This window comes from Ipomoea nil, unplaced genomic scaffold, assembly GCF_001879475.1.
Source record: "Ipomoea nil cultivar Tokyo-kokei standard unplaced genomic scaffold, Asagao_1.1 scaffold3047, whole genome shotgun sequence".
Taxonomy (NCBI): Eukaryota; Viridiplantae; Streptophyta; class Magnoliopsida; order Solanales; family Convolvulaceae; genus Ipomoea; species Ipomoea nil.
In genome coordinates, this window is record NW_017619475.1 from 790321 (window position 1) to 862409 (window position 72089).

Sequence of the window (72089 nt, forward strand, 5' to 3'; positions counted from 1 at the left end):
CCAATAAGAGGGCCAACACAGAGCAGGCTATGAAGTATAAGCGGCAGCGCGAAGTCGGCGGATCCACCAACGGGAAGAGGACGCGAGCTGAAACCAAGGAAAGGCGCCCGGACATAACTCGGCGACCCGAGGTCAGACGGCCGTACGACAGACCCGTCGTCCACGCCTATCGACCGATTCCCGAACATCCGGTCCACGAGATACAAGCGGTTGCCCCACCTCCGCCTCCGCCGACCGACGATCGCACGACGAACGAAGAGATGGGTAAGACCTCTAAGTATTGTCGTTATCATAAATCTTATACTCACAGCACGGAGGAATGCTTCTACCTGAAGAAGATCATGGAGGGTATCATTCAGCAAGGAACCCCGCCTCCTAATCAGTGGAGGCGGAGATCGGTCAATCGAGGGGATGAGGATCCCGCCGCCGTTGCCGAAAACAGTCGAGGCAAGCAGCCGACTCCCGAAGAGGAGGAGGCTCAGTGGCGTCAGAAGCCGGTTATCAACATGATAGTCGGCGGGCCGGAATGTGGTGACTCGATGAACACCAGAAAAGCCTGGGCCCGCCAGTTATACGTCGGAACGGTGTACGGGCGCGAGGAGAACCCTAAAAAGGTGTGCCGAGAGCCCATTGTGTTTACCGACCGAGGGATTTACCAGCCGGGGAAATACCGCATCGAGATGCGTTGGTTATAGCCATGGACATCAATGGCGTTGTCGTTCAACGAATCCTGGTAGACACCGGAAGCAGCGTCAATGTGCTGTACCTAGAAACCTTCATCAAAATGGGAATGACTCGGGAACAGCTGAGTCCTGTCAAAACTCCCCTCGCCGGTTTCACAGGGGACTCGGTGGAGGCGGAAGGATCGATCACACTTCCAGTTGAGATCGGTAGTTACCCAAACGTACAGAGACTCAGCATGAAGTTCATTGTGGTGAATTTGGCCTGTTCACATAACACTATACTCGGCCGACCGGGTCTCGAGGATCTAGGAGCGCTGATTTCAATTGAGCATCTTTGTTTAAAATTCCGCACGCCAAACGGAATAGGCACGGTGCGCTGTGACCGTAAGGTCGCCCGCGACTGCTACCTACAGGCATGTAGGGGGATGGGCAAACGCGAGATACAGGTCCATGAGATCACCGAGAGGCCCCCAAAAAGGACGATAATACCACGTCCGGAGCCTGCCGTCGAGTTGGAAGAAGTCGAGATCGACTCCGCGCGGCCGGACCGACGGGTCCGAATTGGAGTCGGCCTCCCCGAGGAAGTAAAGGAAGAAATTATAAAGGTGCTCCGGGAACACCGGATGGTCTTCGCCTGGTGCTCGGAGGACATGCCAGGCGTCGACCGATCGATCATATCGCACAGACTCGCCGTGGATCCCGGGCATCGACCGGTTGTGCAGAAGAAGCGATACCTGGCCAACGACCGAAGAGAATTTGTGAAGAAGGAAGTAAGCACACTACTCGCAGCCGGACACGCCCGCGAAGTTAAGTACCCGGAGTGGTTGGCAAATGTGGTCCTTGTACCCAAACCCCCGGCGTGGCGGATGTGCGTGGACTACACCGACCTTAATAAGGCCTGCCCAAAAGATCCGTTTCCCTTACCTCGGATCGATCAACTGGTCGACGAGATGGTGGGGTCGGCGCTGTTGAGCTTTATGGACGCCTTTAGGGGGTACCATCAGATATTCATGCACCCGGCGAACGAAGAGAAGACCGCATTTTTGACACCGGACGGAGTTTATTGTTACCGAGTCATGCCCTTTGGGCTCAAGAACGCCGGAGCCACATATACCCGAATGGTGGCCCGATTGTTTCAGCATCTGCTGGGGAAATCGATGGCCGCGTACGTCGACGACATGCTCGTCAAGAGCCGAGAGGAGAGCAAACACGCAGAAGATTTGGTCGATTGCTTCAAAGTAATGATAAGGTACAACCTCCGGCTGAACCCCAAGAAATGCGCGTTCGCCGTGCAAGGTGGAAAGTTCCTAGGCTACATGGTCACCAAGCGAGGTATCGAGCCTAACCCTGAGAAAGTACAGGCCATCGTCGACATGCAGCCTCCCAGCACTATAAAAGACCTGCAACGGCTGACCGGCCGATTGGCCGCCTTTAGCCGCTTCCTAAGCAAGGCGGCAGATAAGACCGTGCCTTTCTTCGAAGCCATAAAAAGAAGGAAGGATTCGCTTGGACCCCGGAGTGCCAGCAATCGTTTGAAGAATTGAAACAATACCTCTCGACACCCCCGGTATTGTCTACCCCCCAGGCGGGCGAGCCCTTGTTTCTGTACTTAGCCGCTTCTTGTAAGGCGGTGAGTTCGGTGTTGGTCCGAGAGGAAGAGCGAGTCCAGCACCCGGTTTATTACGTGAGCCGGTCTCTGAAGGCTGCTGAGTCAAGGTATACCGCCTTGGAAAAAAATTATATACGCGTTGGTGATCACTGTGCGCAAGTTGGCGCCCTACTTCCAAGCCCACACCGTCCGAGTACTGACAGACCAACCTCTCGGAAGCGTTTTGCGAAACCCATCGTCGTCCGGCCGCCTGGTAAAATGGGCCGTAGAACTAACCCAGTATGGGATTGAGTACCAGCCCCGGCCTTCCATAAAAGGACAAGCCTTAGCCGACTTCTTGGTCGAATGTACGGCGAGCGAGGAAGAGAAGGAACACGCCACGGAGAACTGCTTAGGCGAGTGGTGGGAAATGCATGCGGACGGAGCGTCAAGTCAACAACACTGTGGAGGTGGTGTTGTGCTCATCACTCCCGAAGGATTCCGACTGTACTACGCCCTGAGCTACCTGTTCCAAGCCTCCAACAACGAGGCCGAGTACGAAGCTGTGTTAAACGGCCTCCGACTCGCCAAGGCCCTAGGGGTCGAGAGGTTACGAGCCAAGACTGACTCTAGGTTAGTAGTCGGGCAGATCTCAGGCACGTGCGAGGCCAAGAATGCCCGGATGACTCTATATAGAGAGCGCGCAGTCGAGATGTTAAAAGAATTCGAAGCCTACGAAATAGAGTATATATCCCGAATGGATAACATAGAGGCGGACATATTATCCAAGATTGCCTTGGAGGGAGTACCGGACCACTTGGCAAAAATCTGTCAAAGGGAGGAGCTAAGTCGACCAAGCATTGAAGAAACACCGTTAGGGATCCAGCAAGTGACCGGCGAAGAATTGGACCGAGAGAAAAACCCCGAGATGTTCTGGATAGAGGACATCCGGCGATTCATAGAAAAAGGCGAGTTACCGCTAGACCCGGGAGTCGCCGCAAGGGTTCGATGAAAGGCCCCCTCTTTCCAAATCGTTGATGGGCAACTATATAAACGATCATTCGGAGGACCTTTGTTAAAATGTTTGCTAAGGCCCGAGGCCGAGAAAATAATGGATGAAGCCCACAGAGGCATTTGTGCCGCGCACCAAGGCGCCCACACGCTTGCTCGGAAGTTAGTCGTCCAAGGATATTATTGGCCAACCATGATGCGAAACTGTATTGAATGGATATCCAAGTGCAGCGTTTGCCAGGCATTCGCCAAGAAAGACACTCGGCCAGCTACTTTCTACACGCCGGTCACCACCGCTATCCCATTTGCCAAGTGGGGGATTGATTTGCTGGGCCCATTACCAGTCGCTCCCGGAGGCCTGAAGTTCTGTGTCGTAGCTATCGACTACTTCACCAAGTGGGTTGAGGCGGAACCACTGGCTACCATAACCGAATACCAGTGCCGACGCTTTCTGTGGAAAAGGGTGATTTGCCGCTTCGGCCTGCTCGAGCACATTGTCAGCGACAACGGGCGATAGTTCGATTGTCAGGCATTCGCTGACTTCTGCCGCCGGCATGATATCCGCCACACTAAAAGTGTCGGTGGCATACCCGCAGGCCAATGGACAAGTCGAGAACGTGAACCGAACGCTGGTGGATGGGATTCGGAAGAAATTGGAAGATATTCGCGGGAATTGGGCGGATGAGCTTGACCGAGTCCTATGGGCTTATCGCACTACCCAACGACGAGCAACGGGAGAGAGTCTGTTCTCCCTCGCGTACGGCTTTGAGGCCAAGGTTCCAGTTGAGGTGGTCGAGCCCACTCATCGGGTCCGTACCTATTCAGACACGGAGAACGAAGAGAGTCTTCGAATTGAGAAAAAATTCTTAGAAGAAAAGAGGGAAGCCGCGAGTGCGCGAATGATTGAATACCAACAGGCGGTAAAAAGATATCGTGATCGGAGGATTCGTCCGCGATCCTTCCAGGTCGGCGACCTCGTACTACGGGATCGACAGGCCAGTCAACCCACCGAAGGGGGCAAGCTTGCGGTTAAGTGGGAGGGACCATACCGCATCGCCGCGGTTGTCCAAGCTGGAACCTACAAATTGGAAACCATAGAGGGTAAACCCGTGGACCGGATTTGGAACGTTATCCACCTGAAGAAGTTCTGCCAATAGAAAGGGACAAAACATGTATGGGCCCAAGGGTCCTGAAAGACTTGAGTAAAAGTACAAGTTACGGTTAATCATTCCAGGGGCGTTTCTGAGAAAGAAAAGGCCTAAGGAGTCGCCTCGACTGAGGAACTCGGCGAGAAAGAGTTAGGAAACAAGGGCCCAGACCCTTAGTCGTTTCCGCGGAAAAGCCAAGAGGAGTCGCCTCGACTGAGGGACTCGGCGAGTATTTAAGGAAACAACGGGGCACTGACCCTAAAACGTTTCTGAGAAAGAAAAAGCCTAAGGAGTCGCCTAGACTGAGGGACTTGGCGAGAAAGAGTTAGGAAACAAGGGCTCAGACCCTTAGTCGTTTTCGTGAAAAAGCCAAGAGGAGTCGCCTCGACTGAGGGACTCGGCGAGTATTTAAAGAAACAACGGGGCACTGACCCTAAACGTTTCTGAGAAAGAAAAAGCCTAAGGAGTCGCCTCGACTGAGGGACTCGGCGAGAAAGAGTTAGGAAACAAGGGCCCAGACCCTTAGTCGTTTCCGTGAAAAAGCCAAGAGGAGTCGCCTCGACTGAAGGACTCGGCGAGTATTTAAGGAAACAACGGGGCACTGACCCTAAACGTTTCTGAGAAAGAAAAAGCCTAAGGAGTCGCTTCTACTGAGGGACTTGGCGAGAAAGAGTTAGGAAACAAGGGCCCCGACCCTTAGTCGTTTCCGTGAAAAAGCCAAGAGGAGTTGCCTCGACTGAGGGACTCGGCGAGTATTTAAAGAAACAACGGGGCACTGACCCTAAACGTTTCTGAGAAAGAAAAAGCCTAAGGAGTCGCCTCTACTGAGGGAGTCGGCGAGAAAGAGTTAGGAAACAAGGGCCCCGACCCTTAGTCGTTTCCGTGAAAAAGCCAAGAGGAGTCGCCTCGACTGAGGGACTCGGCGAGTATTTAAAGAAACAACGGGGCACTGACCCTAAACGTTTCTGAGAAAGAAAAAGCCTAAGGAGTCGCCTCGACTGAGGGACTCGGCGAGAAAGAGTTAGGAAACAAGGGCCCAGACCCTTAGTCGTTTCCGTGGAAAAGCCAAGAGGAGTCGCCTCGACTGAGGGACTCGCCGAGTATTTAAAGAAACAACGGGGCACTGACCCTAAACGTTTCTGAGAAAGAAAAAGCCTAAGGAGCCGCCTCGACTGAGGGACTCGGCGAGAAGGAGTTAGGAAACAAGGGCCCAGACCCTTAGTCGTTTCCTTGGAAAAGCCATGAAGAGTCGCCTCGACTGAGGGACTCGGTGAGCAGTTAAAGAAACAAGGTTAAAGAAAAGGTGTTAAAGCCCCAAGATAACACGCAAGGGAAGAGAAAACGGGAATTTTATTAAAGTTAAAAAAGGCCCGAGAAGGAGGCCAGCCTTTACAAAAGGGACTATCACAAAAGAATAGCCCTAAACTACTGGGGAGGGGGTGTCAACATCAATCCCTTCGACTTGAGCCCCCGCCGTTGGTCCAGTCAGGGGAACAGAAGAAGGGTCCTCAGCCTGAAGAGAGGACTCGGCGAGCTCAGGAGGTGTTGCTGAAGGAAGAGTCGTTGGATCAGAGGCTGCCGAAAGAGCTGCCGAGTCCACAGCTGCCGACGGTCCTTCAGTCGCCGGAAGAGCATCTATCACGGGCTTGAGGCCCCAGCCCTCGGGAGTGAAAGAGGAGTCGCGGACCAACAAGGCAGAGTGGATTTCTGTTTGCGCCTCGCGAAAGCCAAGGCGAGAGTCACGCTCGCCCAAGTCCAGGAGGAACTCGTCACCATCCGGCGTCGACAGCCACTCCTTAGCAATTTCTTTCTGGCGAGCCTCTATCGCCGCCTTCACCTCCGCCTCGAAGGCAGCCGACTTCTTGTACTCCTCGACAGAGGTCGCAGCAATCGTCGCCACCTTGTCCTGCTCCTCCTCCCACTGACGGGTGACCCTCAGCATCTCGGAATTGTGCACCTCCACCACCTTGAGGTGCTTCGCCTGCTCTTCCAGAAAGGCCTCCTCCGTCTGGCGTAGCTTGATGGTCATAGACCGCATCTCGGCCCTGTAGTTCTGCAGCCGCTTGCTCATCTCCATCTGGAAGGTGAGGTTCTGCGAAACGGCCACAAGTCAGATAATAAAAGGAAAGAAGAATGAGAGGAATTAGGGCGGGAACACTTACACGGTACGACTGACGCAGCGAGGCCTCGATAATGTACTCATCCCCCAGAGCGTGAGTCGCCGACACGTCCTTAGGCAGGAGGACGTTAGCACACCACTTGCGGACGGAGGAGGCACCCATCCAGATCTGGGCATTCTCCTTTACCTCATGGCACAGCCGGATCCTTTTCGGAGCCGGCTCATCAGTTCGACCGGCCGGCCGCTTAGAGCCCAGACTCTCTGTCTGAGGAGGAGGCGGATGCCGAGTGGGTGACACGACGGGCGAAGGAGTCAAATCCACCACATTGCGAGGTAGTGGGGGAGTCGACCTGGGGGCAGGAGACGGTTGGGAGGAGGAAGCAGCAGCGGTGCCAGAATTGCGCTGGGTCAACCGACGCCTCATTTTCTCGGCTCTATCCGCCATCACTGGAGTCGGTTCAGCCGCTTCGTCGGAGCTGGAGGAGTCGGAATCGTACGGACCTACGAAAGGAAGGAAAAGTCATGAAGTGTTCCGAGTCGGAATGTGACAAGATAAGAAAAGAAGAGGAACGAGGGGTAATGAAGACTACCTACGGTGGCTGCACCCTCCGGCAGCAAGCCACGCTTAGCCATGGCCCAGACTCGGGACCAGTACTTGACGGAGTACGGCCCAAAGCCCTTCAAGAACTCGCCGCCCAGGACCGCATCATCAGAAGGAACGGCACGCCGAGAGCAAGGCTTGAATAGAGCGGCCGGCCACAAGGTCGAAAAGGTGAAGGAAGAGAAAGCAGGGCGGACGAAGAAGTAGAGGAGCTTCTAATCCTTATTGGAATCAGACAGCCCCTCGAAAAGCTGTCGCCCCGGGCGAGCGGCAACTTGAACAAAGCCAGGCGAGTGCGAGCCAACCTTGTTCACGGTGAAGAGATACCGGAACAGGTCTAGATCCGGCTCGCACAACCACCAGTGGCAGAGGTTGACAAAGCAGGTGAGGAGTCGGTGAGAATTGGGCACTAATTGGCCCGGAACTAAGTTATAATGGCGGTAAAAAAGGGAAAGGAAAGGACACGGAGGAACTCGGAAGCCAAAGGCAACCGAGTGCAAATGAATGCCGACACAACCCTTGGGGGGGTCGTAAATTTGCTGGCCCTCCGGGGCGAGGACTACGGCAGAAGGCCCAAGAAGGTATTGGGCCATTTCCAGGTCCACCGCATTGACAACGGACGGTGACCCGGAAGGGCGGACGATGGAATCGAACTTGCCCCGCGGCCGTCCGACGCCACCAGGCAGAGCCGCCACCGTCGTCAAAGACGTCGATGGAACGTCCGCCGGGAGTTCCATACGACGGGGAGGAGTAGAAGAAGACGAAGAAGGATAAGTAGAAGAAGGAGAGGTCGCCTCCGGGTTATCAACCGAGTAACGATGGGAAGAAGAAGAATGCGAGGAGGAAGACATTACCTAAGTCAGGAGGGAGATCGGAGGAACTGCAGAGTGGCCGGAGAAGCTCGAAGTTGAAGTTGAAAGGAAAAACTAGAGAAGAAGAACGGAAAGAGAGACGAAATGGTTATTTAAAGGGGAGGAATTTCAAAGGACGGCCACGTGCCACCTTCTCGTTGGAAGAAATGGAGGTGACGGGATGTGAAGGGACACCGCATTTAATGCCTCAAAAGGCGGGGCGACGGTTCAGGCCTAGGGTTAGCCCACAGACGGCGCGTCTGCCCTAGGCTAGGGTCGAACGTTAGTGACCCGGCCTGCTAAGCCGGAAGCCCGTAGTGGGCCATGGCCTCTGGGCCCACGAGATACGAGCTGGAAGCTTCTAGAACGACCCGGTAGAACCCGGCTCATCGAATGATATCAGCCGAGTTCACGAAGAGACTCCGGTAACCAGGTCGGCAATCAGACTCGGCGACTCCCTCACCAGGAGGGTCTCGCCATAGCGAGACTAGGAATCAGTCTCATAAACCAGAGGTCGGTCGACAAAAATACTAAGAAGATGTGGGGTCGGACAGAAAAAACACACAATTTATTTAATTAGTACGAAGATTACAAGGCCCAGCACTCGGCCGACGCGAATTACAAGAGAAAAAAAAACGAGTCAAGGCTTGGTCTCTTTCTCTGTCAACGGGCGAGCGGTCGGAGGACCTTCTAGGAGGTACTGAGAGCGGAAAGGCAGAGGACTCGGCTCAGGCTCAGGCATTTCGTCCAGATACACGGCGGGCTTCCCGTCATCGATCATTTGCAAGGGCCCGCTCGGCGACATGGCCACACCGAAGAGGGGAGGAGCCTCCCACTTCTCTTCCACCATTGGTTCGGGATCCTCCACCACAGGCTCCATCTCCACCCCAGGTTCCATCTCCACGTCGATGGGCTCCCTACACATCAGGTCCAGCATGTCTGGAGGCACCACGATGGGGTCTGAGGCCGAGTCACCCGCCAAACGACCTCCGTTAGCCAACCTCTTCTGCCTCAGTTGCTCCAGACGAGCATGCTCCTTGTTACGAATGGACCAGCGGCGATCACCGTCCCTATAACTCATAGCGCCGTACCTTCGCAAAGTGGAGAATGTTGCGATTTGCATCAACTGTAAAGGGCTTTTATATAGCCCAGCGAAGGCAAATACCTAGGCGATAATCGCGGAGGAGATTATAACTGACATAACTGAGCCGGATTAGACGGATGACGCGAATCTCTGTCAGAGATTAGTCCCATCAAATCCGCTCGAGAAGAGCGAGATTCGCACGCCAACGCAGGAAAAATTGGATTCGCCCAAGATATGGGGAATCTTGCAGGTGTCAGACCGAAAAGATTCTGATGACGTGACCAACTCCTTGACCAGTCGTCCAGATGAGTACGTAATAGAACACGACAAAACATAAGGCAAGGATAGCATTTATTATTATTATTGCAAAAAGGAGGATACAAATAGCAAGGAGGTTATTACAATAAGGAATATGAAAATGCTCCTAAAAGAAATTCCTCCGAACTATGGCCGACTCCGGTGCATACGATCACTCGCCAGGCGAGGAGGAGTCGCCCCCAAAGAACCCCCCCGATGGTCCAGGCGGGGATGGACAGAACGAGTCCCAAAAAGCTGGCATGAGTGGTGGCGCAATTGGCTCCTCGTCATCCGGATACACCTCCAGGTAGCGGGCGTAATCCTCATCATTCATCAGGTCCGTAACCGGCCCGTCCAGGTCGTCCAGCGGAATCGAGAAGGTCATTCTGAAAGTAAGTTTCTCTGGAACCGCCACCTCAACAAAGGACCCATCTTGAGAAGTCACTCAGGCAGTCGTGGGAGTAGGCGGATGGCGTGACGGCGGAGCGACCTCGCGTCGAGAAGGAGTCGGTGGCTGAGAAGCTGAGGACATAGCACCGGCAGGAGACCTCTGAGGGGCTGGGCGAGGAGTCTTCTTCTTGTGTTCCCGTTCAGGCCGAGTCCGCTTGGAGGGCAGCGGACGCCAAGGAGACCCGAAGTCAATCCGTTTTCCTTTCAGAGGAGAACGACCCATGATAGACTTGAGAAGGTGAAAGAGAAGGAAGGACGCCATTTATAGGTGCCAAGTTTAGACGGAAGAATCCAAACGGCCCCGCGAGATCTGGAGGGAATGGCTGAGGATCCGGACGTTACCGAAAGCTATTCAAGGCGAAGATACGGTGATTGAAGGAGATGGACAGTTGCTACTTTTCCAAACTCAGGCTAGCGGACCGGGTATGGAAAAGTGAGGGACTAGTTGATGGGGTGAGGACCCCGGCCCAAGAGATAGGGGCCCAAAGAAAATAGATAGGAGAAGTGGGCCAGTGTAAAGAGGGGTCCGAAAAGCAATTGGGCCGAGTCCGGGAGCCGGCCCAGGCCCAATTGCGGGGCCCGGTTCAGAGCTACTAAAGAGGAGCCCAGTGGGAGCTTAGGCCGAGACGAGGAGTCGACCGAGGCCCAAGCCCAGGGGAAGACTCGGTTCAAGGAGCCGTTGAAGAGCGTTGAAGAGGCTCGTTTAAAAGAAGCCGTTAGGGCATTAAAAGCGGGACTCGGCCAGGCTGTTACAAGCCTGGAAGAGCCGTTGGTCGACCAAGTAATGGCGTCCAACAGCTCCATATCTTGATTAGCCTTGAAGTCGGCCATTAAGGGCTTTCAAGTCGGTAGAGGAGGAGCCACTATATAAAGGCTCCTCCATTCTTGTAAAAGGGGGAGACGATTGAACACCCAGAGAGGGGGAGACGATTGAACACCCAGAGAGGGGGAGAATACCAAAAAGGTTCCGAGTACTCGCGTTATCTCGGAGATAGGCATACATTTTACTGAAAGGTGTATCCTCCAGCTAAAGGTTGTGTTGGACCTCCTTGGGCCCGAAAACCCTAAAACCATCCGATGGAGATGGGGAAATAGGGGGGAAAAGGAGAAGGAAAAGAGGTTTGACTAAATTCAAAATTCAAAAGTATGTTGGGAAGAGAGAAATTTGATGGTGATGGGTGGAAGATTTGATGGGATTTCCAAGGTTTTTATAAGGGGAGAGTTGCACTTTTGTAGGGATTCCATCTTATCTGAAGAGGATTTCGCGGATGAGTAGGTTTATTCGTGATAGAATTTTATTTAGGCGAGGTCAGCCTATTTTTAAGCCCAGGACACACGCACAAGGAGGTCGGGTCGGAGCATGCTTACTCTCTTTCGTTGTCGACTTATCGCAACTAAGAGAGTGGGGGACTCATGATGGATATATTACAACCGGAGCAAACCGACCCGGAGAGGTGGAGCAAGGGGGTCGGCCAAGGCCTCGGATCCATGAGCCTCGATGAAGACAAAACCGACCCCAAGGGGGTGGGCCATAAAAGGGCTCGACCTAGAATTGGGCCGACCCGTGACCTGGTCTCGCCCCCGGGTTGGCCATAAAAGGGCTTGGCCCAGAATTGGGCCGACCTGTGCGCGGTCAACGCGGAGATCCAACCTCCCGTTGTTTTAGGAAGGCAGTTGAGGGGTTTGCTTGTATAAAAACCCCCCACCTTATCTCATTAAGACACGTTTTCATTATCTTACATACTTTGTCCTAATGAATCATTGTAATAGCCTATTTAACACATTTAATATAATATACGGTCTTCACGGCCTATTTCGCATATACGTTCTTTACCGGGTTTAAGTAATTCGGGTCCACCCCAGATAATTAATCTTTACTTGTACTAAAAACGTATATTGACAACAATTTTAATTAAATTTGATTGGTATTCAAAAGTTATTGGAATTCATCAATCATCGATTTATATCCATGAAGAGTATAAATATATAAGTACTAAACGTGTATGGTCTTCATTGCATTCGAGGATTGGATAAGAAAATTATAAATATCTTGTACAAAACGTCTCCTTTCGAATCATAAAACTTATTTTTCCATTCAAATATTATACAAACTTATTTGAATCACGTAATTAACTCACCCCGTAGATAAGACCAAATTCAGATCTTTCATCTTCTTTAAATCTTTTTCTCATATATATTTTCAATGGGATTCAAATTCTTAGACTGTCGTTTAAGTCAAACGACAAATCAATTACACTAAATTTGGGGGTAAAATACACTTTTTCTTGCCTCACTCTTGTCATCTGATGTGGTTGAAATGGATAAGAGAAAGGTAACAATATTTTTGTTTTATGTTTTTTTTTTTTTTTGATTTTATGGTGTGCACATATTTTAAGGATATTATAACTGCTTAATTTTTTATTTTTTTATTTTTGAAATGCGAGATTATAGTTCTACTATTTACAACAAAAACGGATTAGTAGAACCAATAGGAAAACGAAAATTTACAGGGCATAAGAGCTGCAAAGAACATCAGCCTCTAGATCGGAGGAATTAAGGTCAAGGAACAAATCGATAGAGAACATCTCCTGTAACTGCTCATCAACCTCAGTACTAAACGCCGCATGATCATCCAAAATCTCCGTCAGATATTCCGACATTGCCGTCATGGCCGCCGACGACTCCCGGCAGGAATCCATCAATGAAAGACAGCCGTTGTCGAGATGATTATCGTCGGGGAATGTCTCGAACTCCGTGGTCCCATTAGCCTCCATAATCCGGTAGATGTCGGAGTGTCTCCCGGTGAGATGTTGGACAAGAGATTTGAATTTGGAGGCGCTGGTGGTCACCTTCATAGGAGTAGAAATGTAAACAACCTTAACCGACTTGTTTCTCCTCGCTCTTCTCTTGCTGTTCCCACGCTTCACTGCGGCGTTTCGGGTGTCCATTTTTTCAAGAGCAAACTTAAATCTCCAGATCAGTGGTGTCTATAATTCAGCAAGAGATTAGTCACTGGCATTCGATCATGGATATCTGGGTAACACCAAAAAAAAAGGAACAGACAACCTTAGGTATGGAACAACTTTAAATTGTCAGAGGTATCTATAATTCAGCAAGGGATTATGGTGTCCGACCGTAGATATCTGGGTAACAACAAAAAGAAAAAAGAACAGACAACCTTAAAAATGCTAATTTTGAATGTGTGATCTATGTATGTAACTGTGTTCTTGTAGTTGTGGAAAGTGGGAATGGCGTGGAGGGTTTTATAGGGGTCCGGATATGGAAAATGAAAGGTGACATGGCATCTTCTTGGAAGGAGAGAGAGAGAGATTTTATATATAAAGGTCTTAAGAAGATGGGGAAATAGGAAAGTTTGAGGAAATAAGCTAACAGAAGTTTCTATTGGAAAATGTTGCAATTGGTGGACTGGGAAAAAGTTATACGGTGCCTTGAATCTTGATGGTCATTTGTCCATGTTTAATAAATGATTTACGTAACAATCTGGATTACTTACTACTATCTCATATCATCCTATCATTTACATTCCCTGTTTGGCACAACTAATATATAAAACTAATTATTAATTATTAATTGTTGGAAAACTAATTATTAATTAATGGAATAAGGGTCAAATAGGCCATCGAATTGCACACAATAAAACAATTAGACCACTGAACTTAAAAAACCAACAATTGGGTCCCTAAACTAATCAATTTCAAACAATTCTTTTAATTAGAAGGTTTCCAACAGGTCAACAGGTCATCCTTCCAAATTAATTATTTTTTAAAATTTAAATTTTAAAAATTAATTATTTAAATTATAAAAAAAAAAAAAAAAAAAAAAAAAAAAAAAAAAAAAAACTGGTTCCAGCCGGAGACGGTCGTCTCCGGCTGGATTCCAGTTTTTTTTTTTTTTTTTTTTTTTTTTTTAAAATTTAATTTAAAAATAATTAAGTTTTAAAATTTATATTTTAAAAAAATAATTAATTTGGGAGATGACCTGTTGACCTGTTGGAAACCTTCAAATTGGAAGAATTGTTTAAAATTGATTAGTTTAGGGACCTAATTGTTGATTTTTTAAGTTCAATGGCCTAATTGTTTTATCGTGTGCAGTTCGATGGCCTATTTGACCCTTATTCCTTAATTAATTGTAGAAAATGATCGATGAAGAGCCCATTCATATAAGTGACTATGAAGTGTGTGTTGCTTTTTGTTTTTTTTTTTTTTTTAAGTATCTTCCAATTATATGGCAATAATTGTTTTTATCTTTCTCTTTTATAAATTGCAAGTGTAGTCACCCTAACGTTAATTAATTTGAGAAAATGTTGCATCTTACAACCTTTGTCACACAAAAAGCTCGAATAATTCTATTAGTTTTTTTTTTTTTTTTTTTTTTTTAAAGGAAGGGTGATACCCTATATATACACATTATTTGTCTCAACTGAAGTTCGAACCTTACACCTTCCACTTAGGGGAACAACCCGATACTAGTGAACTACAAGCCACTTGGTAATTCTATTAGTGTTTTGCAACATATATTAGCAGTTACGTAATTTTATTTATTTCTTCCTAATAACAAAACCTTAATAATAGAGTAATAGCATTAGAGAGTTTTATTAGTTATATAATCAAAATTATAATATTTTTATAAAGTTAGGGGGGCGTTTTCAACTTTTAAAAGTTAATAACAAAAATGATTAATAATGTACATTAAGGGATTAAAAAAATATTCCCTAATATAGTCAGCCAACAATCAATTATTAGGAAGTAGTCCATTTGTCCATTTTATTTGTCATATTTATTATTTATTGGTCAAATCATCTTTTTCTTCTTTCTTATTTCTGTTAACATTTTCTTATAAATTTTAAATTTTTAAATTTGATTTTTTGTGTAATAGTACTTTTAATGTAGTTTCTAAATTACTAAATATATAAATTTACATACTAATTCTAAACTTAATATTATGAAAAAATTAAATTGTAAATAACTTTAATCAAGCTTCGTTAATCCAATACGACACATAAAATGAGACAAAAGGAGTATGTTTTAATAATAAAAAAATATTAAGTGAAAATTGAGAAAGTATGATGCACTTTTGTAATATAACTAAGGGTGTGTTTGGTTGACAGGTTGAACTCTAAGAAATGGGTATCAAAGTGATTGATATTGTTTGGTTGATAGGTTTTTAGAACAGTACTATTAGTTTCAAATACCCTCTTAATTGAAAAACACATACCAAAATAAAATAAGAGTATCATCCCCTTTCACTCCCTTATTCTTTCTCATCCCTTTTGATTAGTGCTTTTAGATTTTTTTTTTATTTTTATTTTTTGTTCATATTGGTGTGTTGGATGTCTTAATATTAGAATCAATTATCTTGATTTTGTGTTTTTGTATTTTTAAAATCTATATTCCCATTATTAAATTATACATAACTAAACAAAATCATTCTCAATCCACACTATTACCAAACATGTAAAATACTTCCAATTAAAACCTATTATCATTACCAAATATTACCAAGTATTTGATACCCATTACGATTTCATTTCCGATTCTGATATGCGAACCAAACCCCCTATAAGTATATATGAAGAAGATATGAGATAGTGTGTAAACGCTAAAGCAGAGATTTCGTACGGTCACGTGCGCAGACGTTGGAGACTGAGAAGCTTGGGAAACAGAGAGGAAAAAGGAATCCATATAAAATAACCACACAACTCTTCTAGCTTTGATTTTGAAAGACCAATGTGACAATATACACCTTTTGGACCATCAATGATTTCTGATCTCTTTCTTAATTTGAGTTACTTGCAATAATGATATTCATTTTTTTTAAAATGGTCGTTCTTTTATGGCATATTTGATTCATGGAATAGGTCTGGAATAAAATGATATTTTTTAGAATAGACTTATTCTATTATTTGGTACGGTCACTTTATCATCAAAATACTATTCTTAGGAATGAGATATTTCCTTTACAAGGGGAATTACCATTCTTAGAAGAGCCTACTTTGCTATTAACTATTCTCATATTCTTGAGAATAGCTTTTATATTAATAATACCAAAAATACCCTTTGCATGGTTAAATATATAAATAAATATCTATCAATCAATAAATATATATATGGCCCATATTAGAGTTCCTGAGATGACATGGGTTGATTTTTTTGTTAAAGTGGGGTAGTAGTGTCTTTTTCTATTTTTTTTAAAGTGTGAACGCATGTGTAATCCTTGGCCAAATTGATTTCCTATTTTCTTGGATCATCAACGTTGCAATTTGGAGCCGCGATTTCTTCATCATTGGTTGAGTGTTCGCCGATGCAAACTAATTAATATTTTTTTATTTTTTTTTCGCTTGTTCTTTTGAGTATAATATTGTCTATATTTGGATGATCGTGTATATGTACAAATGTTTGGGTAGTACTGTTAGTGTTACTATTATTATTATCTTTCTAATCAGTACGATTCTGTATTCGCGCGTCCTGATTGTGCAACCTAGTGTTATAAATTGTGCACTATAGGCTAGAGAGTTATGCATTATAGCACGTAGTTCAGTGCATCGTAGGACATTGGGATGTCCACTGTAGGATTTTTTTTGGCAGGATTTGAATGCACAACAATAAAGTTATCGATGCACAATACTCAGGAATGCACATCTTTTAATAAGACCGATTTACCCTAAATTTATATATTTTAATATTTTAAAGGGATTTGTTCTCTTAATCCGTTTGATTTGTTCCTTTTAATCTCAGCAATATATCATTATGATTTAATGGTCTAGATGATTTAATGGTCTAGATTAGTCCTCACGTCAACACCTAAGATTAGGTCCTCACATGGACCATATATATATATATATATATATATATATATATATATATATATATATATATATATATATAATAATAATATAAATGAGATAACATCACGTATATTTTTTGAATACTATTGACTCTAACATCATGTATATTCACTGCTGGAAATTATGAAATTTCCGACCACCTAAAAGTGATCTTAAATCAAGTCGAAAGCCTTGCTCCGACAACTTTTGGTATCCAAAAAAATCTTTGTTACTATTTCCGATTACTTTTTTACTTTTGACTTGATTTAAGATCACTTTCAGGTGGTCGGAAATTTTATAATTTCTAGCAGTGATTCTTGCAAAGCATTTTATTTTTATTCAATAACCAATAACCAATAGGTCTAATTTGCATAGAATTTACGTACAAAAGAAAAATAAAATAATATCATCACTTCAATTTACCCTCTGCCCATCCAAATGCCGTGATCAACCCAGATTTGTTCAATAGAAGATTATTTATACAGAGGAATAAAGGACGATGTTAACCACATATTCAAACTCAAGAAACCTTAAATTAGGAGTTAATCTCTCAACTTCCCATTTATCTCTCTAAATAAATAAATAAATATATATATATATATATATATATATATATATATATATATATATATATATATATATATATATATATATAAGATTCATTATATAATAATAATAATAATAATAATAATAATAATAATAATAATAATTATTATTATTATTATTATTATTATTATTATTATTATTATTATTATTATTATTATTTTGTATAAGGGTATTTAAGTCTTTAAACCTATTTCATTTCTATTCTTTTAACCAACCAAACATTTGATCGAATACAATTTCTAAAGTCTATTCTTTTAGGAAACCAAACAATAAAATACAATTCATGTTCTATCCCTTACCTATTATATACCTTATGAAATAGCATTTTTATTCTCTCCAAATTAATTCGGTGAACTAAACGTGCTGTTATGGAAACAAATAGGCCCGGTGAAGAAGTAATTGGAATCTCCAAATTTAAAAAGTTCAAATTAAACGCATGAATTTAGTAAAATCGTGCTACCAAGCCTCTTTTACCCATTTGTCTGTTAACTTTATGTTACCTTGTACATCATTTTCCTATTGTATATTTTGCATTATAAAAAAATTTAATATTTAAAAATATTTTATTTACATCTAGTTGATGCCGGCAGCCAAGATGCTCACAACTAGAAGATCACCTTCTTTTGTAAAAAAAAAAAAAAAAAAAAAAAAAAAAAAAAAAAGGCAACGTTGTCACCTTCTTCTAAGTGAAGAAAAAGTATCACCATAAAAAATTTCTTGTCGAGAAATGACGAACTCCATAGCTTTAGAAAGAAAGAAAACTGAGAAATGAAACTGAAATTTCATGAAAAACGTAATCGTCATTGTAGGAAAATAATGAATTTATTGCCAAAAATGTGGTCTCCATAGGAAGAAAAATTGCAATTTAAACAAAAAAAAAAATCTAAACAAAAAAGAATGTCATGTCATCACCTTTTTACTAATAATATATTGGTTACGTTATTAGTAAAAACTAGTAATTCACCCGTGCGATGCATGGAAAAAAATTATGTTATTATAAATATAAATAAAAAATAAAAAATAAAAATATTTTAAATTGTTTAATATAATAATATTTTTGAGTTTCCATTGATAAAATATTTATTATTTTTATAGAACACAAAATTACAATTAAAATTAAAATTTTGTATGATTAATATAATCTCTAATTATGTACATATTCAAATAAACTTATACGAGAATTTACATAATTACATTGATTTATTCTTAATTGTATTTCATCTATATTATAATTTTCACAATACGAATAATAACTAAGATAATTACATTTAGAAAGCAAATTTCAAATTTTGTAGGAGTAAATTTAAACTCTAATTGAACACATTTTTTTATATGATTATATAATATATTCTTTATGCACATGTCATTCCATAAACCCACATGTCATTCTATAAGCCCAAAGACCACTTTTTGTGGTGATAATTCAAATGGATTTTTTTTTTCTTTTAAAAGTCCTAAGTTTAGAAATCCAGAAAAACATTAAAAACTCATACGATATATACATTTATATATTTAAATTTCTATTTATGGTTCAAATGATTTTTTTTAAAAAAATTCTGAAGTTCAATAGTTGACCCACGGCACGCAGCATTTGTTTTCTTCATCCCTTCTCGCTTCTGCCATTTCTTTGAAGCATTTGAGAAGATAGAAAAGTACACTCCACAATCTCTACCTGTAGAAGGTGGTTCCTTAATGTCTGGCTCAATTTTTTCTACCACTTTCCATGATTCTTCTCTTTTGTTTACTCATTTTTTTGATAGGTGTGATTGTTAGAGCCTCCTCTACATTCTACCGTCTTTTGTCTCCTCCGGCGCCATGGCCATGAAAATACACAAATGGTAGGACAAATTGCTGCAGTTTACGCTCACATGGATTTGAACTGGGGTGTTTTATAGGAGAAAAATTATATGTAGGGGCTTCATTAATTGCACTGTTTCGGATATCAAATAGGCTTTCATCGAAATTTTAATTAATATTGTAATCCCAAGAAGCACCATAGATAACAAAAGCATATCAAATAGACTTTCATTGTAAAGTCAGAGATTTAATTAATATTGCATCGTTTCATATTTTCTATTAATCGGGAATCGGAATCCTTAATCATAATATCATAACAGTTAATAACTCCATTAATTCAATAAATGTAATCCTTTGGTATGAGCGAGAAAAAATAGCTATTTTATTTTTCAAATGTTGTGTTTTTTTTTTTAAGTAAAGGATGTTGTGGCTATTTTATAATAATAACTTAACAAAGATAGAGATAATAATTGTAACATTAATTACTTCCCAAACCATATAACTTTATTATAGTTAATTAAGATAAGATAGTTATACGGGCTTAAAAAGTGTCTCATACAGTTAAAGTCTGCTCAAGATATCTTGTGGTCTTAAAAAAAAAAAAAAAAAAAAAAAAAAAAAAAAAAAAAAAAAACTTGGTTGCAATATTCTTTTGAAGGTTGTATATTTAATTAGAACATTTTAAAATTAGATGGTCGAATTACTTTTTCGTTAATAGTTGAAGGATTCATGATCATTTTTTTAATTAAATTTTTATTATTACGTCAAAATTGATTTATTCACACGTACTTAATTAAAATAACAAAATTTTCTTTTTGCAAAATTTGTAGATAATTTTACATAACGAATAAACATTAAGCGGGGAAATAACATTTTTGTTTCTTAATTTTTGTTTACTTCCAACTTTTTGTGGTCAATATTAGGACACGTTATGTTGGAAGACTTGATTATTAAATGTGAAAACAAAAGATTTGCTTTTGGTTTTAATGTCAAAGTAACCCAATTATGGAGACTCTTGTGGCCTAGATATAAATGCTTTTTAAACCCAAATATGGAGACTCTTGTGGCGTTGTTATACCATAGACCACGTTACAACTTGCAAGGTAGACTCTCATCGTAAATTGTATATTTTTAGTATTGAAATTATGAATTTGTAAAATATAAATTGTGTTTTTAAGTTTTGAGAATTTGTTAATGCATTATAGGATAATCACAAATTGTGAATTTTTAAAGGTATATTGTAAATATTTAATATGTAATTTGTGTATATTTGGACCTGAGCCTACCTTGCAAAGTGGATCCGTGTGCACGGAATAATCTGCCTCTTGGGATCATTATTCTATGGACCATGGTCCACATAGCTATGTGGATCACAAAAAAAAAATATTATTTGTGTATATAAAATACATTATCTGAGTACTGAAAGTACATTAAATTTGTATACTATCAAATAATATACTTTAAGTATATTAAAAATGTGTCTTATATTCATTGAAAGTACATTATTTGAGTACTTAAAATACATTATTTTGTGTACTATAAAATAATGTACATTTCCTTTCAAAAAAATAATGTACATTTAGTACACAAATAATGTACTTTTAGCTTAATAAAAAAATATCTTGTATTTATGGACCACAAAAAAATTTGCCCATTATGTGCCAGTAATTTATTATATTTTTTAAAATATACTCATGATTCTTTACGAGGTAGTACATGTTCTATACTTTCTCAAACATTTTCAGTCAAAAGAATCTAAGCCCCCACCACGAAATCTATGACCACCCATTTTTCAATTGTAACATAAATGTCATCGTAGTACATGGTAGTTGGCGCCAATAGTTTATTTACATGCACATGATTTATTAACTAAATAAACGTTAAATGCATAGACATAAGGGTGTTTGGCAAATTGCTTATAACTGTTAGCCGATTGAGTTATCGGGTTCGACTAGCTGATAGCATTAGCTGGTTGTAGAAAAATGTTTGGTAAATTAGTAATTTGCAGATAGCTGATTACATGCAAAATGATATTTAAAGGTATAATTTATTTTCTCAAAAAAATTGATCAAAAAAACTACTTTGAGCAGTTTTTTGAGTTTTAGCGTTTTAGAGCAATAAGCTGTTACGTAAAGCTAATTAACCAAATACTTTTATTGACTGTTTAACCAAGTCAAATAATAAATAGTGATCAAGCAAGTCAAAATTGACAAATAAACTAACTGTGTTACCACCAAATTTTTAAACTAAGATCTACGATTTAAGTTTAACCTGATCCATTGTATAAAATATACTCATATCGTCATAATATTTTCTGGATCTCCTTTCACTTGTTTTCCAAACAAATCTAAAAGTTAAATGAATATAGACAACCTTACATTTACGTAACTCTCGCCATGACTCGTTCATTCCATGTTCACATTGATAGAAGGAAATATGTTCTAGTCTTCTAGATACAAAAATAAGCATATATTAGCTAGTTTCTAGCTTTCTGCTACCTACTTACGTTCACCATTTATCTCCACGTTGATTCTAGACAAAGAGTCTTGTAGATTTAAGATTAATCCAGTAAAATTAAGATCACCAAATTTTGTTTAAAAAAAAAAAATCTTGAATGGACTCTTTTAATCTTGTTAATATTTCTAAATTTAGTTATCAACTAATAATTTAATACTATTTTTATTTAAATTTAATGAAATTTATATCTATACTACTTTTTATACATGTGATGTGCAAAAAAGTATGTGTCCAAAATTAAAATTATGATTATAATATTACAATAATTCAAAAAATAATTAAAAGATACAAGTCATAAAATCTATATTATATTATATTCATATGTATTTATAATTGAAAGAAGTTTGTTTAGGTATAAAAAATTGAAAAGTTTGGTTATTTGTGATAAATTTTTTTCAAGTGGAGAATAAAATTTTTACAAATGAGAACGGTGTGTTCAGGAGAGAACTCAAAACGCATGGCATCTGTCCACGCGTCCATATCTAAAGAATAAGAAACACTGATTTAAAAAAAAAAAAAAAAAAAAAAAAAAAAAAAAAAAAACGCAGTGTTGTTTTCGTAAATAATTGAACATATAAGTGCAAGTAAAATGTATTATAAGTGCAAGTAGCAACTTCATATAGTGGACCTAAGTGCATGTAAAATGTATTACAAGCTAGTGCATGTAAAATGTACTACAATCTACAGGTGCAAGTAAAATTTACACTGATCATCTATACTAAGTGAACCTAACGTTATAACTAGGTGCACCTAACGTTATAATTAGTTACACATACGTGCACGAATGTTAACAAGGTAAATTACTTGCACTTGTAAGTGAAATAAGTGCACTTATAAGTGATTTTACTTGCACTTTTTACTTGCAAAGGTGCACCAACTATTTGCACTTATAACACATTTACTTGCACAAAAGTTCGAGTTATTTACAAAAATGCCACTGCATCGTTTTTTTTTTTTTAAAAAAAATTACATATGATTCGTTGATCTGGACATATGGACAGCTATAAATGGTTCTTATTTCTTTTCTGGACACTTGTTCTCATTAGAGCGTGCCCATATATATATATAATCTGAGCCATTCATTTGATTAAAATCTATGACCGCCACTTTTTCTACCCATTATAGGCCTAACTCTCTTGGGCTCTTATTAGTGTATATATATATATATATATATATATATATATATATATATATATATATAATAGTAGATATAAATGTGTGTAACGTATATGTATATATATAATATATATGTAATATCTTTTTCTTTATTATTTTGGAATCAAAATTTATTATGATTGGAAGTTACCAATCTCTTCATATGCCTAATTAATGATTATTAAATTATTTCATAAAGATTAGTTTACTACCTACATAATTATGTAGATGAGAATTTGAAAATTTTGTCTTCCTCCTTTTTCGTAGATTTTCATGAACTTTTATACAATATAAAAATATATATTTTAAAATATATATTTTCTTCTTCTTCTTCTTCTTCTTCTTCTTCTTCTTCTTCTTCAAGGTTGGATCTCTCTTTTCAACAAGTGCCTTGTAAGTGTTATTCCTTTATTTTATTTTATTTAGTATGGGTAGAATATAAGTACGGACCTTAACATTTTACGGGCGCTTATGTGTACCTTGTGTTGTTTTATTGTTGATGATGATGATGGTTGATAGAAGATGAGGATTTGAACAATTGAGGCTTAGAGAAATTTGGGAAAATAAGATTTCACGGTAAGTGGTTGTTCTTCTTTTTACTTTGCCCAAAGTATTTTCCAAAGTGATGAATATGTTGGTTGATAATTATTTGATTGAATGTTTTGGCTTATGAAATGACTCAATTAATTACTTTAAAACGTTTCTACACTTCAAAAAAAAAAAAAAAAGAAATTCTTGTATTTATGAATTGTACAATTAGTATGTTTTGCTTAAAAAAAATTATTATTGATTTCATTATGAATTTATAAAAATAAGTTCACAACTATATATAAACTGTATATTTGTTTAAAAATAAAAAGAATATATATATATATATATATATATATATATATATATATATATATATATATATATATATATATATATATATAGGATCCGGTGAGGTCATCTTAAGTAGGTGAGATCATGAGATTCAATCCTATTCATTTTTTTTGTTATTTTAACAATTTGGATCCGGGACAAGGTTGGTACTTGTCCAGTTGTCCCAATAACTTCAATGGCTTAAAAATTAACATGTGTTTTCTCTTTTCATGAATGCACTAGTAAAACACGGATTTAGAAATTCCTTCATTATGCTGTGGCCATACTCCCAATCATGATGCATGAATTCATTAATTTTACTCTCCACTACATAGCGGACCTGGATATCCCAAGCTTCTGAAACCTTTATCCTTTTTCCTTTAGGAGAACATTCATTGAGTTCCTTTAACTTTTCTCCTCTTGTCGGGATTTATCAAATGTGTTGAGTTGTTAGTAATTTGAAATTTTCTCATTTTAAGTTAGTAATGATGAAGTATGTGCGTGTGTGCAAGATAGTCATGGCGTGTGTGCAAGATAGTCATGGCGTGTGTGCGGGGTTATTGAATGGGTTTGCTGGTGGGGGTGGTTGTTGGCGGTGGAGTTTCTGGCGGGATGTTGGGTGTGATGGTTCTTGGTGGTGGTGGACGTGCGTTGTGGGGTTACGGTAATATGGGGAGGGGTGTGTGCGTTTGAGTAAGTCGGCATGTGCATACTGCTGGCATTGAAGTTTTTTCATGTGGTGTGTGCGTTGTAGTAGTTTGGCGTGTGCAGAATACTGACATTGTGGCTAAAAAACTAGATGTGTGCGATTATTTTTTCGTTGTGCATTATCCCATGCAATGAATTAAGCACACCTCAAACCTCCACAATGCACTAACCACCATTACATATCTAATTACTAATTAATAACATATATACATGAAGTAATGCAAATGGCTGAGAACTGTTCCAATGCATTAATAAAAAATAATACAAACACCATCATGTAGTCACACACACATCGAACAACTCCTACATGAAGTAACGCACACGCTCATTGTTAAAAAATAATATAAAATACGTCATGACATTACGCTCACACCAAATTCAAATTCTAAAAATAAAAAACAAACACAAATTAATCATGATTTCACGCTCTCACTAAATAATGAAATAATAATAATAATAATAATAATAATAATAATAATAATAATAACGGCTTGTTGTAGCCCGTGTCTCAGTAACTTGCACATGCCAAATAACAACCGTGCACACATCACCGTTAATAAACAATTTTGGTAACACACACACACATACAAAAAAAAAAAAAAAAAAAAAACAACGCAAGGTACTTTTATATTTCTCTTTTAAAAATAAAAACAACATCCACAGATTTTATTAGAGTTTCTGTAACAATTTTAAACAAAAAAAAAAAAAAAAAAAAAACAGTTGCATTGACTATTATAGTATTATATTATACGCACAGGCCTTACTATGCATGACTACACACACGCGACCGTCAAAATCACACGCACAATGCTTCTGCATTCTTTTATTAAAATTTAACATTAAAAACGTGGATGATTCATGCTCATTCTAACTACCAATTGTTTTAAAACTAAAATAGAAATAATAATAAAATAAAAAAACAACGACATGCACACGCTGTTGAACATCTACACATACACCAAAGTAACTTGCAACTCTAGAGCACAAAAAAAACAAAGGAACAATACTGTTACAATCTTTATTCTTTAAACACGAAACCAAAATTATGAAATCATTCACATACCAAACACAAATTTCGATTTAAAAAAAAAAAAACAAAAAAACAAAACAAAACAAAGTCTCCATCCATACAATATAATTTGCACATGCCATAGCATCAACCCAAAAAAAAAAAAAAAAAAAAAAAACCATAACACTCTTTAAATCTTTTTCTTTAAAAACAAACCAACAACATGAATTCACGCACACACCAAATAATAATCTTTTTTTAAAAAAAAAATTGCAATGCCCCAAAGTCCCAAACACTAAAATTTGCACAGGCCAAAGCACTTACACGCACACACCACCGTACAAAAACACCTAAAAAAAATATTACAGATGCACATACTAACCAATTTTGTTACATAGTAGTACTATGCAAGCACTATTACACACGAATGCACATACCTAAAACAATAGCCCCAAACAAACAAATGTCTTACTAGTAATACGCACACACTATTACACACGAATGCACAAACCAAAACCAACAAGCCCTAACATAAAAAAGTCGTACCACTAACATACAAATGACATACCAGTACTATACGCACACTCAACCCCCAGACTCCTAGGTTAAAAAAAATTAAAACTAATTATTTCCATTAATATTGTCCATAATATTATCTTAAAGATTTCAATTTAGTTCTATCCATAATTAAACACACTATTACAATTACTTTTTAATCATTTTGTTTTAAATCTATCCTTAATTAGTTTATATTTGTCTTTCAATCTCAATCATCCTTTGGAAATGTATTAATAGATGAGATGAGATCTCATGATCTCATTTATCATAGAGACCTCATTGAAATCACAGCCTATATGTATATGTGTGCGTGTGTGTGCGCGCGTGCACACGCGTATGTGTTTATTTATGTACATATGTGTATATCTCTATAAAATTATTATTATTATTATTATTATTATTATTATTATTATTATTATATAAAATATATTTTCTTTATAAACATGTATTATTAAAAAATATAAACATAAGTGAAAATCTTATTCCTTTCTTTAGATTCATAATCCTAACCTCTCAATCCCTGTTGATAAACTCCTTGCAGGCACATACGATTCCATTAATGGGGCCAATTAACTCAGCGTCCCTATTGATCCAATCCACAACCTCTTTTGCATCCGTACAGATTCAAAGTTTTCTGACCTTCTTATCCCAAGCCCATTGAAGGGCAGAATACACCGCCCTTCTGCCATCAACCATCCTATGCAATGTGGAGAGACGGGGGAGAGTTCTCCCTGTTGATGGCGCATGTGTCTTCTGCCCCGAGGTTCATGAAGATGCTGATCATTGTAAGGAAATGCTGGAAGGCTATGGAGGTTTGGAAGCGCCTAATTTCTATCTATAACTGCGTGCAGTGGGTAGGTGGCGACTTCGTGGGGCGGATTTTGGGAAATATTGCGATGAAGTCGGACTGGAGTGCGTTCTTTGCTACAACAACATATATCGAGAGATTTGTTTCAATTGAGCAAAGGGCATGCAATGATTCAATTCAGATATTGTTACAATTATGCAGTGGTAAATTTTTTTTTTCTTCTATTTCTAATATAAGTTATTTCTTGTGGAGAAATTCTGTGTATTTTTTTACATTAAAGATTTAGATTACTTTTTCATATTGTATGTTTATTTGTAATTATGAAATTAATTACTATATATAAAAATAATCTATTAAAAGGTAGAATATTTATTTATATAATAATTATTTCCATATGAACGTATGTAACTGTCAATTCCAGAATTACATATAGGTATAATAGGATAATATTATATTTATATATTATTATATAAATATATATTATTATTCCAAAAAAATATACATATATATCGTACATCATATATAGTTATTAGGATCGAATTTAGGAATGATATATATATATATATATATATATATATATATATATATATATATATATATATATATATATATATATATATAGAATTAAGTTCTGGTGCGGTTGGCAGGCCCAGGTGCGGTTGTGCGGCGAGAGGAGAGCCATTGATTTTGTTTAGATCAACGTCCAGGATTACAGAAATTTAAAAAAAAAAAAAAAACGGTGGCAATTTGATAATTTTTGTAACTATGTCAAATTTAAGGTGTGCGAGTTTTGCTTAATGGGCGTGAGTTTTGTGCTTAAGTTACGTGAGTTTTGTACTTAATGTGCGTCGTGTTTCTTCTTCGCAAACCTTCTCTGTGAGTCACGGGTTGTTCAATCCCTCAAGAAGAACAAAACTTTTGAACTGATGGGTGGTTCACACCCTCAAGAAGAACAAAATTTTTGAACTGATGGGTGGTTCAGACCCACATGAACAAAACTTAAGGTGCGTGAGTTTTGTGTTTAAGGCGCGTGAGTTTTGTGCTTAATGTGCGTGAGTTTTGTGCCTAATGTGCGTTGTGTTTCTTCTTTGCGCACCTTCTCTGTGAGGTAAAACTTTTGAACTGATGGGTGGTTTAGACCCTCAAGAAGAACAAAACTTTTGAACTGATGGATGGTTCAGACCCACAAGAACAAAACTTTTGAATAAAACATTCTTCCAGACAAGCATTTTTTTTAATGCTTAAGGTGCGTCAATCGCACAACCACACGGAAAGTTTTTACCGCACCTGAACCCTTCTATATATATATATATATATATATATATATATATATATATATATATATATATATATATATATATATATATATATATATATATAGAGAGAGAGAGAGGGAGAAACAAAAAAAAAAAAAAAAGAATTTTAGAAAATTGCTTCCCATTAAAGCTTGGTACGAAACCAAAATTTATTTATATAGAATAAATAAATAACGAGAAAAGGGTTTTATAATTTTGAATATAAATCCAACCAGAAAACGAAAGAATCAAAAGGAAGAATAATCTGAGCCGTGTGTAACACACACTTTTCTTAAAATCAATTCGCTACCTCTCGAGGGTGCTAGGAACGTTGTAGCGTCAGTCCCCCAGGCTAAAACAGATTACAGCTTTAAGTTTGAGCACTAAAACTAAAAGCTCGGCGAACTAGCTAGAACAATAAGCAAGCACTTCGACTTTTTCGAAAGCGTGGGCAGAATTTTCGTAGGGAAAGAGTTGAGAGAGGAAGAGAGAAAAAATAAAACAAAGTTTTTCAGGTAAAAACTGGCATACAAAAATCTGCCCAACACCAAAGCCATTTATAAGATAAGAACTAAATAGCATTAAAATATGAAATAAATTCATAATTGTCACCTTTGTAACCGACAACTTAATATGGAGTTAAACACAACTGTTACGACCGTTAATTCTTAAAATATAAATTGAAATTAACTCCTACAGATCAGGATTAACACTGTCCAGAACGGTACTCTAAATAGTACTTCGAGAAGTCCCACGAATAGTACTTCGAGCAGTACCCACGAAGAGTTGTTGAAAGGTCACGCACGAGCAGTGAACCGCTCATCTAGTCCGAAGTGTAAAACTTTACTACTCGATCAAACTTGAGTTGACCAAATAGTAAAAATCGACTACTACTTGGACACATATGAGAAGTTAACTCTTCAGACAACAAGTACCAATTGAGTTGGAAAAAATTTGAAAAGTTGGCGCAACTTAGCCCCCAAGGCCTACCAATTTTAGAACGACGTTTGTGCCCGCAGGTGCCGACGTACACGAGTTAAGCCTTTTCATGCTCATTTTGGGATTTGATTTGCACCCCCTGCGCGCGGGAGAGAAACCCTCTATGTTGTATAATTCAGCATCCCTCTAAAAGGGTCTTGTATGTATAGTGAGACAAGTGCTTTTCCAAAGCCTTTGCACCTTCATTTTCCAACTCATTTATAACCAGATCAGGAAATTTTTTTTAGTTCTAATATTATTGTGACATGACTAATTTTGATCATCTATCAACAAAATTGTTAAAATTTCGTAAAATAGATGGATCTTTTGATCTTTTTAATACAAAGTGCGTTGACCGTTATATATTTTATGTTTATTTTTTGAAAAAAAAAAATCATAATTGAACATGAAGGTGCATCAGTCAACTGATTTCGTTAAATGTCCATCAGTGATCACACAAGCAATCTCCAGTATCCTATCTACTTCAACATTCAAACCTACACAGCCAGCAACAAACCTGAGCTGAGAGAAACAGTGATACACAGACAAAATTTGACTTCAGCCATAAAAAAATAATTATTCATCGTTTAAAAGTGAGAATGAAAAAAGATTAGGCAATGGAGTGAATTCTTTATATAAAATATGTTTTTGGTTTCTTTTAGACCAGCAATTAATTGAGCAAAATTGTTCACGAATAACTACGGTTACTTGGTTCTTGGTTCTTGGTTCTCTATGTAATAGAAAATTGTAACTAGGATTATAAAAGGAGTTAACACCAGTCAAGGTCCTTCCAGTATAGGGATTCCGCCACCGATGATCTTAAATTTTCAAATTGATCACCGATGATCCTTGGAGTTTCAAAATTGAAGTGCGATAGTCCTTCCGTTAGTCATTAATGACGAAATCACTAAACTCGAACCTTGACTGGTATTCACTTATTATAAAAGCCTTAATTTCAGAATCTTAATTTACAGTAAAGCCTTATGGAAAATCAAGTACATTGAAATTAAACATGTAGGTTTTGGTATTTGCAATTTAAAAAGACCAAAATAGCATGAATGATGAACAAGATATACAACTTCTTTTCAATGTCTTCCATTGAAACCTCACCATTTTCTTTGGACATTACTGTTATATCCTCTTGACTATCAGCAACATCCCAATTCTGCAACGAAAAGGTATTAACGAGTTCATTCATTTTCAAAGCAGTAGCTGAAAATTAAGCTCCCCGAAAATTCACATCCACGAGATCACCACTAACACTTCAATACCTTATTTAGGAGAAAACATGAATACCAGTTATGTTGAGGTTTGGGGGTGTTTTGGAATGCGATATTTAAAAGAAGTTATTTGTTTAATTTCTGTGACGTGTGTATAGACACACTGCCTTAAAAGCTAATTCCGGAGACCGTGCGAGTCTTTTATAACCGGGGCTTTCGACCAGCAAACACAGAGGATACTCACGTATAAATTGCACAGAGTATACGTATATTTAACGCGTAGTTGCTGAATGAATTGCAGTATGGGAAGGCTGGGTATTTATACTGGGTGTATACCAACTGCCTTCCCACTACCACCACAATAAAGAGCGCAAAAGATGGATAGGTTGCGCACAAACCATCCACTATGTGGCTCGGATTACTCCTGTCCACAAGAAGGTTTCAGGAGCGCAAAAATCGGACAAGAAGACTGATTCAAGAGCAAAAAAATAGGACAAAGAATAAAACTTTGACCACACCGCGACGCGCATGCGAACCGAGGCGGGCGGGCGGCGGCGGCGGCGCGCGCGAGGCTCCCCCTTTCCTCTCTCTAGAAAAGACTTCAAAGGACCCATTTGGGTTGGTAGTGAAATAGTGGGAAAACTATTCTTAGGAAACCAATGTGGGACAAACTTGTATGCAAAACCTCACTCTTGAATGTCTTATTCCCAACAATCCCCCACACATACAAGGAGTGTGGTTTTTTTTTTTTTTTTTTTCCTTTTTCCGATGCTTGCTGACCTTAATACCAGTGTAGAACTTGAACTGGCACGTAGTGACCTGAGTAACTTACTTCTCAGGAGTGAACTGAGTCTTGAACTCACTGAGAAGTGGGTGGTTTTGAACTCCGGTGCACACATCAGCTTTATCGCCCATTGATTTGTTTCCTTAGCTGGATATTCTAGGGTTTCTCGATCATTTTAGCCCCATTTCCCTCGATGTTTCGAGGATGGCTTTCCTGTTCAACCCCTTTGTTAGAGGGTCTGCAATGTTTTTCTCGGATTTCACATATTCTAGTGTGATTACCCCATTCACTATTAACTGTCGTACAGATTCATGCCTGACTCTTATGTGTCTTCTCTTTCCGTTATACACGATGTTCTTTGCTACACAGATAGCAGTTTGTGAGTCACAGTGTATATGGATCGACGGGGTGGAATTCCCCCACAACGGCATGTCTGCCAGTAGGTTTCTTAACCATTCAGACTCTTGGCCAGCCAGATCCAGAGCTATGAACTCAGCTTCCATTGTTGACCTGGCTATGCAGGACTGTTTGGTTGATTTCCAGGACACAGCTACTCCACCCATGGTAAAGACATACCCACTAGTGGAGCTGACATCATCACTGTCATTGACCCAGTTTGCGTCACAGTATCCCTCTAGGACATTTGGAAACCCAGTGAAGTTGAGCCCCCACTCGACTGTACCTCTCAGGTAGCGCAATACACGTTTTAGTGCATGCCAATGTGCTTCACTTGGGTTGTGTGTGTAACGACTGAGTCGGTTCACTGCTAGTGCAATATCAGGTCTGGTGTAGTTCATCAAGAACATCAGACTCCCTATGATCTTTGCATAGTCTTCTTGTGCTACCCCTATTCCAGTGTGTTTCGTCAGCTTGACACTGGAGTCATAAGGAGTTGGAGCTGGAGTCACTTCATAGCTGTTGAATTTTCTTAACAGTTTTTCTGTATAGTGACTCTGTGATAGCTTGTAGTTACTCCCACTTTGGATAACTTTTACCCCAAGTATCACATCGGCCTCCCCTAAGTCCTTCATGTCAAACTTCTCACATAGAGACCTTTTTGTCTCTATTATTGCACTGACGTTAGGGCTGAATATTAGCATGTCATCTACATAGATGCAGATGAGTACCATACTGGACTCAAACTCTCTTGAGTATAGACATGCATCTGATCTATTGACCGTGTACCCCAACTCCATTAGTGTTCTATGAAATTTTTCATTCCACTATTTAGGAGCTTGTTTTAGTCCATAAAGGGACTTTATAAGTCTACACACCTTTCCTTCTTGTCCTGGGTCAACGCACCCAGGTGGTTGTTCCATGTAGATCTCTTCCTCCAGATCTCCATTTACGAAGGCTGTCTTGACGTCCATTTGTGTGCTGCTGCCAGCGCAAATAGTACTCGTATTGTTGCTATTTTTGTCACTGGCGAGTAGGTACAGAAGTAGTCTTCTCCAAACTTCTGTTTATAACCTTTCGCTACAAGTCTTGCTTTGAATCTCTCTATCGACCCATCTGGTCTTAATTTTCTTTTGAAAATCCACTTGCAACCAATAGTTTTTGCTCCTTGTGGAAGCTCTACGAGTTCGCACGTGTGATTAGACTTTATTGAGTCTAGTTCACTCTGGACAGCCTCTTTCCAGAACACAGCATCAATCGAGCGCATAGCTGCCTCGAATGTTTTAGGCTCCTCCTCGAGGATTAATTGACATACAAACTGTTCAGATAGCACATTTATATCTTCTAACTCAGTTATGTATGTGATAAAGTCTGAACCAAAGCTGGTTTCAGTTCGTTGTCTCTTGCTCCTTCTGAGCTGATCAGGGCTCATTCTCACTCTGCGGGAAACGCAACTCAGTTGGTTCATCCCTTTGAGAGCTATTAGGAGACTTCAAGGGAAAGATGTTTTCAAAAAACTCGGCTTCCCTTGCTTCCTACATAGACCGACTGTCTAAGTACATAAACCGGTATGCAGCACTATTTTCTGCATACCCAACAAAGACTGCATCTGCCGTCTTTGGCCCAAGATTAGGTCTTTTAAAGGAAGGCAGCCCAACCTTTGCCAAACACCCCCACACTTTGAAATATTTCAGATTTGGGGTGTATCCTTTCCACATCTCATAGGGCGTTTTTTCGTACCCTTTATGAGGTATCCTATTTAGGATGTGATTAGCTGTAAGTGCAGCTTCCCCCCACAGCGCATTGGGGGCACCTGAGCTTATTAAGAAAGTGTTTATCATTTCTTTTAAAGTCCGATTTTTCCTTTCGGCTACACCATTCTGTTGAGGAGTGTATGGTGCAGTTACTTCATGGATAATTCCATGTTTTTCACAAAGAGATTTAAAAGACAAGGACTCATATTCACCTCCCCTATCTGAACGTAATCTCTTAATTTTTAGACTTAATTGATTTTCTACTTCATTTTTGAAAATCACGAATTTTTCTTCGGCTTCATCTTTCGTTCTAAGCAGATAAATTTTAGAAAAACGAGTAAAGTCATCTATGAAAGATATGTAATACCTTTTTCCACCTTTAGTTTCAGTATTTCTAAAATCTTCTATATCCGAATGAATTAAGTCTAATGCACATTTTGAATTATGCTGCGCTAAGGAGAAAGGTTTTTTCGTAAACTTTGCCTCGACGCAAGTTTCGCATTTAGTTCTGTTTTCACTTGACACATTATGTAATAGATTCATACTTTTTAGTCTAGTCATGCATTTAGAGCCTATGTGTCCTAACCTAGCATGCCACATATCATAAGAGATAACAATGTAAGCAGAATTGCCAGTACCACTGGCCACATTATTTACTTTATTGGCATTATTTGTAATGTTCTCGTTGGTAAGTGCAATGAGAGGCAATACAAATAGCCCCCCACGCAAATACCCTTTTCCCAAGTATTCCCCCCTGCGACTCATAATCATTTTTTCAGATACAAACACCAACTTGATCCCGGCTCTGACCAACAGCGGCCCCGAGACCAAGTTTCTACGCAGAGTGGGTACATACATTACATTGCTCAATAGTAATTTTTTTCCCGAGCACAGCTTTATTTCTACACTACCACTACCTCTTACCTCAGCCATGCTATCATTGCCCATGTAGACTTGATCACCTTGTCCTCGAGCAATCGCCTGGAAGTTTTTGAAGAGGCCTTTATTGGAGCAGAAATGACGTGAAGCTCCGGTGTCCATTACCCATTCCTTGGAATCTTCTACTATGCAGGCTTCAAGCGTTATTACTGCTGCTATCACTTCACTTTCTTCCACCACATTGGCTTGTTTCTTGGATCCGCCTTGATTTCCCTGCGAGTCATCTCCTCCTTTCTTGAAGTAGCACTGTGCTGCTTGGTGACCATGCTTCCCGCAGACGTAGCATGCTCCCTTTTTACCTGTTTTGTGACTTTTATTCGCCTTGAAGTTGTTGGTGTTATTGGCTTTCACATTCTTCTTCCAGTTTTTATTTTGGCCAGCATTTCCATTTTTTGACCTGTCACTTGTTACTATTACATTAGCCTTCATTTTTTCAGAAAATGAAATTGTGCTTTGCCTGAGGCGAAATGCCTCCTCAATATTGATATGGTTTACCATTTCTTCCCATGTACATTCCTTAGACTCGTGTTTCATTTTATTTTGGAACTCTGACCATGATTCAGGTAGTTTTTCAAGAAGTGAATAAGTTTGAAGAGCGTCACTTACTGGTATACCTTCGGTGATTAAATCTCCAACCAAATTTTCATATTCATGCACTTGATCAATGACCGGCTTACCATCCATCATTTTGTAGTTCAACCAACGGGCAACGGCATATTTCTTCCGCCCTGCGTCGTCTGAGCCGTACTTCTTTCGCAATAAATCCCATATGGTTTTTGCGCACTTCTGGCTGGCATAAATGTCCAGTAGTGCATCGGACATATAATGAAGCAGAATACCCCTTACCGTTTTATTATCGCGCTCGTATTTGGTACGAGTGTCTTGGACTCCATCGTCTGTCTTGGACGAAGGAGGTGTCTTCGGATCTGCTGCTGCTGCATTCTATTCAGTGACCGCATTCTCAGATTGTTCATCGTCAGTCGTGGCTGGTTGTGCAGGCAGGATCGCATCTAGCAGGTTCGCTGGTGGACCGTTGATGACGACGTAATCAATTTCGAGGGCTTCGAAATGGATCATCAGTTTCACCGCCCACCTGCGATAGTTGAGGCCGTTGAGTGGTTCGATCTTCGTGAGATCAGCAGCAGCTTTGGCGACATAGGAAGACATATTGGTTTTTTTGGTACGGAGGGAATAGCTTTTAACTGTTGAGGTTTGGGGGTGTTTTGGAATGCGATATTTAAAAGGAGTTATTTGTTTAATTTCTGTGACGTGTGTATAGACACACTGCCTTAAAAGCTAATTCCGGAGACCGTGCGAGTCTTTTATAACCGGGGCTTTCGACCAGCAAACACAGAGGATACTCACGTATAAATTGCACAGAGTATACGTATATTTAACGCGTAGTTGCTGAATGAATTGCAGTATGGGAAGGCTGGGTATTTATACTGGGTGTATACCAACTGCCTTCCCACTACCACCACAATAAAGAGCGCAAAAGATGGATAGGTTGCGCACAAACCATCCACTATGTGGTTCGGATTACTCCTGTCCACAAGAAGGTTTCAGGAGCGCAAAAATCGGACAAGAAGACTGATTCAAGAGCAAAAAAATAGGACAAAGAATAAAACGTTGACCCCCCACCACACCGCGACGCGCGTGCTGTGCCGAGGCCGGGCGGCGGCGGCGGCGCGCGTGAGGCTCCCCCTTTCCTCTCTCTAGAAAAGACTTCAAAGGACCCATTTGGGTTGGTAGTGAAATAGTGGGAAAACTATTCTTGGGAAACCAATGTGGGACAAACTTGTATGCAAAACCTCACTCTTGAATGTCTTATTCCCAACAAGTTATTCTCTTCTCTATAGGTTATAACCATACCAGTTGCCCCAACCATATGGCACAATCAAAACATGTAGCATGAAGTGCAAAAACATTATTAAAAAATTTCAACAAAAAAGGAACTCATTTCTTGAGATTTCCCAAACACAAGGGTGCATTTTAACGACTTAAAATCTGACAAAAGCAACCTACTACATATTACCCACCGATCATTGCACGACGGTTAATAGATATTTGAAATTTGTTTCCTTATAACGGATAAATTTTCAAAGTTCAAACTTGTCTATAAATTCCTATATTCAATTCTGAATGAGGGCTAGCAACTTTTGAGAACAAGTTATAAAAAGTGCAAAAGCTTACGAATGAAAACTAGAAGCCAGTGAAGATAGACCAAAACGCTACAAACACATATCAAGCTCAAGAACTACGACAACAATGAAGAATCATTCGATGAGTCTTATAGTTGGAGAAAGTTGGACAATCTTGTGTTCAAACCAACCATCTCTACTAGGATTAGTAGAAAGAGGTGGAGTAACAAGTTTAGCTTGTGAAAAACATAGACACTTAATGTCGGCTTTGTGTTCAAGGCTTAAGTGGTCTTTCTTGTACTATTTGATGTATAGCGCAATCCTCCTTGAGTCTAAGGAGAAGAATGGATGAAGGCTGGGCGTTGGTCGAATCACTTCAAAAATCTCTCTATGACTCTTTTACTTACAGCACTTTATTTTTCAACATTAACTTATCAAACCTAAAGCTTTACAAGATGAAAAATGTGCAAACACATTAAAAGGGGATAAATATTATTTTCCGTTGCGTACTTAAAATCTTCTTTTAAGTTCAAGTTTACTTGACCATATGGATTTTTGCAAAATTTTTAAAATTTATTCAAGTTTATTCACCCCACGCCCTTCTCTAGACTTGAATCCCTTACTCATCGGAACCAATAATAATAATAATAATAATAATAATAATTGTTGTTGTTATTGTTGTTGTTGTTGTTGTTGTTATTATTATTATTATACAAAAGAGAAAAGTATTATTACTCCCTAGTCACTTCTCTACGCTCATAGCTTGAGAGTAGGGGGTAGGTGACGGGATATTTGATGAATCTGCACTATTATTACCCCCTATCTTACTCTGCTACGCTCGCAGCCTGGGAATAGGGGGGCTAAGTGAAAGGATAATTGGACAAGGTACTGGACCGGACCCGAAACGCTCTTAATTGGTCTAACATGAAGGAGTCAAAGTAATTAACACAGTCAGATAGTAGTGATTAGGAATTAAGTAGAGAGCAGGTGGAACAGTGCACTTAATGCAGAGTCCAATGCACTTATTAGAGTGTCGCTTCATCAAAGAGCATAGTTATTAGGGAGAGTGCACAACAATACAATCACTAAGGGGTCACGACACTTATTGAGGGAAGTCATTACACTTATTAGGAGGTCGTTGTGCTCATTATTGTAACCGATACTATTGTATAGTATAAAAGATGAGCACATGTAACAAAAAGGGAGATACGCTCTAAATCTTGTACTCAAAACCATAACAATACAATCACATACTCTTAGTAACACTACTCTACTTGTCTCTATTGACCTGATAAATATTTATCACTTGCACCACTACACAACTGCACCAGATGCACCATTCCACCACTCCTCAGATCTCGGCTATCCAATATCACATCTCAACGGTGCATAGAAATTCACAAGTTCACACCCAAGCAATGGTTCTCAAGATCAACTATGGAATTGGCCCGATTGGGTATCACTTAAATGTGTGTTCCACATATGTAAAATGTTTGTCAGCAAACTACCTAAACAAATCTCGTGCCTCTTGTTTGTGCTTTCTACTGGATATTAACTTTGTTAATATATAACTAATCTGTAGTATTGAAAAAGAATACAAATTTTCACTGACTTTTCAGGTTTTGGTGAGGTATTTGCCTCTTTGCAAGAGATGCCTCTAATCAAATTCAAAGTTTCCTGTTTCATGTTTCATGTTAAGACTTAGGAACTTTTGTTTTTTTTTATTCATTGACTAGATTTAATTATATCTCTCCCTCATCATTAATTTAACTAAAAAACATTAAAGCTTGGACGATTAGTAAAGTTGTCTCTCCTTGCGCGACCATATGCCATATGTGTTGATCGAAGAGCCATATATGTTAGAGTAACTTTATCTTAAAGTTTTCACATCCTAACTTATCATTAATTTATAAACACAAAAACTTGTGTGAGATCGTCTTGTAAATTTTTCATTGTGAAACGAATTAGATTAAGATGAAAAATATAATATTTATATTAAAAAATGTAATACTAATTAATCAGAAATAAGGTGTTTATATTAATTATAAGAAAAAATGTAATATTTTTCAAAAAAAAAAATGTAATACTTTTACATTTTGATTTAAAAGTAGAAAAATAATATGTGTATTGCCACTTTATACTCCCAACTTTTACTTTCACACACAAATCCTTGCTGTAGACACTTGTATTGGGACTCACATAAAAAAAAAATAGCTTATCAGAGCCTGCCACATCAGAGTAAAATTGAGCGAGTAAGATTTGGGAGTACATGTAGTAAAACTCTTAAAAGTATTACATTTTTTCTCGAAAATATTACACTTTTTCTTATAAATAAAAAACACGTTATTCCTGATTAGTATTACATTTTTCGGTATTTCAATACACATTTCCATCTTGACCCGACCCGTCTCACAAGAGAGTCGTTAAGGGTAACACTTGTGTGCATGAGACCGTCTCACGGGTCTCAATCTGTAAGACGGGTCAGATCTTTTATTAATGAATGGGATCTTTGCGCTCAAATAATGTGAGTTATTTGAATTTAAACAAAATGTAGACAACAAAATGAAATATAGTCATTTTTGGGTTAGTGGTGATAAAAATAAAACAAAATTGGCAAAAAAAAAATTACCATAATAACCAAATATGATAAGAGCTGAGTTTGATAATAATTTTCTAAATATGAAAGATTGATAATTAATGATCAAATGCGGAAGAGGTACTATAATCGATATACAAGCTTTTAATAAAATAAAATAAAATAAAATAAAACCTCTAAAATGTCTCTTTATCAAATTACAGTTCAATCAGTTTACAATAGTAAATATAATTTTTTTCTTACTTTGAGCTAATGTCACACTAAGATATAAAATTAAATATAAATTGATAAAAAGAAAATAACATTCACCTTATTTAGTGATACATTTGAGGTTGAATATATCCTACCATTCACTTGCAATCTAATATGGTAATTTCAATTCAAATTTAATAACAAATCCAAATTAGCTATAAAATTGTAACTTTTGCAGGAATTGCATTTCTACAACTTAACAAGCCTTTTTCTCTTTTGTTGACATTGTATTTCAAAATGTGCACTTTATGTTTTAAATAATAAATTTAAATATCATTATTGTTATTATATCATATTATAGTTTAAAAATGAATTAGAATTGTAAAAATTGTAAAAAAAAATATAGAAAAAAATAATAACGAATTGTAAATATGTCAATTTGATAATAAAAATCATTTTTCAAAGTAGATGAAAATTGCTCCAGAAATATGATATTATTAAAAAAAAAAAAAAAAAAAAAAAAAAAGCAGGTAAAGGGATGAAAAGACAAATAAACTCATGTCAAAAGAATCTATTTTTATTTATCACATCATGAATAAAATTTATTTATGACTAAAATTTGAGAGTACACCTAATAAAGTTCGTAGAATAATAAAGAGTAATGTACTATCATACCCCTCTTCTTCCATAGTCCGATTTAGTCAAAGATCTTAATCGTACAAGAAATTTGACTTTCTTATCCCACGCGCACACCGGTCTCCTCCTCTTACCGCCGCATTTCTCCGGTGAATCCTCCCAATTCTCCGGTGGTTCAGCCAGCCTCCGCTCCATTCTCTCCGGCGACCTTGCCAGGTCATCATAGTCAGGCCCACCTTCAATGGCATCCATGGTGACACCCAAAATCTTCGCCTGCATTGCTGATATCACCGCTTTGACCGCCACGTCAGCGTTCCTCCGATTCCGCAGCAAAATCTCACCTATCTGAGCCGGCGTGAGGCCTCCGCCGGACCTTATGCAACCCTCCGCCACATCAAACAGCGCGTGCGATTCCACGCCCAAGTAGTTCTTCACCAAGGCTTTGAACGCGTGCGCCCCGCACGTGCCGAGGCTAACGTGCACGTCCATGCGCCCGCATCTAACGAGCGCCGGGTCTACATTTTCTCGGTGGTTTGTGGTGAACACAATCACCCTCTCTTCCCCGCAGCTCGACCATAGCCCATCGGTGAAGTTCAGGAGCCCGGATAGCGTCACCCGACGGTCTTCTTCCTCGTTGTCACCCGCATGGCGTCCCTTCTTACATGTTTTTCTCATTTTCGTCGCTCTATCGCCGGTTAAATCTATGGAGCAATCGATATCTTCGATTACGATGACGGAGCGGTTGGTGGTTTGTATGAGCAAAGCTCTAAGCTCGGAATTGTCTGAAACTTTGCTCAGCTCCAGATCGTAGACGTCGTAGCAAAGGAAATTCGCCATTGCAGCTATAAGGCTAGATTTCCCCGACCCGGGAGGGCCGTAGAGCAAATACCCACGCTTCCATGCACGCCCGGTGTTGCGATAAAACTCTTTCCCGTCGGCGAAGGCCTTCAGGTCATCCGTGAGCTGATTCTTGAGCTCCGGCTCCAGGGCGAGCGTCTCGAACGTGGACGGGTGGCGGAAAGGCACGGAGGACCAGCCGGACTCGTAGGACCCGCGGCCGTTATTCGTAAACAGACGCCGCTCCCGCGACACTCTCTCGAACTCCTCCGCCCGGGCCGTCACGTGTTCCAGGTACGGCGAGAGGAGCGGCAGGCGGTGGCGCTTGGGGAACTTGAGAGAAAAGCTGCGCTTTTCGTCGAGCGAGTCTTGAACGGTCTCGACGTGGTGGGTCCAGTGGAGGCGGTGGCCGTTGAAGGTGTCTTGGACGGAGTGGTTGGGCGCCACCGTGAAGGAAATGCAGTTGGAGGATTTGGAGCGAGACAGCGTGAGGCGGCGGCAGGTGGCGGAGGGGTTCATAGAGTTCAAGTATAAGTTAACGTGGCGGTAGAGATCGTTAACGTCGACGCCGCAGTAGCCGTTGAACTCGGGGATTTCAAAGTAAGAGTAAGGGCTGAAGAAATCTTGAAAAGATTCATAGATGGAGTGGAGCAATGACAGAAGTTGTGTGGGCAAAATGTTTTGGAGAACAGTCAAAAGACCTAAGAGAGACCAAAGTTGTGATAAGATCTCCATGGATATGATGCACATTGAGTTAGAGCTTATCAAGAGAATGTGTTAAGTTTTACTTCATATATATATATATATATATATATATATATATATATATATATATATATATATATATATACTTTTGCTCCAATGCGACCGTGCCTTTCCGTGTGGCTATTGCGGCCGCTTGAAAAAGGTACCAATACTGTTTACAAAAGACACCAATAGTATTAACAAAATACACAAATAAATGCACAAATACACCAAACAAGGCACAACACACCCAAAAAAATGGGCCATAACTCTCCACCCCTAATTGTATATTTGTGAACATTGTGTGGTGCTTTTATGCATACCTAATGGTGCGTTTTTGGTGATGCGTACGTAATTTGTACATTTTTTGTTATGCATTTCCTAACATTGTTGGTGCACATTTGCATAATTATTGGTGTGTCCGCACCTGAACTCTACTCTAGATAGAGGGCTTACATGAATGAACATAATTTACTCCATGGATGCACAAAATCTAATACTTTAGTGCACAATCACACAATCTCGTGTATTAACTTATATGCATTTATGCAAGTTCGCAGGTTCTCATCTTAGACATGATTCTCATTTGATCTTGAATTTATATATATAAATATCTATATATATATATATATATATATATATATATATATATATTTAAATATATAAGTGGATCAGATCAGAGAAGAAGACAAAAGAAGATGATGAGAATGGCAATGTTGAAAATGAAGGGCAAAGTGGAGAGTGATCAAGTCTATTGTGGTTATTTAGGTAAAGACAGACAAAGTGAGTGTGTGAGATGTATGAGAAAATGAGCAGAGAAAAGTGAAAAGCAAAAAGCTATTTATGATGCAAACTTGTCTTACTTTAGTTTGCTTTCACTATCGATCTTCATTGTAGAAATGAATCGGAGTCCATTCTCACAGCCAATATTATTATCCGATATTTAATTTGGTCATTCACTGCTATAAAATTTCTGATACAAAATTTGTCTGGTTTGGATACGCGCCAGTGTAAATGGGAGTACGACGTACGACGCACGAGCTGAGGGAACATGGCGACATTGACACTTTTGCTTTATTGGAGGACATTAAGGTGTCCTAATCATCTTTAATTTCAGCTAGCTTTATTTGTATGTGCCTTGGTTTGGGCATTCAATTCTTTATATGTAAAGAAGTATAAAGAAGTGGAGGTTCTTGAATTGGGATAATTAACTCATCAAGTAGGTCATGATGAGACACATGTACATGCATCGTTTTCATTATTTTTTTATAACTCAAATTGTTCAACTTTATCAAATTATAATGGACCTTGTAAATCCACTTCAGACCCATGATGAAGTAAATCAAATTAATGTAACATCAAAGCTCAATATGTCTGCGCGCGCGTATCTAACTATCAGCTTAGACTTTTAGTTGAGATGAATGACATGTTTCAATTTGATATTAAAGCTAATCATATTCCAAAAGGTCATCTCGCACATGGTATTCCATACCTGCAATTAACAATTTGAGTATGTAGTTAACATGTTATGTGAATTTTATTTTGTACCAAGATCCAAAATGCAAGCTAGGGTAAACTCTAGTCCATGATATAATTTGCGGGGGAGCTTTTAGTTGATATAAAGATCATGCTTCAATTAGTTGAACCCCCAAGCTATTATTCCAATTGTCGAGCTTCGAAGGTCAGAACTATTAATAAGTTCAACAAGTTCTTAATATAAAGTCATAAAGAAAAAACAAAGAAAATAAAATAATCTATTGTCCTATTTTATGTGTCTAATCCGGTTAAATAGGTTTGATTGTTGTTGCAATGAGGAGATGGAGAAGACAAAGCTTATGGAAAGGGAGTTATGAAAAGTGTATTCAACCACTTATTACCAGAAGAAGCACGAAGCTTATATATGTACAGCAATATGAAGCAGAAATAAAGCGGGAAAGGAAAAGATACAAAAGCAGTACTAACAAAACTAATTAACCACTCTTAACAGAATTGGTTATTGAATGGTGAGCTGATATGTCACGTGATATGTCACGTGCTTCTTGCTCCCTAAGAGCCCCCCTCAAGCTTGGATTGTAGAGATTTAGCAAACCAAGCTTGGAGACATAGCTATAGAAAGAGTTTGGACAATGTGTCTTAGTAAAAATATCTGCCAACTGGTTTGCAGAACTGATGTGAAATAACTTGATGATCCCTTTCTGAGTTTTCTCTCGAACAAGATGACAATCAATCTCGATGTGCTTTGTCCGTTCATGAAATACCGGATTCTCAGTAATAGCTATAGCAGACTTGCTATCACAATAAACAACTGTGGGAGTTGCAGGCAACAGATCAAACTCAGCAAGCAAGTAAAGGATACACTGCACTTCACAAGTAGTAGCAGCTAAAGCTCTATATTCTGCTTCTGAGGAAGATTTAGAAACTGTAGCTTGCTTCTTGGACTTCCATGAGATTAAGGCTCGTCCTAAGAACACACAAAAACCTGTTACAGATCTTCTAGAGTCTATGCAGGCTCCCCAGTCTGCATGAGAAAAGGCTTTCAGGCTCAAATTAGACTGTGCTGGGAAGAACAGTCCTTGTCCAGGGGCACTCTTTATGTACCTTAACACCCTATGGGCTGCTTGCAAGTGTAAGTGTGTAGGTTTGTCCAAGAACTGAGACAACTGTTGTGTGGCAAAGCTAATATCTGGCCTGGTGATGGTAAGATATAATAGCTTCCCAACCAGCCTTCTATACTGAGCATTATCATCAAGTAAGTCACCCTCATCCTTACTTAGTTTGTGTGAAGGGACAGTAGGACTGTACACAGGCTTGGAATCAATGAAACCTGACTCCTCTAATAGCTCAAGGGCATATTTTCTTTGTGATACTGCAATGCCCTTCTTCTGTCTTGCCACCTCCAAACCTAGGAAATACTTCAAAGGTCCTAGATCTTTTATCTGGAAATTGTTGTTAAGCTGAGACTTTATCTGCTGGATCAAATCTGGGGCAACACTGGTCATTACTATGTCATCAACATATACAAGTAGAGCCACAAAAGATGATCCCTTGCCTTTGGTAAATAGAGAGTTGTCTGCCACTGACTGTTTAAATCCCATTTTCTGCAAGGCAGTATACAGTTTTGTGTTCCATTGTCTACTGGCCTGCTTTAAACCATATAGGGATTTGATTAACTTACAGACTTGGCCACTTTTAGTTCCTGCAACTCCAAGAGGGAGTTCCATATACACATCTTCTTCTAAATCTCCATTGAGAAAAGCATTGTTTACATCCATTTGGTGTATATGCCAGTCTTTTGCTGCTGCTATAGCTAACAAGGTCCTAATGGTGGTCATTTTGGCCACTGGACTGAATGTATCAAGGTAGTCAATCCCAAGGGTTTAAGTGTATCCCTTAGCCACAAACCTTGCTTTGTATCTATCAATGGTGCCATCAGCCTTGTGTTTAATCTTATACACCCATCTACACCCTATAGGCTTCTTTGATGGTGGTAGATCCACCAAGATCCAGGTCTGGTTTCTTTCCAATGCAGCTATCTCTTCCTGCATGGCTACCTTCCAGCAATCATGTTTCATTGCCTCTTTGTAGTTCTTGGGCTCACTGTGACAGGAAATATTCATGGCAAATGCGTGAAATGATGAAGAGAACCTATCATAGCTTACACTTGTAGAAATGTCATGAGGGGAAGTCTTCAACATTGCATTATGGCAAACATAATCTCCAGATATGTTGGAGTTTGTTTATGTCTAGCAGGCTGCTGTTGTGGTTCATGGGGGGCAGAACTAGCAGGCTGTTCATAAGAGCTGCTCATCTGTTCAATTATAACCTTAGGGAAATGCTCAGCTGAATCATCAGGGCTACTGTCAACATTTCTCTCAATGGAATGCTCAGTTGATTCATCAGAACTGCTACCAATCTGAGCTTGTGAATCATCAATGGATTCTAGTGGAGTACCCTTTATAGCTGGAAGTATAATCTCAGAGAATCTCCTTTCCTCTAGGTTAGTAGTGGACTGAAAAGGGAATATATTCTCATGGAAAGATACATCTCTTGACATAAATACCTCTTTGGAGTGAAGATCATATAACTTGTAACCCTTGGTTCCATTGGCATATCCAGGGAAGACACACTTTTTTGCTCTTGCATCAAACTTAGATTTAGGGCCCAAAGTAGCAGCATAAGCCAGACAACCAAATACCTTTAAATGTTGATACTGTGGTGTTTTGTGAAGGAGGACCTGATATGGTATTTGATTACTGATGGCACTGGAAGGCAACCTATTTATTATGTAGGCTGCATGTAACACACACTCACCCCAAAAACATTCTGGCATGCTGGCTTGAAATCTTAAAGCCCTGGCAGTAGATAGAAGATGTACATGCTTCCTTTCCACTCTACTATTTTGTTGTGGGGTGTAGGCACACGATGTTTGATGCTGTATCCCTTTCTGGTTAAAGAATTCAACCATATCAAATTCTTTGCCATTGTTTGATCTGATGCTCTTAACATGAGTTTGAAACTGGTTTTCCATCATATTGCAGAAGTTCACTACCAGACTTCTTGCTTCAGACTTCTTTTTCATCAAGTAAATCCATACTGCCCTACTATGATCATCCAAGATTGTGAGAAAATATTGATGTCCATGGAGGGTGGGAACTTTGTATGGACCCCAAATGTCCACATGCAGCAAATCAAAACAAGCACAAGAAATGGATGCACTGGGATGGAAGGGAAGCCATTTTTGCTTAGCAAAGTGACAGTAGTCTCAAATCAAATCTTTATTCATAGAGATAGTGGAATCCACTTTATGCAAACATTGAAGTTTAGAGTATGAAGCATGCCCTAACCTAGTATGCCACAAAGTGAATTTATTCACATCAGTACTAACAACATTGTGCACTGAAAAACAATTAACAGGAAAACTCAGGAGGTATAATCCACTTTGAAGCTTAGCCAATCCAATCATCTTGCCATGGATAGCATCCTGTATGACACACTGATCAGTGTGTAATTTCATAGTGCATTTAGAAGTCTAAATGAAAGCTCCCATAGATATCAAATTATAGTAGAAGCCAGGAATATACAGAGTATTGTGCAGAATAAACTCATCAGACAAATAAACAGTTCCAGTGTATGAGATAGCAACTTGTTGTCCATTAGGTATCTTAACATGCATGTTATAAACCTTCTTAGGGTTGGACAATAGGTCCATATGGCACACAATATGATGGGTAGCACCACTATCCAATATCCATATATTTTTGTCATAGCTACAAGATTTTGGGAAAGAACCAGTACCTTCCATTTGGTTAGCTGAAATGGTGTTAGCATGTGCAGTATAGGTAAATTGATCAAGAGGAGTGTTGTTCACCAATCCTTTCTCATTTGATTTTTGAATCTGCACAAATTCTAAGAATTTCTTAAAATTATTTTGAGTAAATGATATACCTCCATCAGAGTTTGGCTGTTGAATTTCCAAAGGTCCTTGAGTATTATTTGCAGCAAAACCTTGGCTCCTTGTTCTTGGCTTCCACCCAGGTGGATAGCCATGTTTTTTTATAACATTTGTCTTCTGTGTGCCCTGTAAAACCACAGAAAGTACATGTAGCTTTCTTGTTCCCTCCTGTGAACCTTTTATAGTTCTGCTGAGGTCCAGTATATGTCCTGGATATCAACACATTTCCAGCAGCATTATGCTCTCCGGTTTGAAACAATTGACTGCCATGTCCAGTGGAATTGATATGGAATTTTCTCTCTTGATGTGCTATCATAGAATAAGCTTCACTGACTTCTGGCAATGGCTTCATCAGCATAATTTGATTTCTAGCACCGGTATATCTGTCGTGTAATCCGATCAGGAATATGGATAGCTTATCCTTTTCCATTTGTTCATTGATCACGTCTATCTTCTTTCCACATTCACATCTAGAACCACAATCACAGGACATAGGAGGCCTAAGTATTTGTAATTGTTCCCATAACAGCTTCTGTTGGGTGAAATATTCATTCAATGAACTGTCACCTTGCTTGGATTGATAGATCTCACATTTAATCTCTGTAATACGAAAGAAGTCTTGTTGGCTAAAACTCTTTTTTAGATCTCTCCAGACTCCATACGTCGTATCAATCCAGAGCACGCTCCGGCCGATCGTCGGTGACAGAGAACGAATCAACCAGGTCACTACCATATTATTGCATCGCTCCCAGTATGGATACCTCCGATCATCTCTGGAAGGCTTGATAATGGATCCATCCACAAACGCGAGTTTATTTTTGCACGACAACGCCATTGTTACAGCCCTAGCCCATGGATGGTAGTTCGGACCATCCAGTGGAGTAGATACAAGCTCTAAAGTTGGACTCTCATTCGCATGCATAAAATAAGGATTTGATTGCGATTGTGAATCTAAGGATACCTCTGTTGCGTTAGGCAAAGTAGCAGATGTAGATGCCGGCGCCGGCGCCGGACTTCCACTGGCTGGTCCTCCTGTTGCATTATCATTCGGTGTTGTCCGTGCACCAATCGACGGCCAAGCTGTCGTAGCCATGGTAACTCTTCTGTAGACTCCTCACTAAAGCTCTGATACCATGTTGCAATGAGGAGATGGAGAAGACAAAGCTTATGGAAAGGGAGTTATGAAAAGTGTATTCAACCACTTATTAACAGAAGAAGCACGAAGCTTATATATGTACAGCAATAGGAAGCAGAAAGAAAGCGGGAAAGGAAAAGATACAAAAGCAGTACTAACAAAACTAATTAACCACTCTTAACAGAATTGGTTATTGAATGGTGAGCTGATATGTCACGTGATATGTCACGTGCTTCTTGCTCCCTAAGAATTGCAGTTATTTTTAATTCAATTTTTCATAATATATATTAAGTTTATTTTTAATATATAAATTTTATATATTTAGAAGATACATTAAAATTACTATTAAACACAAAATAATTAAATTTAATAATAATTCAAAATACTAAAGTAAATAAGCAAATAAGAACATGACAAGTAAAATGAGACAGAGAGAGTAAAATAAATCTTTCAAAGCCCTGAAATGGTCTAATAGCAAAGAATCCAGCTTTACACTCACTACAATTGTGTATCGAAGAAAATACAATATGACCACAGTTTCATGGTTACACCTTGCTATAGAGCCGGGTGAAGGAGATGAATGCAATCCACGGCTGAAGAGACGAAAATTGAAAAAAAAAATGAAGCAGAAGACTAGAAAATAAAAAAAATTGAAGAGACGAAAATGCCTTTGTGTAAAATAGGGTTTCACCGAGAAAGTAATCAGAATGACAAAAGTTGTCCAAAATATGATAGTCTAAAATATTAAATAACAAAAACAATAGTCTAGAACTAATTTTAGAAGGCTAAAGTGTCATCCTGCACCATTAACTATTCCTGATTATTCATGCCGCACCATGATTTTTAATAAGTGATATTTAGAGCCATAAACCATAATTTTTTTTTATCTAAAACTTTTTACAGGTTTCATACAGGTTACTGGTAATAATATTGCTGACATGAAATTTTTTATTAGTTTTTTTGATATTTTTCTTCTTTCGCCTATGTATTATAATTTTTTTCGTATTTTTCTTTTTTACTAAACGTATAGGTCCGCTCTGTGTTTTTCGCTTCTCGTTTCTCCGATATCAAACTCCGCAGAATAGGTCTATACAAAGCAGGCCTGATCGGAGAAACGAGAAGCGAAAAACGCATACAAAATTAATACGAAGGCAAAATAAGAAAAAAAATACCAAAAACAACTAATAAAAAATTCCATGTCAGTAATATTATTACTGATAACATGTAGGAAACCTGTAAAAGTTTTAGATGAAAAAAAAAATTATAGTTCATGGCTCTAAATATCACTTATTAAAGTTCATGGAGCGACACGAATAATTAAGAATGGTTTATGGTGCGATGTGACATTTTAGCTAATTTAGAATCATTAAATACAAGTGACCCTTCTACGATTAACTTTAACGATTAATTATTGATACTGCGACATGAATAATCAGGAGTTGCATTTTTTTTTTATATTTCCTTTTATCTTTTAAGTTTTACCTAATCCGTAAACGGAACAGATCTAGCGTTGTTTTCTAGGAGAATTTCTAGCATTTTTCTATGCAATAATATATACAACATTACAACATAACACAGATTTCGTTTAGTTTAAGGAAGATTGAGCATTTTCAGGCGTCCAATAAAATTCATGCACGTATAAACACAGTGCGGAATTTGTTACGAAATGTGTTCTCTTTTCAAATAAAAGTTTGTTTAGGATATCTTAATGATCTATTGATCTTTTAACCTACTACCTTAATATATATATATATATATATATATATATATATATATATATATATATATATATATATATATATATATATATATATATATTAATTTAGTTTATATGTTATGCCAGTTTTGTTTATTTTACCCTATATTTTTCTTGTAAGGATTTTAATAATATATTCCAACTTAGTCATTTGTTTATTTAAAATTATCAATTATCTTTCATTTATTAAATTTAATCTAATTAATCAATTAATGACTCACTACTTGCATACTATAAATAAACATTTAAAGGGCATTTGGTTCAAACATCAAAATCTGAATCATAATTGAAATCAAATAATTAGTAATTGTAATGAATTTAAATAAAAGATGTCTCTTTGTTTGGAGTAATTAAGTAGAAATTTGAATTAACATAGAAAATAATTAATTTATTAATTAAAATAAAGATAAGTAAATATATAAAAGTATATACATATATACACACGTGTGTGTGTGTATACTAATGTTCGATATTGAATACATGTATAATGATCTTTTTATTTTTTTTCTTTATCATTTATTATTCCATTACTCAATAGTAGGGGATGATAAGGGTAATGAATTTTATGATTACTTATGAATCCAATAGTAGGATAATGAATGTGGGCAAATAGCCCGCATGGGTAGCTCAACTGGTCATAGAGGTAAAACTTTGGAAGAATGACCAGGGATCGAGTCTCACCAGCGGCAGTGAGGGGGGCTCCTTGTGCGCAGTGAGCACCGGTCTAGCCTCTGTGATTAATGTTCAGTTGAGTCACCATGATTTGAAGGTCTATAAGTTGCTCACACAGGAAGTCAAACTTCTAACCTTGTGGTTACAAGTTACCAGATCAACTTGGTTGAAGTTGCTCTCTCAATTTAATTTTTTTTTCTTTTAATACTACAAATGGTAGGTTGTAGTTGATTTAATTTAAATTTGTCAAACTTAGGTATGTACAAATGAAATATAAATGAATACTTTTTTAATGGGTAGCTAGTTTTAATTAAATAATAGGAAGTTAATTACATCCATTGTATACTATTCAGATAGCAAGTTAATAGTTAAGTCATAGGAATAGAGTTAGAAAATAAGACTGAACATTTTTTAAAGGAGACGCAAAATTATTTAAAGTTAGATCAAATTATTAAAATGTTGACAAAAGTCATAAAATAAAGGAAAAATAAATAAATTAGCCCCTAAATCTAACGAATAATGCAATTAGATTCTTTAACTAAAAGAAAAAAAAAAAACTCCAATAATATCATAAATCAACAAAATAGAGCAAATAGGGTCCTAATATGACCTACTTATTATATTGCTGCAAATGTAGTAGCTAGCTAGGCTAATGGTGAGCTGTCCTAGGCTGCCATATTAAAACTTTATAAACGTAGTAGTGAGAGTAAATATGATTTCCACGAGAATAATTAGTCTAATTTTTGTGCGTATGAAAAGAATGGGGATTTAAAATATAATAAGAAAAAAATCAAAGAAAAAGAAAGATGGGAAACCTTAGCTTGGTCTTGGTCGTATCTATCCACCACGGGAATAATATTGATCATAGATTCAAAAAGTAATTAATATGCACTTGAATATTTATCGTGAAATTTTTTCATTCATGTTTCCTTTAGTTGTACGTAACTAAAACACACACAATTTAATTACCCTAACTACTAAATAATCTAAGACAAACACTATAGATTTAATTTAGTAGCAGGAATAGAAATTAAGAAAACTGACAAACTAAATATCGCAAGCACAAGCAGTTGCATTTAATTTAGAAATTTATCCTCCTTAAGACTAACTATTACTAACACCCTCAGTAATAAATTTCAGTTGCTACTAAAATTAGAATAACTTATAGCGCAAATCATTATCTAATATAACAAATAATTAATATATATATATATATATATATATATATATATATATATATATATATATATATATATATATATATATATATATATATATATATATATATATATATATATCAAATAAATAACTAGTAGATATCTCTTACAATTAAATGATACAACTATTAAAATAAATCCATAAGTGTATTTAATATTAAATGCCTAATATTATATAGCAAAAATATATTTACATAATTAATTTCGGGTTTCAATTTGCTAAACTAAATTAATAAAGACCAAACGTACGGCCATAAATGAATAAAGAGTTAATACCCAAAATGGTCCCTCGACTATGCCATAATTACCAATTTGGTCCTCAACTACCATTCTTACCCAATTAAGTCCTCAACTATGTAATTTTTACTCAATTAAGTCCTCAACTATACAATTCTTACCCAATTTAGTCCTCAACTATACAATTCTTACCCAATTTAGTCCTCAACTATACAATTCTTACCCAATTTAGTCCTCTGTATTAATTTGACTGTTTGTTGACTGTCAAAAGTCGGGATAAAATTATAATTTTACAAGATTTCTCCTTCCTCTCCATTTAGCAGCGCCAAATCATGCAGCAATACACTCCGATCAGATTTCGATCGTAAAAAAATCGTTGGAAATAAAATTCATGGGCTATCCGATGCATAACCACTACTTCGATACTGACAGGTTTAGAACCCAACCGGAGCTTATTGCTACATGGTTTGGCGCTGTTAAATGAAGAGGAAGGAGAAAACTTGTAAAATTACAACTTTATTTCCACTTTTGACAGTCAACAAATAGTCAAATTGACAAAGGACTAAATTGGGTAAAAATTGTATAGTTGAGGACTTAATTGATAATTACGACATAGTCGAGGGACTATTTTGGATATTAACTTATGAATAAACCATTTCTGTTGCACACTGTGGTGCGCAGAACTCCTTTGCACCACATCTTCATTTCTTTTTGTCCAAAATAATTCAAAATAACCAAGTTAATAACTTATATGAGTTTAATTAGCAAATAAAAAAATCTAATTATTGAAATTTAGTAATAATCTAACCTCACTCCTAATGACTAAATAAGCTCTAATCAGTTAATTAATTATTCAAATTGCTTTAAGTACGTAGTAACTTATTTATTATTTTAACAAAATATAATGATATCATATTTTAATAAAATATTGAATAAAATTATGCAAAATAATTATATTAGAATAAAGCTAAATTATACACAATAAATATGTTGATCAGCTAACATGTGGTACCATGGTGTTTATGTTGATAAATTTTATTTTATTTTTTATTTTTAAAATTTTAAAAGTTTTTAAAAGAATACCATTGGCCATCGTTGACGGCCAGTGTCTATTTTTTGTTAAGAGAAAATTGTAAAATATGCCCCTAGATAATATGCCAATTATCAATGTCACCTCTGAATTATGAGTGGTGTAAATGTTGCCCTTCAATTATCAAAATGGTGCACATATAGCCCCTCCCGTAACGGACCTGTGGTTCCCCACCGATGTCCATCGTTGGTACTTCGAATCGAGGGAGGGAAAAAACAACTAAATTATATATTTACTCCGACTTAACGGTGTCGTACACTAACGGGGAACCACATGTCCGTTACGGGAGGTGCTATATGTGCACCATTTTGATAATTGAGGGGCAACATTTACACCAGTCATAATTCAGGGGTGACATTGATAATTGACATATTATAGAGGGACATTTTTTACAATTTTCCCTTTTGTTAATGAACCTCTTTGAGATTTAAGTCTCGATAGCCCTGGCTGTTTAATTTGTCCATTGTCCGCAGCAGGGGACAACCAATAACTGTCCAGGCCATCAACAAAAAAAACAATATAATCCATTGTTGATGGTTGGTGATTTAAAAAAATTAAAATTTAAAAAATAAAATAAAAATTGATTTATTTTTTGGTGTCAACCACACATCGTGGTGCGGGTGGTCCACCCAATTTGCTTCAGGAGGCACAGAACTAGTCCAAAGGGAATCATCACTTGTGGGAATCAAACCCAGGTTATCCCAAAATTCTCCACCACAAAGAGAGCTCGTTTACCACTTGAACTACCCTGTTGGGTTATTAAAATTTGATTTATGTAAGCACTAGCACACTACATATTAGTGTAGTCAATATCACATGTAACATGATAAAATAAATCATATTCGAACATAATTGCACTATTTTGATAGTTTATTAGAGATTTCATTGGAACTTTTTTTTTTTTTTTTTTCAATTAGAGTTGGAAATCTAATTACAATATTTATTAGACTTAGAGAGTCAATTTGACACTTTCTTCTATAATAAACGTAAAGAGCTAAAGGTTAAAAAATTATGTTACATTTAAAGGTTTATGTGTTATTACATTTTTTTATTTTGAATGATGAGAGAAACGCACATCCACTATTCAATGATATGTATTAAGTAAACCTGCTCTGAGTAATACTCCGTGAGTGATGCATTAACATGCATGTGTGTACGAATTTAAGAAATTAAAGCTTATTATTGCACACAAGTTTTTTGGGGTTGGAGAAAGACTGAAAGAAGGCATGTGTCTTTTGCTTTGCATTTTATTTCTTATTTTATTTCTCCCTTTTACAAGGCAATTGCTTTTGTGTAGTAAAAGTTCCAATTTTGTTCATTCTTTATAAGCGTAATTTAAAAAAAAGCACTTCTATATACAATTTTATGGTAAATATGTTTCCAGAATAAACAAAGAGCAAAACAAAAGAGCGATTCCTAAAACACTAGACATTGCATGCACCATATGCCTTTTTAGCTGTTTTGCATTCATATAAAGGATTGAAATTCAGTGTATAAGTAAACAGAAAAGGAACATTTTGGAAATAAATAAAAGGTTTTTTTGCTTGGTCTTTTCTGGGGAGTTGGGTGGCTTAGTTGAGGTCTGTTGCTAGCCTGTGGAGAAAGCACAATTTGATTGGAATAAAGAAAGAATAAAGCCATAAAGAAGGGTATCATTCATGTGGAATGTCAAACATATATCAACAGCTCAGATTCTCTCATATGGATGCCTAATCATATATGCAATCCCCTTAGGGAGTTTGCAGAGTGGATGCAATATCCCCTTAGGGAGTTTGGTCAAATCCAAAATCGCCTTAGCTTGACTCGCGTATGTCGGCACCTACGGACATAAATTTTGTTCGGAAATATTAAGTGCACCTAACGTTATCAAGGTAAATTACATGCACTTGTAACACATTTTTAATTGCATCAAAGTTCGAGTTATTTACGAAAATGTCACCGCATCGTTTTTCTAAAATTACATCTGATTCGTTGAATCTGAACACGTGAATGGTTGTGGGTGATCTGAGCCGCCAATTAAGGTTCATTAATGGTTGAGATTTTAGTAAATAAAATATGAGGTCAAATTTATAATTATTGTATACTTTTTAATTTTATTATATTTATAAAAATGACCTCACCCCTTTTCTTCTTATTTTCAGCAATCCTCAATCGTTAATCTACCCAAATGGACGACTCAGATTAATCTTCAATTTTTACGTCGACTCAAATTAGTCTTTAATTTTTACATCGAAGCATGTTCTCCCATGTATATATATATATATATATATATATATATATATATATATATATATATATATAGTTTTCTTAGTAGCATATTGGCAGATGCAAATTGGAAATTAGAAAGCCAAATTCACATGTAATATGCATTTTTTTTTAGTAGAATTGACTATGTTACAATGCATTATCTGTTCATAACTACTTTCTCAACCTACTGAAGCACAAAAAGTCAATACCACATCCATTAAGTCTTGAACCCATAACCTCCTTTATGAGAGAATAACTTTGTGCCACTAGACCACAAGTTCGTTGACCCACATCTAATATGTTAGTGATGGATTTTCACTAAGTAGATCTACATCTCATTCATTATTGGTGGGTACATATGGGATGGAAGCAGAATCGGCGAATTCGTGAACACCCCTAATCCTCATGTATTAGGATACTATGGCTAACTAATACTATCACTAATTGCATTTGTTTTTTAAAAGTTTCAGTTATTCAAGAATTGGCCAAATTTAATTTATAATTACCTCGACCACATCATAGGGACTCACTTGCAACTTGAATGTCACTAAGATTGTTGATACTATTTTTATACTCTTGCCTAAAAAATTAACAAAATTAAACCACAAATGTTCAAGGTTGTACAACAATTTTGTTCTAAAATTGCTGGTTTAATTTAGGAGCTGAGCCTTCTTGAACAAGTTGGTTGGGTCATGGGTGGATAAAAAAGGTAAGAAAAGAAGGGAATCAATATTGTTGTGATTGAGAGAGAGAGAGAGAGCTTTAGGTAACCAAGCAAAAGAAATGCCTTACGCAAAAAGCATAAAACAAAAGCCAGGAAAAATGAAGCTTTGGAATCCCTTTGGCCACATTATATTCTCTCATTGCCGTTGCTCCCTTTTTTTTTTTTTTTTTTTTTTTTCTGCCAAAAGCAATTTTGCAAAACCTAAAAAGACAAATTTAGAGAAAGCTACAATATTTTAATTCATGTAAATCTATAGTCCAAGGCTTTGTTTTTTTGTGTACACGTAGTTACAACACATATCTATCGCTTTTTATATTCGTCTCATTATCCATTTGTAAATTAATTAATTTTAGAATTTTTTTTTTCCACTTTTTGTTTCACAACTCTTAATACTCGTGACACTTTTGGTATATAGCTATAAGTTTTTTTTTACTATTTTTATTCACTTCGACTACTAATCCGGAGAAAATCCGTCCAAATTTGTCAAACACTGACATTTAATCTGCGAATAACTAAATGGAATTTATTTTTTATTCATCTAGATTTGTAAACAAATTTTCAATAAGGGAAAAAAAATCGTAAAACACTACCTTCAGTTAGGAAATTAAAGAAAATGTAGGTCCCGTTTGCTAACTGATTTATTATTATTATTTTTTCAGTTAGAACATAAAACAAGAAACATGTTTATTAGTATAATTTTTGTAACACCCTCAAATCATAGCACATAAATACTTAATTAAAGGGTAAATCTATCCATCTATACTATTAATAAAAATAAAATCTCCATTTTAACTTCCCGCTCAAAATAGACATATACTATTAAAGTTTGTGTAATATTGTAAAATAGTGTCATACAATTAGAATATATTGTTTCCTACTCTCCTATTCGTACTACAATTCTACATCGAAATTTCGATTCTAATATTGTAAAATAGTGTAATACAATTCTTAATAGAATATATTGTTTCCTACTTTCCTACTCGTACTATAATTCTACATTAAAATTCATATTCGTAATACAATACAACAATATTAAAATTCCTATTCCTATTCCTATTCAACAATATTATTCTGTCACTACTCCAATTCGTATAAAAAAACACAAATCGAACCCTCCCCATAATACTTGCGAATATGCAAATTATAAATAACAATACTTAGGTTTGCGTAATGTTGTAAAATAGTGTAATACAATTCCTCCTCATTATTTTATATACTATCAAATACACCCTCTGTCCCATTTTATGTGTCTGGCTCGGTTAACGAGGCTTGATTGAAGTTATTTTTAATCCAATTTTTCATAATATTAAGTTTAGTATTACTATACAAAATTTATATATTTAGAAACTACACTAAAAGTACTATTAAAAAAAATTAAAATAAATAAAAAATACTAAAGAAAATAAACAAAGAAGAGAGAGTTGGTTTGACCAATGAATAGTAAGTAAGACAGATAAAACGAGAAAGAAAGAGTAATGTATTCAGTATATAAATAAAATATTTTAATATATTAAAAATGTACCTTGTATTCATGATTAGGCAATCATTATGCCGTGGAACCGTGTTCACCATCCATGGTGAACACGGTCCCAAACGGTAACGGTGCCTATGGGCACCGTTATCTCCACCAATCTTTCTTTTCTTTTTTTTTTTCTTTTTTTTTTTTTAAAAATTAACAGCGCGACTTTTCTTCTTCATATTCACATTTTGCGGTTTCACTTCTTCTTCGTGCAAGTTTATTCAACATTCATAAATTATGAATGTGCAGGCATGTATTTATGAATGTGCAGTTATGAATTTATGAATTTTTTTTTATGAGATTATGAATTTTCTGTTATGAAATTATGAATTTTCTGTTATGAGATTATGAATTTTCTGTTATGAGATTATGAATGTACAGAAAATTCATAATTACATAACTGTAAATTCATAATCGCATAACAGAAAATTCATAATTTAATAAATATTTTTCTTTTATGAGATTATGAATTTTCTGCTATGAGATTATGAATTTTCTGTTATGAGATTATGAATTTTCTATTATGAGATTATGAATGTATAGAAAATTCATAATTACATAACTGTAAATTCATAATCTCATAACAGAAAATTCATAATTTAATAAATATAAATTCATAATCTAATGCAAAACGCCGTTAACAGCACATTAACTAAATTTATTATTTTTTCGATAAAAACGATACCGTTTGGGACCGTGTTCACCAAGCATGCTGAACACGTTTCCACAGCTTAATTTGCGATGATCAGGTGTGTGTATCATGGTCCACAGAAAATTTGCACAAATATGCAATCCTTAAATTTAAATAAAAAATGGTCTAATAATATTTTGGGTCAAAATGGTCTCCAATTTAGCCCAATAAGAAATCTGATCTAGCCTTTTTTCACTGCTGAAGCTGAAGCTTTAGGAATCCAGCCCATTAAGGAAAACGAACGTACACACACTGAGCAATAATGCTGGCAGATCGGATCCGTGGATCGATCGCGACTCTCTCTTAGAACTCTAAAGCTTCACGTTCATAATCCCTCAATTTTAAGTTTGTTGTAGAGATTAAACTTTCAGTTCTCGCTAAATTTTATTGAATAATCACTCCCGCGGTCGGATCTCGGGCGCGATCATCATTCTCCGGCGGCCCTCTGACGGCAATCGTATTTCCCACATATATTCCTATTCACCTTAAGGTACGGCTGCTCCCGGTTTAGCTTAATCCGCATATACAGATCTCAAAGTTTCTGTTAATCGTTGAATCGGAGACTAGAATCCTTGTTTACTTATTTATTTTTATTTTAGGTTATTCAATTTTAAGATAATTTTTTATGCTTAATAACCTAATTCAATGAGAATTTTCTTTGTTTTTATTTTCTTAATTTTTGTTTGTTTGTTTGTTTGTTTTTTTTTTCCTCTTGGGGAGGCCTGAGGAGGGTGGAGGTGGTGGTTTGGGGTTTGAATTGCTAAGTTTACTAATTTTTTGTTTGACAACGCAATACATCTTTATGATTCTAAGTATTCAATATGTGATGATATGTGATGGAAGTATTGGGAGTGAACAATTGATGCCAGCATTTTCATTTAGCAGCCTTTTTGGGGATCAACATTTGTAGTGTGTATTTCTCTGTCAAGAAACTTAGCTACCTGAAATCCAGAATGATAGTGTGTGCTTGATGCTTGATTGTGATATCAATGGCATAGATTGTTGTAACTTGGTCAGATGTTAGGAACAGAGTGCTTTTCTAAGGGTTTACACATTGGTTAGCAGTGAAGAAACTGAAATAATGAATTTGAATCAACATAGGTAACCTCAGCAAGATTGGAATATTTAGTTTGGTTGAGTTGTAATATGGCTAATTGCATTGGTTTTTCTTAAGGTTAAGTTTGATCTGTCAATTCTATGTAAGAATCATAGTTTAAAATCATTCATGAAAAGGAAATGAAAAAGTTGCTTGCATTGATATGGGAAAGACCTGATTTTGCCTAGGTCAAAATGGCAAGATAAAATTTAATTGGTAATGTCAGAATGGAGTAATATGTTGTGAAGAAAGGGGACTGTTCCAAGATGCTTTTTTTTTTTTTTTCATATTTTATGTGTTTTCCAATTTTTGTAGTGACTTATTTGTAATACAGCATATCAGAATTCTAGTAGTAACATGGAGCCTTTATATTGTCTTTGAAATATGAACAAAATTTTCCAGCATTTTATGAAATTGTTGGGGACAACTTTAGGTATTTAAAGTAGTAGTAGTGGTCACCTGTTTGATGAATGGAAAAGAAAAGAAAAAGAATTAGATGGACACTACTGTTTTATTTCTATGGCAGAAATGGCTGGGCAAAACCAACGCTTAAATGTGGTTCCTACTGTCACAATGCTTGGTGTCGTGAAAGCTCGCCTTGTTGGTGCCACAAGAGGCCATGCTTTGCTTAAGAAGAAAAGTGATGCTCTCACCGTGCAGTTCAGACAGATTCTCAAGAAAATTGTGTCAACAAAAGAATCGATGGGAGAGGTCATGAAAAGTTCCTCCTTTGCTCTGACAGAGGTCAAGTATTGTGCTGGTGAGAACATTAAGCATATTGTGCTTGAAAATGTTCAGAGCGCAACACTTAAAGTTCGATCACGCCAAGAAAATATTGCTGGTGTTAAGCTCCCCAAGTTTGATTATTTCTCTGAAGGAGAGACAAAGAATGACTTGACTGGATTAGCTAGAGGTGGGCAACAGGTACAAGCATGCCGTGCTGCCTATGTGAAAGCAATCGAGCTCCTTGTTGAGCTTGCTTCCCTGCAAACATCATTTCTCACTCTTGACGAGGCTATCAAGACCACAAACCGCAGGGTCAATGCACTTGAGAACGTGGTGAAACCAAGGCTAGAGAACACAATAACCTACATCAAGGGAGAACTGGATGAGTTGGAGCGAGAGGACTTCTTTAGGCTGAAGAAGATCCAAGGCTACAAGAAGAGAGAGATAGAGAAACAGAAGGCAGCTGCTAAACTATTTGCAGACGAGAAGGTTGCTGAAGAAATTTCTTTGAGGAAAGGTATTTCACTTGGCGCAGCACATAACTTGCTATCTGGTTCACAGAAAGACGAGGACATCATTTTCTGATATGGATGTCAACCTATTTATCTTTATTTAAGCTTTCTGCGTGAGTCTTTCGCATATCTTATCCTCTGTAATAGGGACGGGTAATACTTCTAGTTCGACAAATCTCATGTTCTGAATAAGAGCTATCTGCAGGCTTGTATTCTTTGAATCATTTCGTAAGCTTTTATCTGTTGGTTGAACAGCTATCTTGTGAATTTGAACGAGACTTTTTCCTTCTGCAGTTTGTATAATTTTATGATTCATGATCTATAGAATAATTGACTATTTGATATACTGATTTGTACAGTTCTTTTTATAATTATTGACTATGTGATATATTTATTTGTACAATTCTCTTTAAAATAATTTTGGTCCTTTCATTAAATCCGTTAACTCCATGATTAGTCTATCTATTTACATAAGTAATTTTAATAGTTTAGCTGTTTTGGATACATTGTTACTAATGGTCTGTTTGGTTGGGCGTAATTTGGCGGTAGTTGAATTGCAATTCAGTAGAAGTCACAATTACACTGTTTGGTTGGAAGAATTGCAATTCCCTCCTTTTGCTGAATTGCAATCCATGGGCACCCCCCTATGAATTGCAATTCGGTGGTTGTGGGAAAAGGAAAAAGGGATGAAATGGCAGAAGTACCCTTAATTATTACTACTATTATTATTACACAAGGGCATTTTAGTCTTTATATCACTTCTTTCATTTCCTACTCAATAATTCTATTCATCCCTACCAAACAATGTAATTTGAATTCCTACTTTATTCCTATCTTATGCTTTTCCCACCGAATTGCAATTCCTTTCCACCCTAATTCCTTACTTCCAACCAAACGCCCTGTAAATGAGACTATGAGAGCTTTTGAGTTTAATTTATAAAGAACATTAATGTTAAGATGTTTGGTACATTAATTGTTAGCTGATTGGGTTTGATTAGCTGATTTTTAAAGATGCTTGGTAAATTAGTTGTTAGCTGAATAAATGTAAAATGACTTTCTCAAACAATTGATCGAAGAAACTGTAAATTTTTAGCATTTTAGTGCAATAAGTTGTTAAAAAAAATTAATTAATTAAACAATTATATTGACGGTTTAACCAAGTCTTGATAGTGGCCAAATAAGTCAAAATCGATTGATAGGCTAACTAATAATTAATCTGTTACTCAATTTTGACTAGTTTGGTGTTGGAATATTGGATAAAAAGATAAAGGGAGGTATCCTAAAATAACTACTATCTGGTTAGACTCTAAAAAACAAGGTGTAATTCTAATTCTCTTCCGTTTTTTTTTTTTTTTTTTTTTTCATCTACTTCATCAAGACAAACCTCCATTAATGATTTTCAAGAGAATGTGTAAAATGTAACATTTTCCTAATTACATTATTATAATATTAAATCAACTTTATAATAATTAAGGTAATATGTTATGTGGTGCAATTCTTCCATACATACTCCTATCAATTAAGGTAATGATTGATTGTAAAAGATAAGGAGTGTGATTAGGAAGGGATTCAGTTACCATATTGATGGCATATGGTTCTTATATAAAGAGCCCTTAATAGTCCTCTCACTGCTTAACATTCATTCCTCATACACCATCCAGAGAGGGTATGCCGCAGCAGTCCCGTGTCTATACAACCTTCATCAATCGGAAGCTATGGCTGGAGGTTAGTACTTAGTACTTAAATAAAGATCCTGTCACGTATTTAAGTTCCTACGTGATTTATATGCTTACAATTGGTATCAGTTGCCTGTATAATCTCTGCCTAGCTTAAGTGGTTTTTGATTGCATATGTTATATATTCTTACTTGAATAATTATGCAATTGTTTGGACTGCTGAAATTTTTTTTCCGCATTAAGTATCTTTTATTTTATGTTTAAATCAATTGGATAAAGGCTATTTTACGGAAGATTAAATATAAATACAAATAAAAATGGTTGGATTTTTATTTTTTTTTCTTGCTGTCTTCCTGGTGGTTCGGCCAGATAAAGAAAGAAGAAGATGATGAAGAAATTTGGCTGGGTCTGGCCTAATTTGGGCAGACCTGGATTTAAAAAAAAAAAAAAGCCTATTTGGTTTGGGCTTGCTTAAGTATTATTTGTTCATCATATTTAGACTTCTTCTTATTAAAATTATCCAATTGATTTTGCCTAAAGTCAATATTAAATTATCATTCATTTTTTGAACAAATTATTAAGTGTTAAATTTGTTTGAATATTAATTTAATATTGAATTTTCAGTTTTAAATTGTATTAAGTGTTACAATGTATTTATGGAGTATGAGTAATTGATATGCATAATCTAAGCATGCCTTATATGTTTATTGCCATAATTATTTTATTGTTATAATTATGTCTTTAGAAATGCATGCTCTTTTAAGGACTAATTTAGAGCCTTTTAGGTATGATTTAAATGCCTTTTAAGCATGATTTAGTACCTTTTAGGTGAATTAGTGCCTTTTAAGAATAGATTGCGCATATCATTATTTACTCATCAATTATTACTCCATTCGTGCTTAAAGTTCTTAAAGCACATAAAGTACATAAAAATTATAGTTTACCCTATTTAAAGCCTTATCCATAGGTGTATCCAATCTTATAGATCTCACAAACAATTTTACTTCAAACATGAGAACACATGACTTAGGGAAGTTTCTTGGGGAGGAATACTAGTTCTATGGCCCTGGCTTAAAAGCCTTGTTGCTACTAGTCACCTTGCGACGCTACTCTGTCTAAGGAGTTGGTATTTAACCGAGTTTATCTCGACCAACTTTCCTGGGAGTATACCTAATGATTGTCTATCATGTGTTGGTTTAATATGTTTGCTAGGCTTTAAATTCTCGTTTTGCCAAGTGATTACAATTTTTGTAATTAAAGAGTAGCCACATCATCTTTAATTGCCTAAATTGTCTTTTTAGTTTAAATCACATTGAGAATAGGCAATACCTTTGTAATTCATTCTACGTAATATTGCAAGATTTAGCCCACAGACAATTTTGTTGTATTTGTAGGATGAATTAGGATTAAATACTAAACTATGATCATAATTTGCCCACAGGGATTATGAATCGGCATATAGTTTGGTAGTTTTATCATTAAGGGTGGAAAAACCAAATCAAAATCCGTACCCATTCCGTTTCCACTATTCAGCCTTGATAGATTTATTTTGCGTAAAAATTTAGCCCACAGGCAATTTTTATGGCATTCAAGTCTATCTCTTGCATAACTTACATTGGTAATAATATTCACTTCAGTCTTTCTCTATCTATGTGCCTCGGAAAAATCTAACCAAGCTTTTATTATACTTTACAGAACCTCAAATCTCAACTCAAAAGATAATAATGATTGATGTTCCTATGCTAAGCGATGATAATCACCAAGAGTGGAAAGACGTTGTTCTCCTACACTTAGGGTTGTTAGAGATGGATTTTGCTATTCACAATAAAGAGCCTGCTCCTATCACTAATGATAGCTCTGAGGCTGACAAGAAATTTCATTCACAATGGATTAGATCTAATCGGTTGTGTGTGTATTTCATTAAGACACGAATCCCAAGAAGCATTCGTGGGTCAATTGACCATTGTGATAAAGTCGAACCCTTGTTCAAAGCTATTGATGACCAATTTTCTACATCCAATAAAGCTTTGGCAAGTACTCTAATCATGAAGTTTGTTGGTCTTCGTCTTTCCACTATTAAGGGCACGCGCAAACACATCATGCAAGTAAGGGATATTGCGGCTCAACTGAATAAGTTGGACATAATTTTGCCAGATACCTTTGTTGTGCACTTTGCACTTAACAGCCTCCCTCAACACTATAGCCCTTTTAAGATCTTCTATAACACACATAAGGACAAATGGTCTATCAATGACTTGATAACCATGTGCACAAGAGGAACAGAGGCTTATTGAAGAGGTTGGGGAGAGCGCAATGTTGGCCACAACAAACCCTAAAGGAAAATCTGGGAACCCCAAGGGATTCACTGCAAAAGCAAAGGGAAAATTGACCCCAAAAGCTGATATTAAGAAGGTACAAAAGTGTTTCTTCTGTAAAAAGAAAAGACACATGAAGAAAGATTGTACCAAATTCAAGAAGTGGATGTCTGATAAGGGTAATATTTCCTCCTTCTTTATATATTCTTAATCTAATATGTCAGATGTTAATACTAATTCTTGATGGATTGATTCTGGTTCACCAATCCACATTGCAAATTCTTTGCAGAACATGCAGAATCTAAGGCAGCCGACGGGAACTGACTGAAGCATCTTATCTGGAAACAAGATTGCATCACTAGTTGAAGCTGTTGAAATTTGCGACTTAGTTTTTTTTGAATAATGTTTTGTTTTGACATTAGGTGAGACCTTTTATGTTCCTAGTTTTCAAGGAATTTAATTTCAGTTTCAAGACTTGTACCCTTTTGGATTTACATTCGAATTTAATCACAAGTATTTCAAATTATTCAATAATTCTACTTGTGTTTGTGATGGTACATTGTCTGATGGTCTCTATCGTCTTAACTTAAAGAATGATTTAAATCATAATTCTTTACATGTTCAAAACGGAACCAAACGATGTAGTATTAACGAAAATTCATTCACAAATATTTCATCACCATCATTAATGATTTATCAAGATCTATATATGTTTATTTTCTTCTATAATAAGCATGAAACATTGGATGCCTTTAAATTATTTAAGGCTGAAGTTAAATCCAATGTAACAAGAAAATACACATAGTTAGATCTGATGTGGGTGGTGAATACTATGGTAGATACACTGAAAATGGACAAACACCAGGTCCCTTTGTAAAGTTTCTTCAAGAGCATGGGATTATTTCCCAATACACCATGCCTGGGTCTTCGGACTAAAACTGTGTTGCTGGATGAAGGAACTGGACCCTTTGAATATGGTGTGGAGTATGCAAAGTAAATCTTGCCTTCCAAAATCGTTGTGGGGTGAAACACTTAAGGCGGAAATGTATATATTAAACCGTTTTCCAACCAAGGTTGTCCTTAAGATACCATTTGAGTTCTTCAAAGGTTGGAAACCGAGTTTGCAACATATGCGTATTTAGGGATGTCCGTCTGAGGGGAGGATATATAACCCGCACGAAAAGAAGCTTGACCCAAGGACTATTAGTGCTTTCTTTATTGGATATGCACAATCTTCTAAGGGTTATAGGTTTTATTGTCCATCTCATACTACTAGGATACTGGAATCAAGGGACGCTAAGTTTCTTGAAGATGACTTGATCAGTGGGAGAGATTGATTAAAGGACTTAGTTCCTTCATTCGATCATAATGGCTCTCAACCTTCTACGTCATCTAATGGGGTTGTAATTATACGCAATGTTCCTTCGGTCCCACTTGCGATTATACAACCTACTGTTAAGATTCCACAAACTGTTGAGACTCAACCTTTGGAAGAATCACTTCAGGACTTATAGCAATTTCCTGAACTAGATTCTAAACTTATGGTTGAACCAATTCAGGATTTACAAAATTCTGAACCGATACAAACTGAACCAATCCAAGGACTGCCCCAGTTCTTGAAGAGGTAGTTGCCCCACAACCTTTGCAAGGTGATGGAGGTTCAACATTAAGACGGTCAACTCGGTTGAAAAGATCAACAGTACCTAGTTATTACGTTTCGTATCTACAAGAATCTGACATTGGAGTCGAAAATGATCCTAAGATGTTTTCTCAAGCCACTAAATGAGCCCAATCCGACTTATGGTATAAAGCCATGAAATAAATTCCATGAAGTGCAATAGGGTTCGGGAACTTGTTGAATTGCCTTATGGTCAGTAAATTGGTTTTTAAAACCAAAAGAGATTCATTAGGCAATATTGATAGATACAAGGCCCGACTTGCTGTGAAGGGATTTACTCAAAAGAAAGGAATCGATTACAAGGAAACGTTCTCCCTTGTATTAACGAAAGATTCACTTCGAGTCATTTTAGAATTAGTTGCACATTTTGAGTTACAACAAATAGATGTGAAAACTGTGTTTCCTAATGGTGATTTAGAAGAAGAAGTTTATAGGTTTCTCTTCTAGGGGTGGTGAGAATTTAGTTTGTAAGCTTAAGAATCCATATACGGTCTAAAACAAGCTTCCCATCAATGGTATATCAAGTTCGATGGGGTTATTTCTTCATTTGGTTTTGTTGAAAATCCTCTTGACCATTGTATATACCGGAAGGTGAGTGGGAGTAAAATATGCTTTCTTGTTTTATATGTGGATGACATTTTGCTTGCCATCAATAACAATGAGATGTTTCTTATGTGAAACAATTTCTCTTGAAGAGAGTTTTGAGGTATCTAAAAGGAACTAAGAGTCACGTGCTTGGGTTTAGGCAGACGGACATTTAGATGTTGTCGGTTATTCTGATACGGACTTCGCTGGTTATGTTAATTCTTGAAGATCAACTTTAGGGTACATTTTTTATTATGGCCGGTGGGGCTATCTCATGGAGAAGTGTTAAACAGTCTTTAATAACTACTTCTACCATGGAAGCCGAGTTCGTTTCCTGTTACGAGGCCACTTCATAAGGTCTGTGGCTCAAGAATTTCATCTTTGGGCTTAGAGGTATGGACTCTATATCTAAGCCACTGAAAGTCTATTGTGACAACTCATCTACAGTCTTCCTGGCTAAGAAAAAAAAAGTGGGAGTCGAATTGAGCACCTCGACATCAAGTTCTTAGCCATTACTACTGAGTTGATGTTAGCAGATCCCTTGACTAAATGCATGCCTTCAGTTAAATTCAAGGATCTTGTTAAGAAAATGAGACTTTCGCCCACTTTGTAATTTGTATATATACATTCAGTATTCAGTTTTAATGAAATTCTTCTGCATTTTGACATTAATCTCTTTAAGTGTGTACACCTTTATTTTGTTGAGATAATGTACTTCAGTTGGACTTGAAATAAACGTAGGGTTTGTTTCATTAAGTTTTTATTTCCTAAATTAAGTGCTCAAGGGCAGTTTACATTTGATCATAATGGATGCTACTCGATTTAAGGAGGACATATCACTATGGTCGGTGTTTTTCTGTTTTTTGGGTTATGGAATTTGCACCAAGTGGGAGAATGTAACATTTTCCTAATTACATTATTATAATATTAAGTCAACTTTATAATATTAAGGTAATGGCCCTGTTTGGTAAAATGACTGTTAGCTGATAGCTGTTTGCTGTTAGCTGATTGTGTTAATTAGAGAGTATAAATAGTTGATAACATTAGCTGATTGTAGAAAAGTGTTTGGTAAATTAGCTGTTTGCTGATAGCTGTTTGGTATAATTTCTTTTCTCAAAAAGCTAATTGAAAAAGTTGCTAGGAGTAGCTTTTTTAATTTTAGCCTTTTGGAGTTGCAAAAAGCTAATTAACCAAACATTTATATTGATATTTTAACTAAATCAAACAATTAATAGCGATCAAATAATCTAAAATTGGCCTATAGGCCAATTTTTTACCAAACAGGGCCAATGTGTTATGTGGTGCAATTCTTCCATACATACTCCTATCAATTAAGGTAATGATTGATTGTAAAAGATAAGGAGTGTGATTAGGAAGGGATTCAGTTACCATATTGATGGCATATGGTTATTATATAAAGAGCCCTTAGTAGTCCTCTCATTGCTTAACATTCATTCCTCATACACCATCCAGAGAGGGTTGAGAAAGTGAGAGAAACATATACTGTTACTCTGCCGCAGCAGTCCCGTGTCTATACAACCTTCATCAATCGGAAGCTATGGCTGGAGGTTAGTACTTAGTACTTAAATAAAGATCCTGTCACGTATTTAAGTTCCTACGTGATTTATATGCTTACATAAAATAATAAAACTATTTGGCTTGGCCATATAATGCTCAATCGTTATGCCATGGAACTGTGTTCTATGCGGTCTCAAACGGCAACGGTGCCTACGGGCACCGTTATCTTCCACCAATCTTCTTCTTCTTCTTTTTTTTTTTTAAAAAAAAAAAATTAACGACGCGACTTTTCTTCTTCATATTCACATTTTGCGGTTTCACTTTCTCTCCGCGTAAGTTTCTTCAACACTCATAAATTATGAATGTGCAGGCATGGATTAATGAATGTGCAGTTATGAAATTATGAATTTTCTTTTATGAGATTATGAATTTTCTGTTATGAGATTATGAATTTTCTGTTATGAGATTATGAATGTACAGAAAATTCATAATTATATAACTGTAAATTCATAATTCATAACAGAAAATTCATAATTTAATAAATGTAAATTCATAATTTGAACATAGAATGCAAAACGCTGTTAACAGCACATTAACTAATTTTTTTTCGATAAAAACAATGCCGTTTGGGACCGTGTTCACCTAGCATGGTGAACACGTTTCCACGGCATAATTTGCGATATATCTACACCTTCCTAGCTAGACTAAAACCTAGATCTCCCATTCTTTCTCCCTCACCTTTCACGCCACTTTTCCCCTCTATACTCACCAACGTCTACCTCTCATTTTGTATCAGTGTTGTAAAAATCGCGCCTAGGCGGCTGAACCGGCGATTTTTTTTTTTTAGTTATAAGGTGTCAAAAGTTCGGCAAGGCATAACTTTTGACTCGGTTGCTCCTCCAATTTCTCAAAAAAATGCTTCTTTTGCTTTTAATTTTAGTTTTTTTTTTTTTTAATTTTTTAATTTTTTAATTTTTTTTAATGTATTTAGATGGTTTCAACAATATTTTGAACCATTTTACAACTACTTATGTAAATAGTTTGTAAGAAAAAATTAGAAAAACCTTATGTTTTATTAATGAATTTTTATAAATTTTAGTTACTTAAAAAAAAAAAAAAAACAAAAAAAAACAAAATCGGCGCCTAGCGGGCACCTAACGTATTTTGCAACCTTGTTTCCTATTCAAAAAATCAAGTCAAGAACTCATCTTTATAGCATTCTAAACTAAGAATTGGTAAGATCTTAGTTTCTACACCTTTTCCTTTCTTTATTTCTTCACCCATCTAAATCTTTTTCTTATTCTATGTTGGGTTTTGGGGGCTTTAAGATGACCAAGTTGAGGATGGCATGCTAGGGTGAGCTTGGAGAGCTTTTGGTTGGTTTGCTAGCTAGAAAGGTAACCCTATGTCTATGAAAATCTATTTTAACTCCAATATATGTGCTCTTGTTGTTCTTGATGATATTGAACATATTCTTGTGTTTATGCTTATTTTAGAGTTCGAATCTTGAGTATAATCTTGCATTTGATGTGCCATTTCTTCTATTTTAAATTATTGTTGTTATTGGTGTTGACACTTAAATTTTGATAAATATTGATTAGTTTTAATATTAGTATATTTGAATATATTTTGGATAATATTGATATTATCTAATTTGTTTAATTAGATAATATCAAAAGAGTTTTAGTCTATCAAAACTCTTCTATCCTATAACTATAAATAGGATCTCTCATTTCTATGTATTCATCCTGGGAAATAATCATGTAAATATCCTGAAAATATTATTCATAGATGATAATAAAAATGTGATCCTGAAAGTAAAAGCCCCTCCTCCAATCCAATCATGCCTATTGATCCAAACCTCCCATTTGAACCCGGAGGCCCTTCAAGAAGAACAAGCTACATATACAAGCCCTTCTTTGAAGATCAAGCCACTTGAATTTCGGAGGCCCTTCAGTAGTGGAGTGTTCAAGGCATCCAATTAAAGAATCAGAGGACTATCCAGAGACTTGTACCCACACCGCATTGATACTTGACATGTAACCCAGAATTTTGAATTTCTAAATTTTATTCAATTTTCTTTGTTCACAATTGGTATTATACCAATATATTATTAAGTGTAAAGTTCTTTTTAGTAAATACTCTGACATGGTCAAAAGTTCCCTTCTTCGAGTCAATTTAGTCCACCTATCTAAAATTTCGCCCAAAAAGTTTGAGCCTTCCTCCCTATCATCTACTCAAAATTTGAAATAATTCTTCCTTCCTTAAAAGTCTCTCTTTTCAGTTCTATATGTCACATCCGTTCTACATGCCTATTGGTCCATCATATCGTGTCAGTTCGTATTAATTGCTTGAACCACTTCTCTTAGAAAAAGGAATCGTCTCTCGTCTACATTTTGAAACTCTTACAGATTATTCTCCCTAAACCTTCTCAAAAGCCTCTAAAACTCCTTACCTAGGGTTTACTAAGCTTTGTCAATCCTTCTCTACCAACAATGGCAGATGCAGTGCGTATGATGATGGTTAGTGTAACACCCCACTTTTCTAAAATCTTATAATCAAATACTTAACTGAAAAAAGGATTACTAACAAGTAATATAAAACTATTAAACATCAATAAGAGGTGTCGCCGCCACAACCACCATACACGGTGATTGCACAGGCAAAGGAAAAACATCTAAACAGTCAAGTTTTACAAACATTAAATAAACTAGGGGATAAAACCCCGGTGTCCGGCACCATCAAAAAACTAGATAAGTCTAATACCAAGTCTCAAACAACATAACTGACAAGAGTTTAGACTACAACTAGCAAACTAAGCTAATCTAGTCTAACCCGAACGCTGTTAAGAACTGGGCCCACCTGAAAGGGGTTAACAAATAAAACAAATAGAAAGTAACCAGTTAGCACGAAGCTAAGTATAACGCCACTCAACCCTATAAAATACTACAGTATATATCTTTGAAAAACATTTACCAATACACCTAGATCAAGTAACTTAATCACTTTAACAATACTTTAACCTACTCACAACAAGTTCTAGATGCTTGCAACCTAGTTATCAAAAATAGGCATGCATTCTCTATCATTTATCTCATCAACAAACTCATGTCAACAATATCTCAATGATCAATCTTATGTCATCACATAACTCAATAAGAATCTCATGCTATCATATAACTCAATAAGTAGCCTCATGCTATCACATAACTCAATAAGTAATCTCATGCTATCATATAACTCAATAAGCAATCTCATGCTATCATATAACTCAATAAGCAACCTCATGCTATCATATAACTCAATAAGCAATCTCATTCTATAACTCAATAAGCAACCTCATGCTATCACATAACTCAATAAGCAATCTCATGCTATCATAAAAATATAAGTGACGAAATAAAGGCATGCTCCTTATCTCACTATCATGCAACTCGTGCAATTAATTTAATCGTGCAATAAAATGAACATGATACTATAGTATAAGTATATAGATAGATATACATATACACTCGCTCATAGAGTCACAATGACTCGCTTTTTTCTTCTTTTTCTAGAGTCTCAATGACTCGCTTTCTTTCTTTCTTTCTTTGTACTCATGGGCGAGGTAGGAACTTCACCATAATGTGCATGGACCTATCCGGGCTCGGCATCTAGCCGACCTTATACTCATCTCGCCCACAGAACCACTCTCTTGGTTCTTTTCTCAAACTCTGTGGAATCAGGTATCAAACTATTTGTGTGCACACCCCCTGACCAGGATTCCAAGCCTGGCGGGAAGTTTCCAACCTAGTAACTCGGGAATATCGACCTCATTACTTCATATCGGATCACAATGTCCGTTTCTTTCTTTCTCTTTTTTTTCCGAAAGGACATAGTCCTAACGGGCCTCCAAAAACCTCGGATTACTCACACTAGATACGTATAAATATAACTCATGCATTGCAAACTCATGCAACAACTTTACTTATGAAACTTATGCACATAGCTTCTCAACAACTTCTCTTTTCTCACGAATTGGAAATCAAATATCATG

At 37.0% G+C, this 72089-nt stretch overlaps 3 protein-coding genes across 3 annotated transcripts; 2 read left to right on the forward strand and 1 right to left on the reverse strand.

The window, feature by feature from the left end:
- Positions 1-39642: 39642 nt before the first annotated feature.
- On the reverse strand, positions 39643-41243 carry LOC109163836 (AAA-ATPase At4g25835-like). The gene has a single exon (XM_019312550.1). It carries the CDS (start codon positions 41211-41213, stop codon positions 39660-39662), a length of 1554 nt encoding a protein of 517 aa, XP_019168095.1. The 5' UTR covers positions 41214-41243; the 3' UTR covers positions 39643-39659.
- A 16958-nt stretch (positions 41244-58201) lies between these two features.
- On the forward strand, positions 58202-60625 carry LOC109163892 (V-type proton ATPase subunit D). Its single transcript, XM_019312614.1, has 2 exons — positions 58202-58437; positions 59570-60625. Exon 2 carries the CDS (start codon positions 59572-59574, stop codon positions 60352-60354), a length of 783 nt encoding a protein of 260 aa, XP_019168159.1. The 5' UTR covers positions 58202-58437; positions 59570-59571; the 3' UTR covers positions 60355-60625.
- A 3056-nt stretch (positions 60626-63681) lies between these two features.
- LOC109163853 lies at positions 63682-64251 on the forward strand. The gene has a single exon (XM_019312567.1). The coding sequence runs from the start codon at positions 63682-63684 to the stop codon at positions 64249-64251; it is 570 nt and encodes a 189-aa protein (XP_019168112.1).
- Positions 64252-72089: the final 7838 nt, after the last annotated feature.

Excerpts from the sequence above, each read along its gene's own strand:
- LOC109163892 (XM_019312614.1), top strand. The coding sequence starts at position 59,572 with ATGGCTGGGCAAAACCAACGCTTAAATGTGGTTCCTACTGTCACAATG.
- LOC109163836 (XM_019312550.1), bottom strand. The coding sequence starts at position 41,213 with ATGTGCATCATATCCATGGAGATCTTATCACAACTTTGGTCTCTCTTA.
- LOC109163853 (XM_019312567.1), top strand. The coding sequence starts at position 63,682 with ATGATTGATGTTCCTATGCTAAGCGATGATAATCACCAAGAGTGGAAA.